The following is a 71,822-nucleotide window of genomic DNA, read 5'->3' as shown; positions in this document are numbered from 1 at the left end:
GCTGAGAACTCTACATCTGGATCCAAAGGCAGCAGGAAGAGAGAGACACTGGGCGTGGCTTGGGCATCTGAAACCTCAAAGCCCACCCCCAGTGACACACTTCCCCCAACAAGGTCACACTTCCTAAGAGCGCCACTTCCTCTGAGCCTATGGGGACCATTTTCATTCAAACCACCATAGTGTGTGTAACAACAGTGTGTGTGGTGGTGCTCACGGAAGCCAGGGGAGACCATAGGAGCCCGAGGCTGCCGGCACAGGCTTTGTGAGCCACAGATATGGGTACTGAGAACCAAACCCTGGAACTCTGAAAGGGCGGCAGAGCTCATAACTGCGAGCATGTCTCCAGCATCCCCCCAGGATCCAGGGAGCTCAGGTGAAAGCAGAGTGGGGGAAGATGGGGTGCCCCTGGCGGTTGCCTGGGACAGTCCATGAAGATGGAGCCTTAGTGTGTGAACTTGAGCCAGACTGCCGGCTGCTCACGGCATCCCTGGGGCCAAGTGATCAGGGGGCCACGGGAGAAGGAAACCCAGAGTAGGGTGTGGTCACCAGGCTGGAGCCCCCACTGCCCCCGCCCCTGTGAGTGAGAGAATCATGTAGGAAAAGAGGGGGGAGGAGAAAAAGGGGAGAAGGGGGAAGGGCATGTGGAGGTTAGAACAAGTCTAAGGAGTCGGTTCTCTCCTTCCACCATCTGGGTCCTGGTTGTCACTCTGGTTGTCAGCATTGGTGGCAAGGGCCTTCATCTGCCAAGCCATCTCACCGGCCCATCATTTATTTTTCTGTCACATGAACAGGCATGTCAGATAGTCTTTATTTTAAACATAATGTTCTATTTGGGTTTCGTTTTTTAAAAAATATGCCTTGTTTATCACAAAAAAAAACCCTCAATTTTTTTTTCTTAAGAAAGGCTCTTATGTAGGCCACTCTGACCTTGAACTCACATACCTGAGACTGAGACTGGCCTTACATTCCTAATCCTTCTGTCCTTGTATCCAAGTGCTGGATTACAGGCATGTGCCACTACATCCGACCAAAAACAACCCCTCAAACATCACAGAAGGATAGAAAGTCAGACAAATAAAAAGTCAGAATCCTTACCCACCTCTCCACACACCCTTCCCGCAAAGCAAGCAGATATAATCACTCTACTTCTGTGAATGCTTTTAGAAACGGCACCCACATTTCAAGACATACATTAATTCGTTCACCTTGAGAATCGTAAAATGAGGGCTCAGAACGGTGGAGCCGCATAGCGAAGGTCCCACAGCACAGCAGAACCAATGTCGATCGAGTGACCCAACTGCCACAGAGCAGACTTCCCTGCTGCCCTGGTGTTTGTGCCCGGACAATCTCTGCTGCTGTCCCCGACCCCTCCCCACTCTCAGTCTTGTCTGCCAGGCTAGTGACACTTCTCAGGAAAGCTTGTGCAGCCTCTCCTCCCACGAGTGTCCCCTGGCTCCCAGCGCATTAACAAACTGCCCTTGTGCTCTGTCATCACTTGGTTTGGCTGATGCCTGCTGTCTCTCAGAGCAGACTGCTCTGGCGGCGTCAGTCACTCACTGCGTTTGCACTGCTGGTCTCCAGATCCCAGCTGACAGTTTGATGCGCTGCACTCTATTCCAGAGAGAGTACATTTCAGTACTCCTGGTGCTACCCAGTTTAGGCCTGTTCCACCTTAGGAACTAGGTCTCGGGGACCACAGGTCAGACCCTGGGGAGTTCCCAGCTTACTGAGGGGAAGGACATGTACCCATAGATCGTCAGAGACTGCGCCCACCCACCTGGGAGGTGCTGCCTGAGGCAGAGAGTCTGTAACAGGGTGCAGGTAACAGGGTGCAGTCCTCCGGGCCCTCTTTCACTCCATTTAAAGTCTTTAGGAAAGATCCCACCTCCCTGTTCACCAAGTGAAGCCTCCGGAGATTCCCTGGTTCTCCAGCACCCTCTTGTGGATTCACTGGAGTTTGCCTGCAGGAAAAGCACTTTGGATTAGTCTTGGAGGTGGGAGGGGGCAGAAGGACATGAAAATCTTCTGATCAAGTTCTTTCACGTATGACCAGTGTCTCAGCTCCTTTCCTGGTTAGTTTTATGTCAACTTGACACAGACTACATTCATCTGGGAAGAGGGACTTACACTAGTAAGATGCCCTGTGATCTTAGCCTATACACAAGACTGCAGGGCATTTTCATGATCAATGATTAATGTGGGAGGGCCTAGCCCACTGCAGATTATGCTGCCCCTGGGCTGGAGGTCCTGGGTTGTGTTAAAAATAATGGGCTGAGCAGGCTGTGGGGAGCAAACCAGTAAGCAGCAACCCTCCACAGCCTCTGCTTCAGTCCCTGCCTCTTGTCCCTACCCTGACTTCCTTTGGTGACACACTGGGATATAGAACTGTAAGATAAAATAAACCCTTTCCTTCCCAGTGTGTGTTATTACAGCAATAGACACACAACTAAGATGGCCGCTCTTCCTGTTCGTTGATGTATAAGACTCGACAAAGACAAGTTGAAGAAGGAAGAGTTTGTTCTGACTCCCAGTTTGAGATCCAGTCCATCACAGCAGGGGCGAAAATTCACAGTGGAGGGAACATGAAGTACAGTCAGTCCGCAAGCAGAGTGTTCCTGCAGCTTTGGGGGAGTCTCCTGACTATGACTCTTGTCTTGCCCTGAGGTAATTGGGATTACAGACATGTGTTATCATGTCTGGCTTTGTGTGGGCTCTAGGGGGTCCAAATTTGGGTCCCCACACTTGTGTGGCAAGTGTTTTGACTCGCTGGCCCACTCTGGTTCCTGAACACTGTGGGGAAGGCCCTAGCACCAGGTCTGAAGCTGTCTGTTCCCAGCTCCTACAGGTGAGGCTTCGTGCGAGGCCACCTTCACTGGCACAGCGCTTGAGACCAGGGGACGTGATTAGCCCAGGTCCTAGTGGGAAAGGCAAACAAGGAGAGGTTTCCAGGGTGGCTAAGTCCCAGGTGACTGGATTCTTAGGTATGTAAACCTGAAGGCACAGACGCAGAAGGTACTGTGTCTCACTTCTCAGAGGGTCAATGATAGAGTGAATGGGGGTATGGGAGGGTCACGGACAGAGAGACAGATAGACAGACTCCCAGAGGAGGAGGACAGTATCACAGATGCATATCACAGAGCTGTCTGGACTTTGGCTGTAAAATTAAGATCACACCTTTGCTGCTTGGCCCGTGTTTGTTGTTGCAACCTTGGACTCAGCCTCACTGCCCCCTGTAGGCTGCCGGGCTTCAGATGCCTTTACCTCAGTCCAGTAAGACTTCCCCTACCTAGCCCCAGGATAGACAGAGTCCCTCTCTTTCTTGGCTGTGCCCTCCAAGCAAGCATTCTCTCCATCGACATCTCAGTCCTCAGAGTATGCTACAGGTTATATAATAGAATCGTTCCTATCCTAGCAGGGAGGAAACTGAGGAAGAGCAGGAAGCACACGCCCTGCACCTATTGTCCTTTTTAAGGACAAAGTACAGTTTCCAACTCAGGGCCAATGACGCTCAGACTGGAGAACGGAAAACCACCGAACCTCGAGGTTTCATAATTAAAGTTCAGATCAGAGGCTATGCGCTTCAGCTGTGATTAATGAGAAATCTCAGAAGAAGTTCAGTGTAATAAAGCCGTTGGCTCACGCGTCTTGGGGAGAGCGAGGCTCTGTGTCTGCTTTACCCTGTGTTTATTCAGATTGGGGAGAAGCAGGCTGCACGTAGCTGTGTGCCAGCAGCTAGGCATTTTAAATTACACTGAGTCTTTGCTTCTGGCTTGCTGTTACAAAATGGGGTTTCTAATGGATTCATCCACGCAGAAGCACACAGGGCAAATCCAGCACACAGCAAATATTTGCTGTGGTTGTTATTTACCAGAAAGGGCAGAGCTTCCTTGCAATATCCTAAGGTTTATCTCCCAAACACTGCTGGCAGGAGCTTAAGCCTTTAGATGTTTGTTATTGAAAATGACATCTGTTTAACTGTTTCTTGAGAGAAACTATGTCTGTTGACTTGAACTTATAAGCTGTGTTTATCAAAGGAATTTGAATCCACTCATGACAATCTTGTGATTAATTAAAAAACCACAGAGAGCCTGTTTCCAATGAACTCTACCAGTCTAGACACCCACACCAGCTCACTTCCAAATGCTCTCAAGAATATCAAAGCAGGGCTGGAGAGGTGGCTCAGTGGTTAAGAGCACAGACTGATCTACCAGAGGTTCTGAGTTCAAATCCCAGCAATCACATGGTGGGTTACAACCATCTGTAATGGGATCTGATGGTCTCTTCTGATGTGTCTGAAGAGAGCTAATTATAATATATAATATAATATTATATATTATATATACTTTTAAAAACTAATACCAAGCAGCAGGGGCCAGAGATATGGCTCAGCTGGAACAGGTGCTTGCCACCAAGCCTGATGACCTGAGTTTGGTTCCTGGGACCCACGTGGTGGAAGGAGTAATCCAGCTCCTGAAAGTTGACCTCTGCCCTTCATATGTACACCATGGCTCTCACACAAACAAAATTTTGGGCATGGTGTTTCATTCTAGCAATAGTCCCTAACTAAGACACTATTGCTGTGATGACCCACATGGTGACCCACAATGGGCTGGGTCTTCCCCCATTAATAACTAATTAAGAAAATGCTCTCAGGTTTGCCTACAGACTGGGATCTGGAGTTCTTTTCTTAATCATGGTTCCTTCCTTTCAAACTTAACGCTTGTGTCAGGTTGACATAAAACTAACCAGCACACATTGGCAACAGAAACATCCAGAATGAAGGGAGAGACAAGAGCAAGACTTCACGCAGGTGTGAGAGAGGTGGGATGTCTGTGAGGTAAAGTCAAGCAATCCAACATATGAGTACTTGAAATGACAGAAAGGGGAAGAAGAAACAGAAATAGAGAAGAAAATGAACAACTTAATGGAAACTTTGTGCAACACATTTCAAAGTTCAACTAACTCACAGAGCACGAGACATTTTACAAGTCAGAAAAGGAACTTGGGAGATGCTCCTTTGATAAAGTTCTTCCCACACAAGCATGAGAACCTGTGTTGAAACTACTCTAGAATTTATGTGAGAAAGCTGGGTATGGCGTAGTGTGCCTGTAATCCAAGTACTGGGGCGTAGAAGACACCTAATTTGTGAGCTCTGGGTCCTGAGGGAAACCCTGCCTCAAAAATAAGATGGCAGTGATGGAGAAAGACACTCAAGGTTTACCTCCAGCCTCCATGCACACAAACATGCACACACATGTACACACAGGGACACGCACATACACAAAGCCAAACCACCAAATCAAAGCTCACCGTATCAAAACTTGTGATGGTGGTAAAAAAAAACATCTTCAGTGGAAAGGAAAGAAATCAATTTTATATGGAGAAAAATTACCTTGTTAGAAACCATGCAAGCGAAAGACCTTGGAGAGATTATCTTTTTAAGGTAACAAAGAAAAAGCATTAACACTGTTAATATCATTTAATATCATTTAAAATCTAGGCAAGGAAGACCCGCACCAAAGAACAGGCTCAAAGAGCTTCTCAGCTGCAACACATTAGGCCTGAGGTGGGAACTGAGGGAAGCTGTGTGAGCAGGCTCCAGTCAGACGTCAATCTTGGGCTGAGCACTGAGACAGTGACCGTGCTCCAGACGTGGTGAGTATGTACAAAAAAGAAGAGGTGTTTTTTCTGACTTTAAATCCTTTAAAAAAAAATACTAGAGGGTCTGGAGAGATGACTCAGTTATTAAGAGTATTGCTCTTGAAAAAACCCAGGGTTCAATTCCCAGGACCAACATTAGGTAGAACACTACCACCTTGTCTTAGTGTAAAGAGACAGCATGACCATGGCAACTTTTATAAAAGAAAAAAATTTCATCAGGTCTGGCTTAGTTTGGAGGTTTAGGTCCATTAATTATCATCATAGTGGGAAGTGTGGCAGTGTCCAGGCAGACATGGTGCTGGAGGAGGAGCTGACAGTTCTACATCTTGATTGGCAGGAAGCAGAGGGAGACTGTATACTACACCTGCATACCTTGAGTATAGGAGACCTCACGCCCATAGTGAAAGACTTTCTCCAACAAGGCCACACCTCCTAATAATGCCACTCCCTATGGGCCAGGCATTCAAACACAGGAGTCTATGGGGCCATGCCAATTCAAACCATCACATCCCACTCCCTGGCCCCCATAGGCCCATAGCCATAACATAATGCAAAATGCGTTTAGCCCAACCTTAAAAGTCCCCATAGTCTATCACAGTCTCAACATCACTTAAAAATCTAAAGGTCAAATATCTTCTGAGATTCATGCAATCTCTTAACTGTAATCCCTGTATAAAACTGTATAAAATCAAAATCGAAAGGCAGATCACGTGCTTTGAACTCATGGCACAGAATATACATTGCCATCCCCAACACAGGGAAGAGCACAGTGAGGAGACACTGGACCAAAGCAAGATGGAAAACCAGCAGGCAAACTCCAAACTCTGCATCTCCACGTCTGATGTCAACGCCCTTCAGGTCTCCAACTCCTTTCAGCTTTGATGACTGCAGCACGCGTCTTTCTTTCTCCTGGGCTGGTTCCACTCCCTGTTAGCAGCTTTCCTCGGCAGGTCGCCCACGGCTCTGGCATCTCTAACGTCTCAGGCTCTCCAAGGCAGTGCAAGTTTCACCTTCTCAGACTCACAATGGCCTCTCTGGGCCTCCACACACGGACACCCCTGACATATGCCTGGCCTCATCAGCTTTCCTTAGTCCCAGAGGGAAATTCCATCCTTGATTCTACAGCCAGAACCACACGGCCAAAGCTGCGACGTTCCGCTGCTTGTTGGGGCTGGAGACTGGGCTTCCTTGTTCAATTATATCTTCACAGCTTTCTGTTTTCAGTGGTTTCCTTCACTGTCTAAGCTTGGCTGTCCTGGAACTCACTCTGTACACCAGGCTGACCCTGAACCCAGAGATCTGCATGCCTCTGTCTCTGTCTTAATTTCTTTTCACAAGTTGGAAATTTAGCTGGGTAGAGTCTTGCTCTGAGGTCCCCATTCCCTTTTTTCTATTTAACATCTGACTTTTCTTTAATCTATTTCCTTGAACACAGAATTCAGCTTCCTGGTGCCCCCTTTCTCCTCAAACTGTACGTTTTGTAACTTTTCTTACTCAGTTTGCACCTTTTCATTATAGATCCTTATAAGCATGGCCACTGGTAAACCACACGGCACAGTCCATGCTAGGCTGTTTTGAAATCTCCGCTGAAAATGCAATTAATCTAAAATTCTTCAATTTGGCCTCAGACCCCCCCCTTTTTTTTTGACAAGAGCAAAAAAGCAGCCTTTCTTCACTGAAATATCACAAAAATGATCTCTAGGCAAAATACTAAATTTCTCCTCTGAAACCTCTTGAGCCAGGCCCCCACAGTTCAAACACCCTCAGCATCACTGTCTTCTGTGCTCCTATTAGTATGGCCCATTAGGTAGTGCTTAAAGCATCCCACTGCTTTCCTAACCCAAAGTCCCAAAGTCCAAATTCCTCCATACAGAAATATGGTCAGGACTCTCACATTTTATACCCAAGTCCCTGCATTTCCATTGCAGGGAAGAGACACCACGACCACAGAAACTCTTATAAAGGAAAACATTTAATTGGGTTGGGCTTGCAGTTCAGAGGTTTAGTCTGTTGTCATCATGGCAGTGTGCAGGCAGACATGGCGCTGGAGGAGCTGAGAGTTCTATATCTTGGGCTGCAGGAAGCAGAAGGACACTGTGTAACACACTATACACTTGAATATAGAAGACCTCAAAACCTGCTTCTACGGTGACATACTTCTTCCAAAAGGTCACACCTACTCCAATAAGGCCACACCTACTCCAATAAGGCCACACCTACTCCAATAAGGCCACACCTCCTAATAGTGCCACTCCCTACCACCAAATATTCAAACATAAGTCTATGTGGGTCATTCCTAGTCAAAGCACCAGCTACCTGTTCTAGAGATTCTGACGCCCTCTTCTGGCCACTGTGGGCACCTGCACTCAAGCACACAAACCTTCTACTCCACCCCATACACTTAGACACATAATTAAAAATAAAATACTTTAAAAAGATAATTATTTAGTTACAATGTATTGTGGGTTTGTAACAGCTGTGAAAGTGGAATGCATGACAACCAAATCAGAGAGGGCAAGAGAGGACAAAGGGAAGCAGAGTGTGGTGAAGGCTCTCCCCAGGAAACAGCATCACAGGGCTTGAAGACGGGCCACATGCAGTTCAAGGTGTGTTTGACCCAAGAGCAACCACTAAAATCATTAAATGAAGCAATAGAGTCTGTGATGGAGACATATGATGCAATAAAAATGCACAAGTAGGGGTTAGAGAGATGGCTCAGTGGTTAGAGCTCTGGCTGCTCTTCCAGAGGCCCTGAGTTCAATTCCCAGCAATCACATGGTAGCTCACAACCATCTGTAATGGGATCTGATGTCCTCTTCTGGTGTGCTTGAAGACAGTGACAGTGTACTCACATACATAAAATAAATAAATAAGTCTTTGAAACACATACACACACAAGCATGCATCATGATAGATTTCAGTACAATCATATCAATAATTATCTTAAACATTAATGGACTCATAACACAAATCAAAAGGCATAAATTGTTTGTTATTTGAATTGGAATTGAATTGGAATTGGAAATCAGTAGCAGAAAGACATCTGGATAATTCTATGCACTGGAAAGCTAAGCACACTTCTAACAACCTATGACAAAAGAAGACATAACACATGAAATGAGAGCCAGGTGTGATGGCTCTCACCTGCAATCCCAGAACTCAGAGTTCGAGGCCAGCCTGGGCTACATAGTGAGAGCCCAGTCATACTAAGCTATAAGTTTAAAAAAAAAAAAAACCCAAACCAAACAAATAATAGAAAGAAATTAGAAAGTCTTCTGAGTTGACTGATAGGGAAATACAGTAAATACAGTAGTGTTACATTACTGTCTACAGTATCGCTTAGGAACGGTGTATTAGATGTCTATATTATAAGACAAAGCTTTTATTTTATTTTTAAGATTACTTTTATTTTTAATTGGGGTGGGGGGGGCAGTGTGTGTAGGTACCTGTGTATAAGTGCTGGTGCCTGAGGAGGCCAGAAGAGGGCGTCAGATCCACCCAGATGAAGCCCCAGGCTGCTTTGGCCTCTCTCGGAACCCCTAAGACTTCCAGCCTCGGTGGGCACTGTTACCTGAGCAGCAGCATCCTCTGGCTGAAGCTCCCCTCTGCTACACAGAAGAGCCACAGGGAGTGCAGAGAACTTTCCTCTGATGCCCATGGCTACCCATAAATCCATAGGACTTTTCTCTACTTTGTAGACAGGAAGCCCAGCTTGAAGATGTTAAATAACTTACTAAGGCCACTAGGTGGTGTCAGAATCCAACTGAGATGAGTGTTCATGTGCATGTGTAGATGACAAATTCTTTAGTATGTAATATATGTACGTGTGAATGCACACATGCAGATCATATAGACTTTAATGTGTATGTCCACATATACATACACTTTAACACATCAATGTTTAAGTATGCTTTAGTGTGTTTGTGTTTCAATTCTATATGTGTTTTAGAGGATGTGTGTATATATTTAAATAGCACTCATGCTTTTATGGTGTGTATGTATACATGTAAAGTATGGATGTTAGAGAGAATGTGTCTGCTTCCATTTCCTCTCCTCTCGAAGGAGGCTGTGTCTTGAAGGCTGTGTCTTGCAAAGGTTGTGTCTTGCAAAGGTCATCACACAACAAGGCACACAACAAGGCACACAACAAGGCACACAACAAGGAGGTGAGTTGATGCTCCTCTTTCAAAGTCCCAGACTGTGACCTCACCCTGCCCTGCCCAGGCGGCAAGGCTGAGATCATTCCGATCAGAGAGCTGTGTTAGGGCCAGAGGCAGACCTAAGTCCCAGACATTGGGCTCCTCACAACTGACAAGACACTTTCTTTTTGACTGTTCACACTTGCCTGGTAAACAGCCAGGGAGGATACTCCTGGCAACCCCATGCTCCACCAGAAGCTGGTTCATAGCTCACCTTGCTCTAGAGGAAAGGGGAAGAGGAGGGGAGAGAAGGGAGACTGGATGGAAAGTGCAAAGCCCCCCAGCTGCTGCCTTTGGTAGGGGTAAGAGCAATGTCCTTGTCTGGAACCTCACTAGAGACTTGCTGAAAATGATCCCCCCCCCCCCCCTCTCTCTCTCTCTCTCTCTCTCATACACACACACACACACACACACACACACACACACACACACTTTTTCTATTTCTCTGCAAACATAACTACCTCTAACAAGATGTAGCCTGGCCTATCTCAGTCACACCACACCACAGTTGAAATAAACTTCCTACCTGACCAACTTAGCATTAACTACTAGTTTGACACAGCCTAGAGTCACCTAAAAACAAACAAAACAAAACAAAACAAAAAAAAAACCCTCTCAATTGAGTAATTGTCTTTATCAGGTTGTTTTGTGGGCATGTCTGTAAGGGACATTTTATTTATTGATGTGGGAAGGCCACTGTGGGTGGCACCATTCCCTATGCAGATGGTCCAGGTCTGTGTAAGAATTCTAGCTGACCATGAGCCCAGGCAAACTAGAGATCATCCTAGCAAGCAACATTCTTCCACAGTTTCTGCTTCAAGTCTCTATTCTGACTCCCTTCGGTGACAGACTGTGACCTGGAAGATGACAGAATCCCTTTCCCCTCCAGAGTGTTTCAATCATACCAACAGAAAGGAAATTAGAACACTGTGGGAAGAGGCGTAGGTGAGGCTCTCCAGCATCATCCCAGGTATGTCAGTCAGTGATCTGTTTACTGTGGAGAGACAGCATACCTGTGACTACTCTTACAAAGAAAAGCATTTAAGCAGGCCTTGCTTACAGTTTCAGAGGCTCAGTCCATTGTCATCATGGTGGGGAGCGTGGCAGCGTGCAGGCAATCAACGTGCTGAAGAAAGAGCTGCTTGCACTATGTCTAGATCCAAAGACAGAGGGAAGAGAGTGACACTAGGCCTGGTTTGGACTTTTGAAATCTCAAAGCCCACCCTCAGTGATACACTTCCTCCAGCAAGGCCACACCTCCTAATCCTTTTAAATAGTGCCACTCCCTGGTGACTAAGCAGTCACATCTATGAACCTATAGAGCCTGTTCTTGTTCAAGTCACCACACCAGGCTAGCACCAATTTTGCCTTGATACATCAAACTCACCCTGTCCGTGCTAGCTTCGATATAGGCCCTGCATGGCTAGGGGAGTCTTTCTCCTGTTGTACCCCGGTGTGACCTGGAGTTGCTGATTTGCTTCTGTTATGTGGTTCTTCCTGGGGAGATGTGAACAAGTATGTCTCCACTCCAAGCAGGAAGCCAACGACAAGCCAAAGAAATGATTCCACACAAATCAGTGTTGGTGAGGTTTTTATTAAAGTCGCTTACAGGGATGTGGTTGACTCTAAAGCAGCTGCAGTAGTGAAAAGCCTCCCCGCTGTGTGTGAGGACTCAGGAAAGTTGCGTCTCCAGAGCTGTCTGACTTGCAGGCAGCTGGGCTGGTCAGAATCCCTTCTCAGCAATTGCTACTGTCTGCGTGATCTCAGGAGCTTCCTGAGATGTCTGAGTTCTGTTTATTTTCAGCATCTTGATGAGCTCTCTGCCAGGAATATTTTAATTTAGAGGAAATAGACATCAAATAGCTTTTTGTCAGTTTCTCAGGCACTGTGACACAGTCCCGCAGCTTAGAACGAGGATCTTGCCCATCTCAGGAAATCTGTTGGTCACTTCCATTTCTCGATGAGAAAACTTAAGCCCCTGGAGTGGATTCCTTAGGTAACCCAGGAATTGCTGGGACTGGGAAGCAACATAAAGCTTTTCCCACCACCTTTCTCCTCTTCTGAGATGGGAGCTAGAAACCACGAGACTTGTCCTGGGTCAGGGGAGGCAGAAGGGGAAGGGAGAAGGGGCCTGAAACATCTGTGGAGAGGCAGCATGGGATGACCCCAGGGACTCCAGAACCTTGTCTGATCTGAGAGAGTCTCGGGAGTTGGGACTTGGAGAAAGACTTGAGCTATACATCGAAGCCTTTTGTTGAAAGAAATAAAAGAATAAAGTAAGAGGTGCCAAGACCCATCGTGCCTTGAGACTCACAGAGGGAGGCAACTTAGACCTTGAGAATATGGCCCAAGATTCTGCTGGTTACTGTCTCTCCTCTCTCCTCTCCTTCCCTCCTCTGTTCTCCTCACCCCTCTTCTGTTCCCTTTCCCTTCCCTCCTTTCTCCTTCTTTTCTCCCCTCCCCTTCTTTCATACAATTGCCTGAAACTTGAGTTCCAAGGGATCCGATGCCCTCCTCTAGACTCTACAGGCACCTACACATGTGTGTGGCACATACATACATGCCCACAGACATGCACATAGACATGCACACGCACACATACACACACAGTGATCAAGTGCTTCATTTAGCAGCAAGCTTTTGTGGCTCTCTTCTTCCGTTCATGTGGTGAGATCCTGCTGGAACTTCAGGGCCGCCAACTACTCCCGAGGGAGTGGATTTGGTTCTCTCCATGAGGATGGCCATACTACTGTCAGAACAAACCCTGCTGGAAGAGCTTGCTGTGTGATTCACCTGGCAATGTGCATCCTTTATTCCTGCTACTGGCTCACTAGAAAAGAGTGAGCTGGCAGGGCTGACTGGTGGAGGGCAGCCTGATTTTCTTCCTATAGTCAAGAAGGGATCTCTGGCCCAGAAAGGAGCAGTGAACTGTTTCTGGCTTTGAGTGCAGGAGAATAGGCTGAAAGAGAGCAGGTAGGAGGTGACTTCCAAGCAATGATTTGTGTGTAGAGACTGATGGGGGGGAGAGAATAGGGTTCTGGACCAGGTGCTTATGGGTGGGGAGGTGAAAATGGTTTTAAGTAAAGGGCATTCATGCTTCACAGGGGTGGGACCACGCTGAGCTGCCAGCAGCAGCTCTGCTCAGCATCTTCCTACCAGGCTAGGGTGGGGATGCTACCTCTGGGGCTGGTAAAGCCAGGCCTGCATCTGTGGTCACCAGGAGCAACAGTTGCCATAGAAACTAGAAGGTGCAAGACCTCCTTTCTAGACTGTCAAGTCCCTGAGGGGGTTGGGGGAGGGGTTGGCAAACCCAGGGAAGAAGAGAGGGTAAAGCTGTGATGACATCAGACCGCAGCCCAGCTGCTGAAGGACACCTGAGCAGCACTTGAACATGAAAACAAGTCATGCAGGCAGTGAATACTGAAGACCTACAGGAGAGGGGGAGATGATCTCTCTTCTCGCTCAGACCTACAATCACGTCTCAGAGTTGCCCCATCCATAGCCTTCTGTTCTCCTGCAGATGTGTGGTATGGTAGCAATGCTGCCTATCCACACCATGTTTCCACTTATAGCCATACAGACATGCATAGAAACAGAGACACACAAACACATACACACACACACAGACACAGACACTGACAGACACACTCAAAGAGACAGAGACATATATACATCCACACAGCGTCAGACACTTAGAGACACAACAGACACTCATGAACATATGTATGCACACAGGACACTGGTGAAGTGTGAATGGAGTCTGTAGTGTCAGACAATGTAATTTACTAGATTTCATAATATGGATACAGTTAGTTGGATGTTACTGGGGAACAGATATGTGTAGAGGAATTTTAATCCAGTAACATGGCTGTTCTGGCAAGGGATTACATCTGAAAACCTAGGTCTATATGATCTGGCTGAATGTAGACACACTCTGGATTGCAGTGTGATCTGAGTGGAATACTGACACACCCTTAATATACACCTTTAATCCCTAACAATGAAGGTAAGGTAGGTTTATAGAAGGAAGAAGACATGTATGAAAATGATGTCTAACTGAGGGGCAGACAAAGTGACAAATCAGAGAAAGATTTAACAAAATGAATCAGAGATAGGATACAGCCAACTCACACTTAGAACAGCAGAGGAAAGAGAGGCTACTTAAGAGCAGTGAGAGGGAAAGGTGTTCATGGAATACTTGCCCCTCCCAGAAGGGAGAGGCTAAATTACATTCCTCAGACCACAGGGAGGTCCCTGCGGCTAGGGAAGGCCCAGAGTTATTCTGAGACCATTGGCCACCTACAGCATTCCGTGAGGACCGTAAAAAGGTCCACTGCATGGACTGCCTGGGGTCATTCCCTCCCTGTGTGCAGGGTGACCCCAGCATGCTGGACTAAATAAAATTCCTCTTGATTTTTTCATTGATTCCCATCTCCACATTGTTCACTCAGGGGGTCTCCGGTAAGTTAAGGCTCCTGGGAGTCTTACATTTGGTGCATTGGCTGGGAATCTGACCTCCTGTGGGGACACATGGGAGTAGTGAATCAGAGGTCTCCAGCAGGCAACACTGCAGGTTTTTTGTCTGTCCCCTTGTTTGTCAAAGTCTGAGTCTGTAAGCCTGTCTGAACTTGCAGTTTGCTTGCAAGTGTCTGGGAGGCTCAGAGAGCCTACGGTGTCTGGTGTGGCTGAGTTCAATGGGCAGATTTGCCATAACATCGAGACCACAGGGGACTGAAGGAAGTTTCAGGCCCCCAGGAGAGAGCAGAGAAGGCTCTGCTCCTTTTGGAAATGGCAAGACATTTACGACAGGAGCCAAGTCTTGTTATAACCTGGTTTGTCTGGCTTCTGCATATGGGCAGGAGCACCTTGCTTTGGCTGGCTGGAGCTGGCTGAGCAACTCTGTTATCTGGTTCCTGCCATATGGGCAGAAGCACCTAGTGTGTGATTGCTTTTCTCTGTGTTTGTTAGTATCTTGTTCTGTGTTCTTGGACCTAGACGCCCACATGTGGCAGGGTGGAGCTGTCTGTGTACTGATTGCTTTTCTCTGTGTTTGTTGGTGTTCTTGGACTTAGACTGAAGACATTGGACATTAGACCAACTGAAAAGCAAGTTAGTTACTCTCTACTTCTCCGAATGGCCTACCTATAGGGATCTTTGACTTGCAGATCAAAGCAGTAGAAGAGAAAGTCTTTATAGTTACCTAAAAGAATCTAGTAGAGGACTCACCTCCCCCTCATAGATAAAAGCCTTTCTTTCCCAAGACCCACCTCACAGGTTCTGGCCTTCAGGAAGAAAGAAGCGGGAGTGGAGAGATCCAGACCTGAGGAGAAGTCGATCCTCCAAGGCCCTTTAACAGCAGACCTGTTGCTCCAAGACCCTCCTCATCTATATCTTCCTACCCTTGCTCCCATGGCCCCACTAGCACTGGTGCTGGTTCTGGGATTTCCAAAGGGTTGATTAATCTCTTTGAGACTGTTTTATTTATAATACAGGAAGCCAGGAAGAATGCCCCCTCAGACACAGGGGCACCATCGATTGATCAACCAGGCTGTCATGAACAGTGGGCTTTCCCTGACTAGACCTGACCGGGACTTTTATATAGCAAAAGGTAAGGGGCACCTGAAGGTCCACCACCAGACTCCATGGGCAGGTCTCAAGGGGGCCAAATGACAACCCACAAATTTGACCAACGTACATGAGGTTAAGCAGGGACCAGATGAGTCGCTCGCAGCTTTCTTAGAGTGGCTCATGGAGGCATTTCACTAATATACACCGTATGATCCCAGCATAAAGCTACTGTGACAATGACTTTTATAGACCAGACTAGTTGAGATATCAGAAAAAAGCTTCAGAGGCTAGAAAGACAGGATAAGCCGTTGATGGATTTAATGTAGGTTGTCATTACAGGGAGACAGAGGAGGAGAAGGAGCAGAGAAAGAAAGGATGAACCGTTGAGGGATTTAGTACAGTTTGCTGAGGCAGGGAGACAGAGGAGAGGGAACAGAGAAAAAAAAGAGTGACAGGGAAGGAATCTACAGAGTCGAAGTCCTGGCTACAGTAGTTAGGAAAAGCAGAGAAGAGAGACTCTAACCAGAGAAAGACCAAAAAGCCCTTGAAAAGTACCAGTGCGTAAGGGGAGGGGCCACTGGGCCCAAGTGTGCCCTAACAAACAAAAGCTGGGAGCAGGAAGTCCCAAGGCTTTGGGAAAAGTGCCCCCAAATGGCAAAGGTGTTAGCCCTGGGTGAAAGCAGTGATTAGGGGAGACGCAGTTCAGACCCCCTCCCCGAACACAGGGTAACCGAGAGTGGAGGGGAAACCCACTCAATTCTTGGTGGACATAGGGGCTCAGCATCAGTCCTCCAAACTGATGGCCCTGTTTCCAAGAAAAGATTTTGGGTCTAAGAAGCCACTGGCATGGTCTACTCAAAGAACAGTGGACCTAGAGATGGGATAGGTATCCCATTCATTTAGGGTCGCCCTAGATTGTCCCTACTCTCTGTTGGAGTGAGACATACTCTCCAAAATGGGGGCCCAGATATACTTCCTGCCGGATGGGCCGCAGCTAACTGGCCCAAAAGGAGAAACCTCTCCGACTGACCTCTGCCGAAAGCTGAGGCTACCTAGTTTACAGATGGGAGCAGTTTTCTCCATGAAGGCCAGAGACGAGCAGGTGCTGCTGTGGTGGATGGCACAAATGCCATCTGGGTATAACCTCTACCCCCTGGCATGTCAACGCAGAAAGTAGAGCTAATTGCTCTCACCAAGACCTTGGAACTTGGAGCCAGCAAGAAAATTAGCATCCACATGGATAGCAAGGATGCCTTTGCCACAGCCCACATCTACAGAGATATATGTCAAAAGGACTGCTCACAACAGAGGAAACAAACAGGAAATCTTGGACCTCTTAGATGCTCTAATGAAGCCAGCAACTGTGAGTATTATTTACTGGCCAGACCATCAGAAGGGAAGAGACTCAGTGGGCAATAACCAGGCAGATCAAGTAAGTGGCTCCAGAAGTGGTATGCAGGATCCTATCCCAGTAATGGGCCTGCAAGAGACACCCACTTGGAAACGGGACTGAACTAAGGGATGGCCTCACTGAGAATATGCTGAAGAAAAAAAAATACTCAGATTGCCAGTCACCCTACCAACTATTACCAAGAAAGGACAATGGCGCACACAAGAAGGGAAAACTATATTTCCCAGAATGTAAGCAAAAGACTTACTAGGTCAAATGCACAGATGGACTCATTTAGGGGATAAAAAGTTTGTCCAAGCAGTTAAGGGACCTAAAGTATATACTTATAAGACTTGGTTTTGGGCCAGAGAGACAGTAAAATAGTGTAAGATATGCCAGCAAGTGAATGCTTATGCAGCAAAAAGTAAACAGGGCAAAAGACCTAGAGGAGAACATCCTGAAATATATTGAGAGATTTTTTACAGAAGTTAAGGCAGGAAAATATGGTTATAAATACCTTCTAGCATTTGTAGATGGTTTCTCTGGATGGGTTGAGACATACCCTACCAAGCAGGAAGCAGCTCCCATGATAGCTAAAGAAGATATTAGAGGAAATTTTCCCAAGGTTCAGAGTGCCCAAGGTAATTAGATCAGACAAGGGTCCTGCTTTTGTCTCTTAAGGTAAGTCAGGGTTTGACAGAGATATTGGGAACTAATAGGAATCATTCTTGGGCGTACTGTCCCTAGAGCTCAGGGCAGGTAGAGAAAATAAACAGAACCCTCTGAGAGACCATAACTAAATTGACCTTGGAGACAGACTCAGGCTAGGTGGAGCCCCTCCCCTTGGCCCTATTCTGAGCCCAGAACAGCCCCTGCCATTTTAACCTGACCCCTTTTGAGATCCTCTTTGGTATTCCAACTTAGGTATCCACTGGGCCCTCACAGGAGGTATCCCACAACTTGAGATTTGGCCCAAACTGTCTGCCTTAAATGTTCCAGGGATGCCAGAGACTCCTCACCACTTCAAGACTGGTGACTGGATCTATATAAGGAGGCTTCGGGGACAGTTGCTGGAACCCTGATGGAAGGGACTCTTCCTGGCTCTGCTAGTCACTCCCACAGGCCTCAAGGTGGACGGTTTTGCAGCCTGTGTGCATGCTTCCCATGTGAAACCTGCAGACGCCCTGCTCTCCAGAGATCCCCGAAGGATGGTACAGAAGATAGACAATCCTCTCAAGCTCAAGAGCACTCGACCTTGATCATGACTGCCTGGTGGTACCTTTGGATTCTGGTTCCTTCCCAAATCCTATGTACCCGTCCTCCAAACCTGCTATAGCACTCACTGTCTCCCTTCTGTTGGGTCTGGGGATGGCTGGGGCAACCACCAGGACTTCTACTCTGGTCTTACAAGGGGAAAATTATGATAGTCTGAGGGCAACCATTGATTTAGATATAGAGAGAATAGAAACTTCCATCAGTCACTGACTTCATTATCAGAAGTAGTAGTGCAGAATAGGAGGGCTATGTGCTACTTCAACTGAGGAGTGTGGCTTTTGTATAGACCATTCCAGGGTTGTTAAAGAGTCAACGGCTAAGATGAGGAAAGGGCTAGCCAAGTGGAAGAGAGAGAGAACAGAGTTGGGACTGGTTCCAGTCTCCTTCCCTTAACTCCCCCTTGTCTATTACCACCTGCATATCCACCCTGTTAGGACCCTTAATTGTTCTGCTATTGCTGACTTTTGGCACCTACATTTTGGACTGCTTGGTCACTATTGTTAAGAAACACATAGGCACAGTACAGCTAATGATCTTAAAGCAGAGACACAAAGAACTAGAAACAGAAGACCAGGAATATGAGCTATCAGAATATTAGCAATTGCTTCAGGATTGAAGTATGCACAAAGAAAAGCGGGGAATGAAAGGGTCAGCTCAGGAACTCTGGAAAGGTCATGGAACACTTGCCCCTTCCAGAAGGGAGAGGCTAAATTACATTCCTCAGACCACAGGGAGGTCCCTGTAGCTAAGGGATGACCAGAGTTATTCTGAGACCATTGGCCACCTACCACATTCCCCGGTGGCTGCCGAGAGTTGTATAAAAGGTCTGCTGTGCAGATTGTATAGAATCGTTCCTTCCCCATGTGCAGGGCAACCCCAGCATGCTGGATTAAATAAAATTCCTCTTGCTTTTTTCATTGATTCCTGTCTCCACGTTGTTCACTCAGGGGTTCTCTGGTAAGTTAAGGCTGTAGTGGGTAATTAATTAATAAAGAGTTCTGCCCTGTGAGGCTTCTGCACCACTTCTTCCAAGTTTCCCGTAAAGCATGACTCTTAAACTTGAATAGTTAACCAAATATATTTATGTATATAAAACTCCCAATTACATAATGCTAATTTACTATGATAAGTCTTATCCCAATATTTCTAACTTCTCCAAAACACCAGAAATACGTCTGAGGCCATCTGGATATCTGTGTCCCCCTCTCTGCTCTGCTCCTCGGGTTCACCCAGCCTCTCTCTGACCCTCACTTCTCTCAGCTCCTCCTCCTCTCTCCCCTCCAATCACTGGCCTCTAACTGCCTCCATTTGAATGGATGGGAAATATCTTGCAACATAAGGCTCCTCGGAGTCTTGTGTGTATGTGTGTGTGTGTATGTGTGTATCTGTGTGTCTGTATGTCTGTGTGTCTGTGTGTCTGTGTGTTATGGCAGTTTTACCAGGACAGTTTTACAAAGACAGGTTGCAGAGAGAACAAGCTGTACACAGGTAAAGACAGAACACGCCAGAGAATGAGAAGAAACCAGAAGATTAGAACAGATTGTCAAAGTTAGCATGAGGCCAAGCAGAACAATGCAGTGAGAAGATGAGAAAAGCCAGATTGAATCAGTCAGCTTGGAGAGGAGTTTAAGCAAGAACAGCTGAGTTGAACCAGCCAGCCAGAGTTCAGAAATAACTAGAAAGGGTGAGTTTATTCAGCAGTAACCCTGAGATGACAATTACATCTGTCAGATTAAAAATACGTTTACAGATAAGGGAACTTTCTGTACAATGTTTGCAATTTTCTACACAAGGCTGGGATTCAGTTGAATTGGTAGAATGCTTACCCAGCATGCACAAATCCCTGGGTTCCATTCCCAGCACTGCATAAATGGGGCATGGTGGCATGTGCCTATAAAGGCACTCAAAAGGGTGGAGGCAGATCATCCTCAACTACATGATGAGTTTGAGTCTAGCCTGGAAAGGAAAACAAAACAAAACAAAAGGCTAATTTCCTGCCGCATACTCTAGTCCCAGCCTCTGGTGTAAGGCCTGGCCCAGAGAGGTGTGAACTACGGAAATACAGAAGCTGCAGGTGTCAAATCAGCTCTCCAGGGATGCCATTTCCTTGTCCCTATCTACTGAGTGTTGGTGTTCCCAGGCCTTCAGACTGGCATTGACTTCCAGTAGATGACACTGCCACTGTCTGGTACTTACAGTAGATAACCTGCCTTCACTTCTCCACCTCCTGCAGCCAGCACCCTTAGCTTTTCTAAGACAGTTTCTCAGGGTACTAGGGAATGCTGCGGGTGCCTGGGAGTCTGTAAGGAGCAGCAGAATCACCAGAGCCCAGCTCTCAGGCCTCAGTTGGGAGAGCTGTTGTGAAACTCACATTTCCCCTGGGAGGGGGTCTTCTGAAAGTACCTAAGGAAATACAGCAGCTCCTCCCTGGACCCCCAGTGTACAGTGAAGCCCAAAATGTACAGTGAAGCCACTGAGCTAGATGACCTCTAGCTCAAAAGCTCAAAGCTCCTCTTTATTCATGTGGAAGATGTTCATGTGGTCTGGGGTAAAGTGTGAGGTCATGAACCCAGACATGAGGCTGTGTGTGTGTGTGTGTGTGTACATGCATATACATGAAAAGTGGTAGAGGGTAGCCAGCCAGGACTTCTAGCTGATGCACCATAGTGACTATGAAGAGGTCAGCTCAGGGCATTTGGAAAATTCCACCAGCCCTCTCCCCTCCTGGAAAAGAAAGGTCATAGAGAACATAGGCATCCCCCGCTCTGGAAGGGAGGGGCTGATTACATTCCTCAGACCACAGGGAAGGGGAACTGACCCAAGCAGGGGGAGGGGAGACCTAGAGCACATTTGAGACTCTTGGCCACCAAAGACAAGGGAAGTCCTTACCACCTCATTCCCTAAAGACCAATCAGTTTAAAAGTCATACTGGTCTGCCAATCACATTGTGCCTAATGGCTGCTGCTTTGAGAACTGTATAAAGGCTCACAGAATGGCCTGCACGGGGTCATTCTCTCTCTTCTTCAAGTGCAGGGCAACCCCAGAATGCTGAAACAATAAAATTCTTCTTGCTTTTGTTTTGATTCCCAACTCCATGTTGTTCACTCAAGGGGTCTCTGGTAAGTTAAGGCTCGCCAGAGTCTTACATCGAGGGTATATTTCTAAGTCATCCCCCAATGTATCCACCTGAAGAAAAGATTGGTTCTGTACCTTCTATAGGGCCCCATACATGGGTGTTCTTGGCCATTAGCCAAATGACCTAGCAGCAGGCCTGTGATGGTTTATTTAAACAGACAACTTGACATAACCTAGAAAGAATCACATGGGAAGAGAGCTGTAATGAAGAATTGTTTTGACCAGGTTGGCCTGTGGTCATGTCTGGGGGAGTGGGGGGGGGGGGGGTTGAGATTGTTAATTGATGATCCAGCCCACTGTGGGTATCGCCATTCCCTAGGCAGGGAGTCTTGAAGTATATAAGACAGATGAACATGACTATCTGCTTGAGTTCTGGTCTTGCCTTCCTGGAAATAATGGACTGTAACTTGGGATTATAAACCAAATAAACCCTTTCCTTACTGGGTTCTTTTAGTCATAATATTTTATCACAGTGGATAGATGTGAGAACAAGGCCACATCATTACCTCCTAGAACTCCTCTGCCTTGTTCCTGTGCTTGAACAGAAATGGCTATTTTCTGTAGACTCCTTATATATGAATGTAATTCATCACCAGGCTGGGAGCCCTCACTCACGAGCACAGGAAGTGAGTACAGGCTGAGGCAAACTTTTGCTTGTACCTCAGCTATGGAAAAAAGCCCGCGTGCAGGCTTAAGTCAAGCAGAGAGAGGAGGGCTCCCTTGTGGCCTCTCGAGCTTATCTTTACATAGGGTGACAAATCATTTTCTCAGTTCAGTGCTGTGAGTTCCTACTGTCCTGAGAAACCTGGTCCCAGGTGGCTTTCAGGGATGCTGAGGAAGAAGTGGCAGGAACCAGAGCATCTTCTGCAACCTGCCAGTGACCATCCCCAGCGTTCTATAGGCAGATTCCTCAGCTGCCCCCTAGCAACAATGCCTGTTCCCTGTCTTAGAACTTTGGATTAGAATCTCCATCAGTCTCCCAACATCAACTTTCGCCTTTGCCCAGATGGGTGAGGCCACCCCTACCCAAGCATTTTCTCATACACCTCTTCCCCGACACAAACATGGTAGATTGCTAATTCCTTCAGGATCTGACAGTTCTTAGAAAAAAAGGTCATTACATGGGGAGAAAAAAGTTAACAGTGTCGAGGAGGAGCGCAGACTGGAACCACTCGGATGTGTGGGTACAACCTGTGCTCCTTCCAGCTACAAGGTCTCCCTCTAAGGACCCTGCAGGCTGCTGTTCTGAACAACCTAGACGGAGGCAAAGTTCCCGTCTTCCTCTTCTGAGACGCTTGCCCAAAACAGGAGGAGCCAACATAGAGAGGAGGAAAATGTCTTTTAAAATGCTAAAATAAGGGACTGGAGAGATGGTTTAGTACTTAGGAGCACTGGCTGCTCATCCCGAGGACCTGGGTTTAATTACCAGTACCCATATGGCAAGTCACAGCTGTCTATAGCGCCAGTGTGACAGCCTTATACATGCAGGCCAAACACCAATGAATGAGAAATAAAAATAAATATTTTTAAAACACTAAAATAAAACATGCATATTTATTTTAAGTCCTAAAGTTCAGTTTTCTAGAAAATAATTGTGGACTAGTTCTCAAAGCCTATGAAATAAGGCATAATTTTTACAGTTTTGCTGTGAATTTTCAGATAAATTCATCTATGCAAATTGCAAACTACAGGGCAAGTGAGTGATTAACATTTTCTACTGCTTCTATGTTGTTTTGAATTCTTACTCTTCCAATTTTGAAACTGACATCTTAAGTGAGAGTTTTACGTTGAGACATACATGGATGTTAGGTAGGGCAGAGAGTACAACCCTCTAGTCCCAGCACTGGAAGGCACGTGAGGGCCGTCAGGGCCAAAGAGAGCCTGAAGGAGGAGTAGAGGCTCCGTCCAGCCACTGATGGGAAAGGATGCAGAGACCCACATCCAAACACTGGAACCCTGCAGAAGGGGGGTGGGATTGTGGGATTCAGGGAGATGGAGGACACCACAGAAACAACCCACAGAATCAATGTGCACGGCTCACAGGGACCCACAGAGACATCAGCAACAATCGCTGACCACATATGGATCTGAGCTAGGTCCTCTGCATACCAGTTATGGTTTATATTTTGATGTTCTTGTGGAACCCCCAACAGCAGGATTGGGGGTGTCTCTGATGTTTTAGCATGTGCTTGGGATGCTTTTCCACCTACTGGATCTCCTAGTCCAGTCTTGATATCCCTTGGAGGCCTGCTTTGTTTTTGTTTGTTTTTTTGTTTTTGAAGGGAGGGAGAAGCGGATCTGAGGGTGGGGGTTGCAGGGGTACAGGGAGAAGCAGAGTTAGGGAAACTGCACTTGGGATGTAATGTAGGTAAAGAATAAAAAAACTTTTAAAAATTAAAAAAAAAATGTATTATTTAAGCCAGGTGTGGTTAATCCTTTAATCCTTTGGAGGTAGAAGCAGATAGATCTTGTGGCATATCTGTCAGTTCAAGGCCAGCCTGGTCTACATAGCTAGTTCACAGTCCATCAGGGCTACATAGTAAGACCCTGTCTCAAGAAAAATAAGCAAACAAACAAATGAATAAATAAATACTTATGGTTTAGCCTGGGCATGGTGGTCAATGCCTGGAGTACCAGCTACTAAGAAGGCTGGTAAGGAAGATCACTGGAGCACACTGTTTCTGCGGCCACCCAGACAACATAGCAATGTTCCCAACCAGTTAGGTGGAGGCCTTTTGTGCTACCCAGATGGGGAGGTGCTCTCACGGTGCTGGCAACGTGAACCCATTGGTGTTGACCCTGAGCATCAGTAGACAGGGAGGGGCAGCAGTGGGTGGGAGTCTGCACAGCCTTAGGAAGTCAGGATCCCTCCCTCTGTCCTTGACAGCAGCTGAGCCTCCAGTATAACGCATTTCCCAGTCTTCAGTGGTAGCCAGTGTCACAGTTCTCAGGCCTAGGATGCCCAAGGACTCTTAAGACTTGAAACATATTGGAAAGCTCCTCTGAAAGCTCCCAGCCACCAGAGTGTGCAGTCTTTCTCTGGCTCTTCAAAGCCTTCTATTCTTTTCCAGTTGCAGCTCCACGCCCTCTCTTACTTTGTCTTGTTAAAAAATACTTATGTGTCCGTAGTGGCACGTGCCTTTAATCCCAGCACTGTGGAGGCACAGGCAGGCAGATATCTGTGACTTTGAGGCCAACCTGCTCTACAAAGAGAGTCCCAGGACAGCCTGGGCTACATAGAGTAATCCTGTCTCAAAAAAATTAAAACTCACAACTCACTCAAGAAAAATAAGCAAAGAAACAAATGAATAAATAAATAAATACTTATGGTTTAGCCTGGGCAAAAGCCCTCACTTAGTAGACAGTTGTAAGGACTTTGTATTTTGCTTTATAATACACATTAGGGATAATGGTCACTTCTGATTCAGACATGTTGATGTAGAAGCAGTGGAATGTGTTCTGTAGGGGAAAGTGCATTAATAAGCATGCTTAGATCTTGTTAGCACTTCCTTCATAAACAAGGGGCTGTTTTCCAAACTCCATTCTACGTTATCCCAAAGCAAGTGTTCCAAGAAACATTGTTAAGACCAAAGAATTCAGATTTAATTAATCAGATATTTTAAGGCCAACAAAGAAAAATAAATGCTGTACAAAAATAACTTGCTCCAGGCTGAGGGTTAGAGGCTTTTTGTCAGCATCTTTTCAGTCAAGTTTGGTGGATTGAAATTATTAGTTTTTCTTATTATGTGAAATCAAGTCAACCAATGAACCCTACAGAAACAGAAACATGAATCAGAAGAAGCACCGATATCCATGGAAATGCTGCCCTGACACTTAGGAGAACTGACTGCTCCTTGGCTGCACGAGGTGTTCATTCCCTTGCCACTTCCTGTCTGTGGCCTGCAGATATGCTCTCATCGGGACCACTCTTGCTTGGCACTCTCTAAATCCTGTCTCACTCAGCTTTATTTCACCCCTTCTAAGGTTGTTGATCCCAAACGGACAATAAAATACTTTCTGTCTGTGCGCTTAGTTTTCTTCCGGCTCCAATCTTGGAGATGGCGACCCGGGCCTTTCGCCTGTGCTATGGAGCCTCCTCACCCCACAAACATGCTTTAACCCACTCCCAACAGATGCCCAGCCCCTTTTCTGCCTGGTAAGTGTTGGGGTTCCAGGTGCGCACCACCATGCCCAATTTTATGGGGCTGGAAACGAAACCAGAAACTCTGCATGCTGTGTGAGCGCTTTCCAAGCTGTGCTGTATCCCTGAATCACCCCACCTCCTTTTTCTTTTTTTTTTTTTTTCTCCTTTTTCTCCATTTTTCTTTCCTGGGAAACCTACAAACCCACGTCATCCAAATCCTCACTTTCTCCTTCCTTCATGCTCCATCCTCCTGTCCTGGCTCCTTGCCTCCTGCTGACAGTGGCTTCCCTCACTAATAACGAAGCCGACCTGATGTTCTCTCCAAGTCTTGCTTTCAGCTGTAGCTGTCACCTCTCAGTTTCTGATCTCAGCTACTGAGAATTTCAAAAGTTGACTTGGCATGTTTGTATCTAGTTCCCTCTGCTCCTCCTTTTAGTGGGGCTTCTTCCCCAACTGCATCCAAGACATTTTTGCACCCGTACAATGGGTGATCTTATCTTTAATGATTGCCTTCAGTGTTACAAATATGTTTCTCCATCTTTCAAGAGATTTTTATTTATGTGTATGTGTCTGCCACGTTTGACTGAGGAAGGTGTCAGATCCCCAGAGTTGTGAACCATCCAATATGGGTGTTGGGTCATCTCTCTAGCGTGTCTTTCTTTAAACACTTTTTAAAGTGTGTGTGTGTGTGTGTGTGTGTGTGTGATGGAACATTCCACAAACAAGTGTGTGGAGATCAGAGGACAGCCTCGGGTGGCAGTCTCCCCTTACATCTTGATACAGGCTGTCTTGCCTGGTGCTTCCTTTGCTAAGATGGCTGGCCAGCAGTCTCCTGGGGTTTCTCCTGTCTCCTATCTCATCACAAGAGTGCTGAGATTGCAGGTGCATGCCAACATGTCTAGCTTTTCAGGGTTTCTGGAGATCTGCCTCAGGTCTTCATGCTTCTGAGTGCCACTGAGATGTGACTTAGATGTGAGATGTGACACACTGAGAATGTCTCCTCAGCTCCTCCTCACACTTCTCAGTCGCCTTATGTTTAATGGCATGTTCAGGACATAGTTCCTGCTTCTGAGGATACTGCCCCAAATGCTCTGGAGTTCTAACCAATTCTCTACCCTTCAAGAAGAATGTCTTTTCCTCGATGGCTTAAATTTCCGATAGCATGTAAATGGCTTAAAACCCACATCGGTAGCTAATTCTCAAGCACCACAGAATATATGTAACTGGGATACACCTCATATTTTAAACTTAATGCTTCCCAGGCTGACATGCCACTCAGTTGGTAGAATACTTACCTAGCATGCACGGAGTCTGAAGTTCCAATTCCACCACCACCATTTAACCTTGTAATCCCAGAACTTGGGAGGTGGAGGAGGCAGGATGATCAGGAATTCGAGGACATATTTGGGTTGCACAACAGGCTCAAAGTCTTAAATGTAAAACTGTAGTTGAAATAAATGCTTACTTAAAAACAACCACAAACAAGCTTTTCTGCCTCCCACCCAATGGCTCAAATCAAAAATGGAAGTCATACTTAACATCTTTTGTTGCCAGGAGCCTCGAGCATAGTTGGCAGGTACTCATCTCCGACCTACACCTTTCCATACCTCACACATCAGTCATCAGAGCTTATTGCGTGCTTGGGCAGGCACACACACACAGGAACACATGGAGGTGTTTGCTCTCTCCCACTCTCTGCCTTGTTCCTAGGAGATAGCACCTTTCACTGAATCCAAGAGCTGGCAAGCCTCGGGGTTAACAGCAAGTCTCAACTGCCCTCCTGTTTCTATCCCCTGGGGTGACAGCCATGCTTACCTGGGGAGCTGGGGATTTGGAGTCAGTTTCTGATGCTTGCACAGCAATCATCGAGCCGTCTTCTAAGCTCCTCTACTCTTTTCATTTTTAGACTTTGTTTTTACTTCTGAGTATAAGTGTTCTGCCTTCCTGTGTGCCCATGTGCGCATGTACGCTTCCTGCGTGCCCATATGCCGCTTGTGTGTCTGGTTTCCATGGAGGCCAGAAGAGGGTGCTGGTTTGCCTGCAACTGGAGTTCCAGATGATTATGAGCTACAGGGTGGTTGCTGGAAATCTAATTCTGGTCCTCTGGAAGAGCAGCCAGTGCTCTTAACCACTGAGTCATCCCTTCAACTCCTATTTCATAATTCCTAAACACCTCAAGTTTAAGGGTTTGAATTCCATCTCCTCTGTTGTCACAGAAGGCTCTCTTGGCTTCTACTTCGACCTGCATTCTTCCCTTCATCTGTGCTGAAGTCACTAAAGTGACTTGCAGGTGCTTCAAAATATGTTCATCTCATATGTCTGCATGTGGGTGGTGTGTGTTCATATGTGTGAGTGCACATGGGTGTGCATGCGTGGTGGTCACAAGTCGATGCTAGGTGTCTTCCTCAGTTTTTCCCCGTGACTATGGCAGTCTCTCTAATTTGAACCCAAAGCTCACTGGTTAGACTGTGTAGTCATCCAGCTGGCTTCCTTCTCCATCTATATGCACTGTGGGCCACCATGCTCTGAGCATATGTGTGGGTGCTAAATATCTGAACTATGGTCTTAATGCTTGTATATAAAGAATTTTGGGGCTGGGCAGTGGTGGCACACACCTTTAATCCCAGCACTTGGGAGGCAGAGGCAGGCAAATTTCTGAGTTTGAGGCCAGCCTGGTCTATAGTGTGAGTTCCAGGTCAACCAGGGTTATACAGAGAAACCCTGTCCCAGAAAAAAATTTTTTTTTTACCCATTAAGCTGTCTCCCCAACCCAGGGTACAAATGGGTCTTTTTTTTTTTTAAAGATTTATTCTTATATGTTAAGTACACTGTAGTTGTCTTCAGACACAACAGAAGAGGGTGTCAGATCTCATTACAGATGGTTGTGAGCCACCACGTGGTTGCTGGGATTTGAACTCAGAACCTTCAGAAGAACAGTCAGTGCTCTTAACCGCTGAGCCATCTCTCCAGCTCCGATACAGATGTTTTATGTTTCTTCTTTGTCCTCTATATGTGTGTGTAGTATGTATTGTGTGTGGGATCTTAGGATGTGCAGCAATGCAGCTCTGTGTGTGTACATGTGTGCACAATCACTTTCCACCTTGTATATTGAGGTAAAGTCTCTCACTGGGCCCAGAACTTGCAAAGATCCCTTGTATCTGCCTGCCTCCTAGGGCTGGAATGACAGGAGGACCTCCATTACAGGAGGACTGTTATACAGATGCTGAAGATCTGATGCCCATCTTCGTGCTTGAATAGCAAACGTTTTTACTTGCTGAGCCATCTTCCCAGGCCACAAATTACAAATTCTTAAACACAACCAAGACTCCAGGACACTGTGTATAAACACAGGAGACTGAAAGGGCTGGTGGGTGCCCTCTCTCCTATGGAGTACGTAACAGTGATTCCTCCCATCTTTCCCAACAGCAAGAATGTGTAACAGCAAAGAGAACTTGGCTGATGCCCACTGTCAGTATATGCTCATCAACTGTAACAAATGCAGCACTCTAACCAAAGTTGTAGAGAGTGAGGAGACCAGGGAAGGGCACCTGCCTATATTCCCACATGGGAATTGGTGGCAGAAGGATCCTAAATTCAAGGACATCCTTAGTATATAATGTAGCCATTTGGAATACAGCCCTGGATATTCTATCTCAAAACAACAGCAACAACAAAAGTTAAAATAACTGTAAGTTAAGTCTCTGAAGTCATCTTTAATTTTTTTAAATTTATTATATAATGTGTTCTGCCTGCATGTATGCATGCGGGTCAGAAGAGGGTGCCAGATATCATAAATGGTTGTGAGCCACAATATGCTTTCTGGGAACTGAACTCAGGAACTCTAGACGAACAGAACAGTTGGCAGTTGGCTTCTTCTTCTTCTTCTTTTTTTTTTTTGGTTTTTTTGTTTTGTTTTGTTTTGTTTTGTTTTTATTTTTTCGAGACAGGGTTTCTTTGTGTAGCCCTGGCTGTCCTGGAACTCACTCTGTAGACCAGGTTGGCCTCAAACTCTTCTAGAAATCCACCTGCCTCTGCCTCCCAGAGTGCTGAGATTACAGGCAACGGTCTTAACCTCTGAGGCATCTCTCCAGTTCCTCATCTTTGATTTTTAAAAAGTATTTAAGTATTTGATATATAGACCATTAAAGAATCACATAATAGATTAGATATTTCTCATTACAGATATTTCAATTTAAAAATAGTAATATCAACACTTGATATTACCAGATTAAATTACTTAGCAACTATCTAAATAATGGTCATCAAAGTCTGAAAAGTAAATACTCAGCCAAATGAAGTAAGAAAGCACTGTTTTGCCAAGAAAGGAGAAAACATTGCAAGATGGATCAGTGGGCAAGTTGCCCACCACACAGGGCACACAGGTCTGAGCTTGAATCCCAGCAATTCATGTAAAACAAACAAACAAACAAACAAACAAACAAACAAACAAACAAACAAAAAACCAGGTGCAGGAGGTGACCCTATAAACCTAGAACTGTGGAGGTAGGGACAAGATCCTTGGGGCTCAAAGGCCAGGCAAGTTAGCAAATCAGTCAGCCAGGTGCAGTGAGAGACCTTGTCTCAAAAAGTGTCTGGAGGATTTGGAGAGAGGTGGTTCTGAGTTAAGAGCATCTTAACTTTGCTGCTCCTGCACGAGACCTGGGTATGGACACCAGGATTCACACTGGTCTGTTCACAAGCACCTGTAACTCCAATTCTGAGGAACCCGATGTCCCCTTCTATCTCCGCTAGTGTTGGCCCACGTGGTACACATACATACATTTATGTGACCATTCACACATAAAATATTTTACAAAGAAAAAATGTCCACAAAGCTGGGCAGTGGTGGCACACGCCTGTAATCCCAGCACTCTGGGAGGCAGAGGCAGGCGGATTTCTGAGTTCAAGGCCAGCCTGGTCTACAGAGTGAGTTCCAGGACAGCCAGGGCTACACAGAGAAACCCTGTCTCGAAGAAAAAAAAAAAAAAAAAAAAAAACCAAATCCAAAAAAAAAAAAAAAGAAAAGAAAAAAAAAAAAGAAAAATACCTGATGTCAACTTCTGGGCTTCCACATACATGCACACACATGTACACACACACACACCACAGAAAAAAAAAGAAGGGAAGAAAGAAACAGGAGAGAGAGGAAAGCAAAAGCATAAGCTTCATGCTGATAAAATGCTTCTAGACTAAATCGCCAGACTACCAAAAAATACAGAGTGCACTGGACAGGCGGCTCAGCACTGAAAATCACTGCTGTTCTTCCAGAGGACACAGTTTGACTGTCAGCATCCACAGCAGGTGGCTCACGACTGTGTATAAGTCCACCTCCAGGGGATCTGACACCCTCTTCTGGTCACTGCTCTCTCTCTCTCTCTCTCTCTCTCTCTCTCTCTCTCTCTCTCACACACACACACACACACACACATACACACACACACACACACACACACACACGTAAATAAACAAAAGTGAATTAAGAAAATACAGAGGACCAAATCCATGCTGTGGGAAAGGAGAGTACTGATGTCCATTTTTTCCAATAAGTAAGTTTCGAGTGGAGGGGAAGGGAGAGTGAAAGGATCTTTCAATTAAAAGAGAACTCTGAGTCCAGTCAGGCAATAGCAATGTGTGAACTTTATTTGATCTTGATTCATACAAAGAAACTCCAAATTTCCCAGTGTCTAATCACTTTATAAACATTGACTAGATACCATTAACGGCACGTGATGATACTGTCATGAAACATTCGAAAGTGGTCTTCAAAAGCTTAGAGAGCCTCATGTGGTGCAGCTGGAGATGAGACGGTAAGTCTTGGGGGTCCAGCTGAGAATACAGGAGGTGGGGGAGGGGACAGCTAGACAGACAGACACTCCTGCCCGTTAGGACGCGACTGTTCACACTGGGTAACGGCTGTGTACTGTTTCCACGATACAGCTCACCTTTGCAATGCTTAAAGTTTTTCATAGTAAGTTATTTTTTAAAAAGCACAGTGAACAGTGGTTTTGTGAAAGCAAACCTCTGTATCACTTTACAGCCCAGCCCAGCGGGCACTTGTGCTTGGTCACTCTTACTCCCCCATCACTGATTGTTCTGGCTTTTGTCACGTCCTCCCGTGAAATCCAAGGCAAGCCTGGCTCCTGCACGCCTCCTGTCCACCTCAGCCTGCCCCTAACACTGCAGCCAGAGTGTAGCTCTTAAGCACACAGGTGCCTGATACAAAGCCGAGCACAAGATAAAGGTGAGATAAAGGTCAATGCGCAGCCCGAGGCCGGACCTTACGTGGCTGCTCTGCCTTGGACGTTCTCTCTGCCCTTTGTACACTCCAGCAACTTCTTGAACCTGCTACCCTCGGCCTCAGCTCAACATTCACACACGTTCTTCCTGCACCTGGAACATTCTCTTGCCCCAAGCACATCTCGTCTCTCAGACCTCCCCTCAAATGCCACCTGTTGAGGCTCCTCTCGATATTCTAGATGAAGTTAGACAGCTGCTTCCCATAACAACTTGTCTCAACTGAAAATTTAAAATATGGGAGTCTTTGTTCAATGTCTAGCTTCCCCGTTATAATCTCAGAGTGGGGGATAGCTCTTTACTCTATCCGCAAAGCCTAGCATTTTGTTCTAGCAGAGGGTCAATAAATCTTTATTGATCTGTAAATGACTAGCTTGATGAATGAGGGCTAAGTAAATGAACGTGAATATAATACTGGTCAAGCCATGAAACAGAACTGCACTTTCGTTATTATATTGAGTGTCTAACTTAGCTGGTATCAGTCATACTTGCTATCAGAAGATCCGTAAATCTTTAAAGTGTTTGTGTGCAAGGCAAGGGAGGAAATTGTGAGGATAACCCTCGTTACAGTTCCAGGCTAGGGTCCCCCATAATGACCCCAGTACATAACCCACTTTCCAAGGAAGCAACATGCACCACATGGGAGAGCTTCTGACACCAGCCTTGAGGGTACCATTCATACAAAAAACCCAGATGCTCTGCAAGTGGATTCAAAACTGTAAGCAGTTCTTTAAAACCTGACACAGCACAAGCAGTCCGTGAACTAAGTAGAAGCAAATCTGAAACACTGTAGAGGCCAGCTCTTCACAACTTAAATTTATGAGAAAAAAAAACTACAAACTCACAAAGCAAATTTTTATTTTAAAATTGTTAGAATTCTAGTGCATATGAAAATATTTTATGATGACACACAAGGATGTTAGCACATGGAAATATAGTAGAAAATATTTTAGGCAACTTTTGAAATCACTATGCTTATTTTCCTGTGAACAAGCCCTTTGCTTAAATGAGTTTGGTCATGGGACATTAAGAATATTTAGGATTTTCATATTATTGCTTAACAGCTTCTTAATGAGGCGTTGCATTTCTACCTGATCTACACATAATATTTTTTTCAACACAGCAGTCACGACGGAAGCCTTTTCTCTCAGCTCTGATGGTACATGCTTAATATTGAAATAATCTGACAACCTGAACCTGGAATTGTACAGCATATTGATAATCATTTCCATGTCATCGTCTGGTTCGCTGGTCCGTCCCTCTGGGAAGACGTTAGATCCGTACATCTGTTGCAACTTGTGCTCGGCGGCTGCGGCCAGCGCCAGGCTCTGTTTCAGGTGCTCCCTGGAGGCCTTGATGAAGTCCTTGTACTCGGGACCACTATGGTCACCAAGAAGCCCCTGCTGAATCTGTGCATTAATATCGGAAATTTTTCTCAAAATATCCTCATGTCTCGTATTCAGTGAGTGATGTCCAGAGAAGTCTTCAGCACTCGAGATTTCCGACTGGCCCGAGAGCTGGGGCACGTCCTCAGAGTCTGTGGAGACATCCAAGCTGTTGGTGGTCTTTACTGTAACAGTAACACGTGTTGCCTGGGTGCTAGTTGGCTGGGTGACTATGGATGACATCCGTGAGGTCCCCGTTAGCACCTTGTTTCGCGGTGTGCTGGTCTCTGTCTCTTCCTCGGACTCTGACAGTTGCTGCGGTTCAGACTCCTGCTCCGACTCAGCCTCTGGCTCCAGCTCAGGCTCAAGCGGCCTAGACTCCAGCTCAGGTTCCGGCTCCGGCTCCGGCTCCGGCTCCGGCTCCGGCTCTGGCTCAGGCTCCTTTTCAATATATGGTTCCTCCGTGTGTAAAACAATAGAAACGTTGTTTGGCTGGATGGACCAGAATGGTGTACTTTGGGTTCTTCTTGTCCTCTCCATCCCCAGCGTGAAGCCGCTAGAAGGGAAGGTTGTCTTTTCCTCCAGGGACCTGACCAGAACATCCGTCTCCGGGGTGACTTCTTGAACCGAGACTAACCCGGGGGTGAATAGCGCATCAGATGACAATGGCCTCGCCTCTCCACCATCCACAGTTCTTGCCGACCTCAACTTCTTCCCAAAGGCCTGCTCCCTGGTGGGGACACTCATTATGAGGTTCTGTAAAATTTGTACATAATGATTCAAATTCTGCTCTTCATCGGGCAACACAGTTATGGCTTGAGGGAAAAAAATAAAACACACGGTATAAGTAACGGATATTACATATGACACAATGACAATATGCTAACCTTGGGTCACTTTCTATGCTAGCTCTTAAGTACAGAAATCATGCTCCATTTCCCTAGCACCGTTCTCTGAAACTGCAGAGCCAGAGTTGTACATGTGTACCCTTTTCTACATCATTTTATGATTGGTTTCCATATAATTTATGATTCAGTTGTCAACTTATCAAACCAAAATCCTTTTTTTCCACTAATTTATTCATTTATTCACTTTACATCCAGATAACTGCTCCCTCCTCCCTGTCCCTCCCTTCACACAGTCCCCCCTCCCCTTCTCTGAGAGGATGGAGCCCCCCCCACACACACACCTCACTCCTTATCTCCCTACCCTGGCACATCAAGTCTCTGCAGGGCTAGGTGAAGCCTCTCCCACTGAGGCCAGACAAGGTAGCCCACTTAGGGGAATGGATCTAGACTGGCAACAGCTTTAGAAACAGTCCCAGCTCCAGTTGTAGGGGACCCACATGAAGACTGAGGGGCACATCTGCTATAAATGTGGGGAGGCCTAGGTCCAGCCCATGTGTGCTCTTTGGTTGGTGTTTAGTCTCTGAGAGCACCAAGGGTTCAGGTTAGTTGGCTCTGTTGGTCTTCCTGTGGAGTCCCTTTCCCCTCTGGGGCCCTCAATCCTTTCCCCCAACTCTTCCATAAGATTCCACAAGCTCCTGTCCAATGTTTGGCTTTGGGTCTCTATTTCAGTCAACTGCTGGGTGGAGCCTCTCAAAGTTTGCTAGGTTCCTGTCTGCAAGCATAATAGAATATCATTAATAGTGTCAGGGACTGGTGCTTGCCGATAGAATAGGTGAATAAAAATTCCTGATTAGCCAGGTGGTGGTGACGCATACCTGTAATCCCAGCACTTGGGAAGCAGAGGCAGGCAGATTTCTGAGTCTGAGGCCAGCCTGGAACAGAGTGAGTTCCAGGCATCTAGGGCTACACAGAGAAACCCTGTCTCGAAAAAACAAAAACAAAAACAAAAAACAAAAAATTCCTGATTATGTTATCTAACCCTGCAGGGAGCTACAGGAGACTCACTCTGGCTCACCAGAGTCAATTATTAAACTGTTAGGAGCCAGATGTTTAGATAGATATACATTACCTAAATTTACAATTGTATTAAAACAGAGATTTAAAACTCCTCACTTCCTACTTACCCTGTTTTGGTATTAATTGTGCTCTTTTGATTATTTACAGCTAATATACCTGTAAAATGGGCATGTGATATACTGGCTTTGATGAACACCAATTATGAAATACAGTAAGCCGTTAAAAGCTGTGTGTGCATGTGAATGAGTGTGTGCATGTGAATGAGTGTGTGCATGTGAATGAGTGTGTGCATGTGAATGAGTGTGTGCATGTGAATGAGTGTGTCCAGGCCAGCGGTTGTTAACAGATGTCTTCCTCAAACGCTCCTCACCATATTTCTTGAGACAGGGTCTCTCACTGAATGGAGCCTCCAGGGTCCTTCTGTCTCCACCTCTCCAGCTCAAGGACTATAGGTGACAACACTGCACTGGCCTTCTGTTTTGACACAGGTGCTCCAAATTATTTTGGTCCACACGTTCACATGGCAACCACTTTACCAACTGAGCCATGTCCCCAGCCCTATTTTAAAGTTTTAAGGAATTTCGTTTTTTCTTTTATTGATTTTTTTATTAACAAAAACACCCCCCTCAAAAAAAACAAAAAACAATGTGTTTGTTTGTATATAGACACTCAATACACAACTCTTGAGTTTAGAGTTTTCCGGTCGGGAAGGCTGAGTCAAACAATGCAGTCCTGTGCAGGTTAGCTGACACTCCCATGCTAGTCCCTGCTGTTCTACTCTCCAGATATGTCACTTTATTATTTTCCTTGCTATTTTCTTTTTTTTTTTTTTTTTTTTTTTTTTTTTTTTTTTTTTGGAGACAGGGTTTCTCTGTGTAGTCCTGGCTGTCCTGAACTCACTTTGTAGACCAGGCTGGCCTCAAACTCAGAAATTCACCTGCCTCTGCCTCCCAAGTGCTGGGATTAAAGGCGTGCGCCACTACTGCCCAGCTCCTTGCTATTTTCTTAAACAAAAGATACTTGAGCTGGAAGGATCAAGTACACCACAAAAGTCCTACCTAGTCTGTGGGGGCTCACAGAGACTGAACCATCAATCAAAGAGCACGCAGGGGCTGGGCCTGGGCCCTCTGTGCATTTGTAGCAGATGTGAAGCTTGGTCCTCATGTGGTCCCCTAACGATTAGAACAAGGACTGTCTCTGAGTCTAATGCCTGACATTGGATCCCCTTCCTGGACTGCCTGGCTCGGCCTCAGCAAGAGAGGATGTGCCTAGTCCTCCTAGAACTAGATGTCCCAGGGTGGGGGTGGTACCCAAGGGAGCCTCCCCTTCCCCTCAGAGAAGGGGAGGGAGTAAGGAAGGAGAGATTTGTAAGGGCAAGACTGGGAGGAGAATGGGGGGAGGCAGCCGTCAGGATGTAAAGTGAATAAAAATAAATAAATTATTAAGAAAAACAAACAAAAAACAAAAGGTACCATGACTGTTCTTTTATCCCACATAAAACAAATGTAGTGGCTGGAGAGATGGCTCAGTGGTTAAGAGCACTGACTGCTCTTCCAGAGATCCTGAGTTCAATTCCCAGCAACCACATGGTGGCTCACAACCATCTGTAATGGGATCTGCTGTCCTCTTCTGGTGTGTCTGAAGACAGCAGCTACAGTGTACTCATACATAAAAATAAATACATCTTTAAAGACAAATGTGAGCCGGGCGTGGTGAAACATGCCTTTAATCCCAGCACTTGGGAGGCAGAGGCAGGTGGATTTCTGAGTTCGAGGCCAGCCTGGTCTATAAAGTGAGTTACAGACAGCCAGGGCTACATAGCGAAACCCTGTCTCCAAAAAAACAAAACAAAACAAAACAAAAAAACAAAAACAAAAACAAAAACAAAAAACAAAAAAAAAAAACAAAAAAAAAAAAAAAGAAGAAGAAGACAAATGTGATAAGAAATTGGAGATATGGGCTGGTGAGATGACTTAGTGGCTAAGAGGTCCTGAGCTCAAATCCCAGCAACCACATGGTGGCTTACAACCATCCATAATGAGATCTGATGCCCTCTTCTGTTGTCTAAAGACAGCTACAGTGTACTTACATATAATAATAAATAAATCTTTAAAAAAAATAAAGAAGAAAAGAAAAAAGAAATTGGGAATAGGAGGCCATAGAGCTATCTCAGAAACCGCCTTTGCCATTGACCAGAGTTTGATTCTCAGAACCCGCCCTATACACACACACACACACACACACACACACACACACACACACAAGGCCAGGCATAGTTATAAACCTTGTCATTCTAGTGCTGGGGACATTGAAACAGTTGGAGACAGACAGATTCCTGGGGTTTCTGGGCCAGACAGTGGAGCCTACTTAGAGAGTTTCTGACCACTGTGGGGATCCTATCTCAAGAATGCTGTCAAATAGTTCTCAAGAACAGCACCAGAGAATGTCCTCTGGCCCCCAAAGCCACAGCTTACACATACACACAAAAGCCAAGAGTCCACATATCTGACTGCTGCCCAGATGTTTCTGATTCTTTCATTTATTTTTTTTCTGTTTTCTGTATTGTTTGATACCTTTGGTATTCAAAGAGTGCTTCCTCTCTGTTGCCTTTAATTTGTTAATTAAAAAAAAAAAAACAGGAGTTTTCTTAGCTCTGTTTTTATCAAGTATGCATGCATGCCTGTGAACGCACTGACTCTAGGAAGTGAGCCTCCCCGTAGACCCGAGTATCACCTTCCAGAGAAGACTGCCCTGCTGCCGTGCTCCTTCACACCCTTACACAGCAGTGAGTCACACTACGCTGTTTACTGGTAGAATTATAAGATGTCTATAATCTGCTTCTAAATAAACTAAGCACAAGGGCTTGGGGGCAGGGATGTTAGGGGAGAAGGGATATGAGTGGAGTCATCAGTGATTCCAGATTAATCAAAGGGTCTATTACAGAGGGAGCTTTATGCTACCATTTCTATTTGTGTATTTCATTTTCTATAAAAAGCTGTTTCTAAAATTTTTGAGAAATTTTCTGTTCTAGGCAACTTGAAGCAAACAGTTGGGTTAACCATAGCCAATCCAGAGTGCCCAGTCAACAGAGGCATAATGGCTTTGCAGAGGGCGCTGCCTCAAAATTAGTCTAGGACCTACTTGATCTTCAGTAAATTAGCTTGGCTCTCCTCAGACTAGCAAATGGAATACTCAGGTAGCTATTAAATAAGTCAGGATGCCAAAGGACAGGAGAAGGAGGTGCTCTCTAGATGTGATTTCTAAAAACATCTCAAGTACTCATTATCCTCCTCTGCGGTTACTCTGGAAACACCAAAAAGCCTGTTTGTGGCTGCCTAGCAACAGAGGCACCCTACCTCCTACCTTGCTTTTCTTCCTTGCAAATGCACCCCTGGGTCTCTGGATCATTCTGTTCTTGAATCCATCCCCACCTCACATGTTTCCTCCCTCTTGTTTTTGCCCTTCTAACATATCCCTGCATCTCAGACTCCTGGTGCCACTAATCAAGATCAGTCTTGCAAACCATTTGAGTCCTGTGAAAAGTTCGCAGGTCAGATAGTTAAAGGATAGTCTCCAGTATTCTTACACAAAACCCTACCATGGTGAAATCCTCTTTTTCTCGGTTCTACAGGAAGTTCTAAAAAAGCAAATACACTTCTAATTACAAAGAGCAGGCTGACCTGCTCAAAGCCCAGTCACTTGCAACACCTTGACCATTTCCTCTAGTCTATCCCAACACAATATAGCTGCTATTTTCACCACTCAGCAACAGCGTGGATATCTAAGCAAACAGTGTGTCCCAGACCATGGCCAAGGTTAAAAAGCCCCTCAATACTGTGGAGATAGATCAGCACGTAAGGAAAGTGCTTGCCTCGCAAGCTTGAGGACTGAGCTCAGATCCCCAGCACCCATGTAAGCTGATCAGGCATCCTCCTCTCAGCACTGGGGATGGAGGGACAGGAGAACCCCTGGGACTTGCCACCAGCTAAGCTCAGCAAATCAGTGAGCTCTGGGTTGAGTAAGAGACGCTGTCTCAAAGAAAACAGGTGAAGGAAAATAGAAGAAGATGCCTGATGGCAGGCCCTGGCCTCATATGCATGCCCGCACGTACACTACAACCCATACACACATGTGAGCGCACACGCACACAGGCATCCCCTGCAGTGTGAGATGTCAGGACACCATTTCCAGGGCCTCTGCTAAGAAGCCTGGGGTTCTGCTGGAATCTCAGCTCTGAGGATGTTAGCTGAACTAGAGTTTTCTGAAATTTTAAAAATAGAACTGGGAGAACTGATCACATGGTAGACAATAGCAAGCGACACTAACAACTGTAGCGATGACAGCCCCTCCATGCTAAGGGTGCGCTAGGAGACAGGCGCTAGGAAGACTGCAGTCTCTCCCTTCCACTGAGCCTTTGGCACACGTAGGCACCAGATCAGTGGCATTTTGATAAAAGGGAAAAAGAAGCCAGGCATGGTGGCACACATCTTTAATCCCAGCATTCAGGAGGCAGAGGCAGGTAGATCTCTTTGAGCTTGAGTCCAACCTGGTCTACAGAGGACAGCCAGGGCTACACAGAGAAACCTTATCTTGAAAACCATTAAAAGAAGATGAAGAAGGAAAAGAAGACGGGTGGAAAGGACGAGCGACCTGCTGTGACCGCACGACTCATCGGGAGCACATGGCATGTGAACACAGGTTGTCTCACTTCTAAACTGGCACAGTGTGGTCAGAAAGCCTTGCCACAAACACGCTGGCAACGTTGCGAGGGCGTAAGAAGGCAGGACCACACTTGAATAGCTAGTGAAACACCACAAAACACAAACCCTTCTCCCATTTAACTAGACCAAAATATTTAAAGATACACGTGCAATTTAGATAAATAAATACTACAAAATGTTGCTCTACTGTTAAACGTTCTCTTTCATGAGTCGGAGCTATGTATAGATGTAGAGGAGAATCTCCACAAATGTTCTGTTTCCACGAGGTCTGGCTGGAGACTGACTTAGAGCATCACTTACAGAGGAAGGCGTTCATGCCACGCAAAGGTAAGGCAAGTTCTTTACCTTTGACTTAGTCCTGAGCAAAATGAGCACAAGATCTTTGTAGATAAACCCAATCTCATAAGTCATATAAACTTAGAAATTCCAGCCACCCAACTTTCTGTACTAGAGTTGAAGTAGTCGCATACATTACAATATCCCGTTTATAAAGTAGTCTGGTCTGGGTGTGTGCCATGCTGGCATTGAACCTGGAGCCTCATGACTCCTAGGGCGAGCACTCTGCCAGTGTGCTGTACCCTCTGCCTCATGCCTGACTTGAGTGCTGGTTACTAAAGGATGTCAACTATAGATGCATAGAGTAGTCAGAACCCCTGTGACTGTGTCTCTAATATAGTTAAAATGCCATGTGTGACTCTTTAGCATTGTAGTTAGACATGACCACATAAGTGTAGCAACCAAAAAAAATCATTTGTAAGAATTAAATTTTGCCAGGCAGTGGTGGCGCACGCCTTTAATCCCAGCACTCAGGAGGCAGAGGCAGGTGGATTTCTGAGTTCAAGGCCAGCCTGGTCTACAAAGTGAGTTCCAGGACGGCCAGGGCTATACAGAGAAACCATGTCTCAAAAAACCAAAATAAAATAAAATAAAATAAAATAAATTTTATGGGAGTAATATGATCAAAATCTATTACATATATATTGAAATTGTTACAATGGAATTTATTACTCTGTATGATTAAAATGCACTAGTTTTAAAAGAACTAAGTGTTTAACAATTTAACATTTATTAATAGGTATTATTTCCACTTCAGTTACAGTTGGTGACAATTTATAAATCTAGAGTTGTGCTTTCTGCTTTCTCTGTACTCTCCCTTCCCTCTGAGACAGGAGCCCAGGCTGGTCCGAACTCTTCAGTCAAGGACTTCGAATGCCCGGCCATTCTGCCTTCACTTCCCAAGGGCTGGGATGGCAGGGCTGGGACACCAGTTAAACTTGACTTTTTAAAAAGCTGTTGTCTTTGTGTATGCTCCATTTGTATGATGATCATGTGATTTTTTTCACAGAATATAAAACTGAGAAACAAATACATTCAATTCACTCGGATTCTAGAGTTTTACACATCAGCTGAAATAACTCTTTTTGAGTACTGCATTGGAAAACACAGAGGAAAGTATGGGACCTCACTTGAAGATTATTTTTATGTATATGAGTACACTGTAGCTGTCTTCAGACACACACCAGAAGAGTGCCTGAGATCCCATTACAAATGGCTGTGAGCCACACCACTGAGCCTGAGACTTCTCTTGAAATGCAGCACAGAGTAAATAATAATACAGAAATTAGCTAAACAAAACATACAGCATAATATAATTACAAAGACCCACAGATTTCTCCACTATAATGGGCTGACACCATTTTGTGGGGGTTTTGTTATGATTTTGTTTGTTTAAAACAGTGTCTCTTGCGGCTGGAGAGATGGCTCAGCAGTTAAGAACACTGATTGCTCTTCCAAAGGTCCTGAGTTCAATTCCCAGCAACCACATGGCGGCTCATAATCATCTGTAATAGGATCTGCTGCCCTCTCTTGGTGTGTCTGAAGACAGCTACAGTGTACTCATATACATAAAATAAATCTTTAAAAAAAGAAAAAAGAAAAAAAAAGTGTCTCTTTACTTAGCCCTGGCTATCCTGGAACTCACTGTGTAGACCAAGCTGGCCTGGAACTCACAGAGATCCTCCTGCCTCTGCCTCCCAAGTGATGGAGCCAAAGGTGTGTACCTCCACTTCTGGCTTCTATAGTTTTCAACTGTTCTAATTCTCTGATAATCTGTAACAGGAATTACATTTTGACACTAATGGCATATTTTCTGACATCCTTAATTATGAAACTATAAACTAAAAAAAAAATAGTTAATAATGTGTATTTGTCTACAGACGTGTAACTTTTTTTTTTGTTGTTGTTGTTGTTGTATGTACATGTTTGTGGTACGGGCGGGGTGGAAGCGCCTGTGCCAGACCCTGTGTGAAGAGATAAGAGGACAACTCAGAGTCAGTTCTCTCCACCACGTGGCTTCCAGGGATCAAGCTCAAGTCACCAGGCTTGTGTGGCAAGTGCCCTTATCCTCTGAGTCATCTTGCCAGCCCTTATCTACAAATGTTTAAAAAAAATTAAAAGGGCTGGAGAGATGGCTCAGTGGTTAGGAGCACTGACTGTTCTTCTGGATGTCCTGAGTTCAAATCCCAGCAACCACATGGTGGCTCACAACCATCCATTGAGATCTGACACCTTCCTCTGGTGTGTCTGATGACAGCTACAGTGTACTTACATAAAATAAATAAATCTTTAAAATAAATAAATAAATAAATAAATAAAATAAAATAAAATAAAATAAAATAAAACAACCCTATAAGCACAGCACCAAACATCTTCTGAACCAAAAAGATGTTACTGTAAAACAAAGCACACTGAGAATCTATTAAACTGATGAGCCACTTTAAGCAAATCCTAAAAAAACTTAAGTTCATTTATACTCTAAGTTCCTTGCAGTTTTCTAAGTTTCTGCACAGATAAAATCCTATTCATATATGGATGGTTGTGTGATACCCCTGAGGTTCACTTAGAAATCTCTCTTCTTTCTAATAACTAAGACCTTTATACAGCCTGGGAAATAACATGCCCCGAGCACTGTAAGTGGAGTGCAGATGCGTCTGAACACAATGAAACGGTGAAGACAGCCCACCCTGCAACTAACTCTCTTGGTGCCCTACAGGCATTGACAAAATTCTCTTGGTGCCCTACTTGCTTGGTCTTTTTTCAAAATAGATTTTGTTATGTGTGTGGGTGTGTGCAGTGCTGGCAGAGGCCAGAAGAGGGCATCAGAGCCTTTGAAACTGGAGTTACAGGAGGTAACATCACGAGTGATAGGAACCCCACTCTGGTCCTCTGAAAGCACAAGAAGCTCTCCTAACCCTGGAGCCAACCTCTCCAGCCCCTACTTAGCTCTCGATTACATTGTCTCTTCCAAAGGCCTCCAATAAAACCACGTATCTGGATTTCCGCTTCTGTGAAGATAATGGGTACCATTTCCCTTCTTGTGTCCATTATGCACAGGTTAAAACCCTGTGCGTCCTACTTGAAACATACCTGAAAAGAAAGCCAGCCAGTTGGACTTCAGGAGAGAAAACCTGGTAGTCCTTGTGTTACTTTTTCCTACACATGATCCACCAAGGAAGAAGAAGAAGAATCTGGAAACCCGGAAACTCAAATATGTACAGATTTTTTTTTTAAGGATGAGGTGCCTGGAAAGATAGCTTAGCAGTTAAGAGTACCTGCTGCTCTTGTAGAAGACCCAGGTTCTGTTCACAGCACCTGCATGGCAGCTCACAACCTAACTCCAGATCCAGAGGCTCTAATTGCCTCTTCTAGCCTCCTTGGGGTGTACATACATTCAGACAAACACTCTTACACATAAAATTAAAAATCAGCCAGGCGGTGGTGGCCCATGCCTGTAATCCCAGAACTCTGGGAGGCAGAGGCAGGCGGATTTCTGAGTTTGAGGCCAGCCTGGTCTACAGAGTGAGTTCCAGGACAGCCAGGGCTAAACAGAGAAACCCTGTCTCAAAAAAACCAAATCCAAAAACCCATAAATAAATAAATAAATAAATAAATAAATAAATAAATAAATAAATAATTTTTTCAATAGGAGGGGTGGGGTGCAGATGAAGGTCAGTTGGTAATGTTTGCGGAGCATGCATGAAGCCCTGAGCTTGGTCCCCAGCATGGCATTAGAAACGGGGCGTGCTAGTGCACACCTGCCCTCCCAGCACTGCCGGCACAGGCAGGATCACAACCCAGTCATTCCTGGTTACATATTATGTCTAAGGCCAGCATGGGCTACACAAGCCCTTATCTCAACAACAGCAGCAGTAAGCAAGCTTGAAACAAATGACAAATAGTGAAGTCTCAGGAAGAAATGGAAGATATAAAAAGAACCACAGTGAAGTTCTAGAATTTACAAGTATAAAAAACATGATGGCAGAAATAAACTTATTGGTTAAAGCAAACTAACCAGGGGCCAGGGCTTAGATCCAATGAGTGAGCGAGTGAGGCAGGCTGATGGGGCAATCTGGACAATAAGAAAAAATAGGGGAAAATGACCAGAGTCCCCTGACGCTCTTACAGAAGACAGGTTAGGTTCCCAGAGCCCACAGGGTGGTTCCCAGCCATCCACAGCTCTAGTTCTAGAAGACCTAAGCAATACCCTCTTCTGACCTGCATAGGTACCAGGGAATGCACATGGTATACATATACACATGCAAGCGAAAGACTCATACATATGCAACAAAAGAAATACAAATCTTAATGTAAACAAACAAATATGGGGAGTGATCAGGACAGACACTTGACTCCACTGTGTGTCCTCACACCCACATGTACATATGCACACGCGTATGTACAAATATGTACATACAAATATGGAGAGTGATCAGGACAGACACTTGACTCCACTGTGTGTCCTCACACCCACATGTACATATGCACACGCGCGCGCGCATGCACACACACACACACACTGACAGGTGTGTGTGTTTAACACATGCAAGGCAAAAGACACGAGTGACGAGTTCAACTCTAATCTGAAGACATGAGGTTGAAAGGAAATATTACATATTGCTGGAGTGCCAGCAGAAGGGGGGGGGGGGAGATAACCAACCTAGAATTCCACATCCCAGGAAAAGATCTCTTGGGAATGAAAAAAAAAAAAAAAAAAACTAAGGAAAAAGCAAGAGAAATGGTCAGACAAAAAAAAGAGAGAGAAATGGTCAGAAAACCTTACACTGATGGCTAAACATACTTCACCGGGACTGGCGCCATGCTCAGTAGGGAAAGGTGCCTGGCATCCTGAGCTGGGTACCAGGAACCATCCATGAGGGGTGGAGGGAGAGAACCGATGCCATGAGCTGTCCTCTGGCCTCCACACATGGGCTGTGGCATGCACGTTCATAACACACTACACACACACAATACCTAAACTATACAAAGAAACTATGAAAACAGTAAGCCAAAATGGAATTAAAAATAGTGTATCCTTCAATATGAAATGCATTGTATCTGTCTATGTGCTCAAATGTTTTAAACATAAAAACTTTAAAGCCAAACCATGTTGCTAATTTCAACACATGGTTTGATACAAATGCCTGCTGAGTTTGAGGTTGCAGTAAAATATCATATATCACACTGGGAAGCATGGTAGCTCAGTAAAAGAAAAAGGTCAATTTTAAAACTCACATAAAGATGAAAATGTTGAATATATCTGACCTTTGTACTTTGAGGATTCATGGATGTGGGGAGATGACTTGGCAAGTAGAAACTCGCACACAAGTGTCAGGATCTGAGTTCTAATCCCCAGACCCCAAGTAAAGCCCTACTCCACAGTGGGTATTTTTACTCACAGTTTTCCTACCACAAGGTGTTGGGGGGGCGGGGAGGGGGAAGGAAAGAGATCCTCTGTTGTCCATAGTGGTGAACCAAAGTCCCTATTTCAAAGGAGTGAAAGGTGAAGGGAGCTGAGGTTATCTAACTTCCACACATATACACGCCACAGCACCTACACACACACACACACACACACACACACACACACACTGAACTCATACATCTTTACTTTGTCCTGCCAACCTTGTGAAGGGAGCTGAGGTTATCTAACTTCCACACATATACAAGCCACAGCACCTACACACACACACACACACACACACACTGAACTCATACATCTTTACTTTGTCCTGCCAACCTTGACACAGACACTGTTGATGACACACCAAAATCTAACCACAAGTTTTATATGCTAATAATTAAAAGATTCTTACAACCTTAAGCACAAGAAACACAGGCAGCCTTAATTTCTGAAGAACTTGTGTATGTGGAAGTAAACCCCAGCATCCGTCACTCAGAAACGAGCCAGCCTGGCCTCAAGTCCATGGCTTCAGACAACAAGTTCGTGTATTTTCCATCCTGTCGTGCGGTAGACGCAGAGACTCAGAGACACACTTCCTAAGTGCTGCATGAAGTCGTGCCTCAAAGTCAAGCAAACTGAAATAACTGAGCTGACATATTTCCAGCTCAAACTAACCAGGCTGCTGAGTTCCAGTGGAATGTCAGAGTGACTTCAAAAGGGACCGCTGTGTTACTCATGCAGCACTAAGGTTTTACTATTAATTAAAGAGAAATGGAGTTTTGATGGATTAAAAAAAAGTGCTTATATTCATATTAGTCAGGCATTCTGACTAAAAACTAAAATCTAATTTAATGTCTTTGTGTGCTGTGTGATTTTTTGTTTGTTTTTTATGTCATTAGGCTCAAAACCTTCCACACAGAGATCAGCTTGCTCCAAGCAACTTGTCTTGCTCCTAGAACACTGGCAATTCTGACACCCTGAAGTCTTCCTGAGAGTGCGCAAAGTGATTCTTGGAAGCCAGTCGCTGTGATTTAAGAAGACTTGGAGCTGGGCACGAAGCTCTGCTGGAAAGCTTTGGCCTTGTTAGTGCACGAAGGCTTGCGCTGGGTGCCAAGCATGCTGGCACACACCTGTAACAGCCAGCCCAAAGGAATCAGAAGGTCAAGGTCATTGTTGGCTACATAGTGAGTTCAAGGTCAGCCAGGGCTTCAGGAAACCCTGTCTCAAAACATGAAATGGACAAGGGGAAGGGGCAAAGCAGAAAGGATAAGGGCAAAAAAGGTGTGTGTGTGAGAGAGAGAGAGAGAGACAGACAGACAGACAGACAGACAGACAAAGACAGACAGAGACAGACAGAGAGAAACAGAAACAGGCAAGCAGACACACAATAAAGAGACAGAAACACAGAGATTGAAAATAAGAGGGTTGTAGAGATAGCTCAGCCGTTAAGAGCACTGACTGCTCTTTTAGAGGTCCTAAGTTCAATTCCCAGCAACCACGTGGTGTCTCACTACCATCTGTAATGGGAGCTGATGTCCTCTCCTGGTGTGTCTGAAGACAGTGACAGTGTATTCATATAAATGAAATAAATAAACTTTAAAAAAGAAAAAAGGAAAAGAGTTCACCAAGACAACATCCTGGAAGAGAACAGACCATCTTGGATCATCACGTCTCAGTTGAATTCTCGAAAGGCCCGAGGTATTCAGACGAAGGAGGAGATCTCAGATGATCTGGTGAACCATGACAAGGATGAACTAGCAAGGAGAGGTGGCCTCATCAGATTCGTCTCACACTAGGGAGGTGGTTCTGCAGGTAAAGGCACTGCCCCTAGAGGCCCGACCTAAGTTAGTCCCCCAAACCCACCCAGGGCAAGGAGAGAACTTGCTCCTGAAAACTGCCCTTTGACCTCCATACATACACTGTGGCGCAGGCAATCACACACACAAACTAGTAAAGGCAGAAGAGATAGGGTTTTTCTAACATAGTGCATTGACAGAGACAGGCCACTGAAAACCCTTGCTGTCCCCCTAAGGCCACTCTCCGGGCATCCCCGGAACATAGTGCCATGCTCCTCAGTAAGTAATGGATGTCAGAACGCTCCACGTGGTAGGTCGAAGAGCCCTTCTAAGTGGCAGAGCTTTGGGCACTGAAATAGCCTGAAGTGAACTTGCAACACTGTAACCAAGTGCCTTGCAGCTTCACAAGGTTTTTAAGATAAATCTGCTTTTCTTTGATGTATTTGCAGATACAGGTGAACAATTAACAGCTGCTGTCTTAACCTTCTTCCCCAGGAGGAGTTGGTGAAGACAAAGGCCTTCCTGGGAACAGGGATAGAGAAGACTGTCATCTTCCGTGTGTGTGTGTGTGTGTGTGTGTGTGTGTGTGTGTGTCCTTGAGTGCAGGCCCATGCTCTAATGCAAATGTGGAGGTTAAAGGACAACTTTCCAGAACTGCTTCCTTCTTCCACTGTGAGGTCCAGGAACTGAATTCCAGTCATGGGGCTTGTGTTCATTCGTGGGCCATTTCATTGTCCAACTTTATTTCTTGAGACATGGTGTCTCACCAAACCTGGAGCTACTATGATAACTTGAGTTGGACCTTGGCAAGTCTCAGAAAGGGATTAGAGAGAGCTGGGGGGTGGGGGGTGGGGGACGGCTAAGGTGCTTGTGAATCCCCAGAACCCACAGGGGAAAAGCCCTGGCCTGGAGGGGCATGCCGATAATTTCAACATTGGGATCCCTGGGGCTTGCCGGCTGGCCAGCCCAGACTATTTAGCAAGTTCTAGGTCTTTCTCAAACCAAACCAAACAGAAAAACAAGGTGGCGGCGAGAGCCTGAGGCACACGACCTAAGGTTATCTTCCGGCCTCCGCGCTGTCTGTGCACAAACACACAGAGAGAACAACAGTTAGAGGTGAGGTAACCAAGACAGTGACAGTCAGAACACCTCCTTTCTCGTTAAACCACCTCCAAGCTGCAGCCAATTGTTGCCAGCTTATCAAAGACTAAGGCTCCAGGCCACTTCCCATGCATGCACAAATTAAGAGAGTCTGCAACCGCCTCCTCTTTGTGGCCTTTTCTAGGGGAACAGGGAAGAAATACGCTAAAAGAGAGATCCCATTTACCATGATTGGAGAGCAGCCTTACCCTATGAGTATGCCATCTACCTTATAAATATTCATTTAAATATATTTTTTAAAGTCACAATACACAACCCACTGTGCTGCTATCCCCTTTGAGACATCCCACTCCAATCACTCTCTGGAGTGCTTGGCTTTGTCTAATAAATTTGTTTAAACTGTTGGTGTCTTTTGATTGAATTCTTTCCTTCCAGAAGCCTAGAAGAGGACACATCACGACGCTCAACACATTCCCTTCAAATTTTACCACAGGGACCTGCTAGTCCTTTAGTGTCAGGGGCAAGGGTAAACATCTCAGACCTTGCAAGTCAGATTTGTGCAGCAAGCCCGTAGTTGCTGTTCTAAAGCAGGAAAACAGCCATGGCCAATATATACAGTAATGCCTGTGGTTGCATTCCAACAAAACATGAAGTATTTAAGCCCAGGCTGCAATAATGTTTTGTGCTCTGGGCAGTGAACAGTGCCACCTAAGGGGGTTCCGACTGAAAGGAGGGGCACAGCGAAGCCAGCTTATGATCTGAGCATCCTGGGGACAACGGGCGGAGCAAGATGAGGACTGGAGTGACACACCTGGCACCCAGTGTGTGACAGTGGGATGGGGAAGGTGTAAGGGAAGGAATCACCTAGGTCACCACCCGGCACATCACTCACTTGGATACGCCAGCAGGAACGAAGGCCATAGCCACAGCGCAACTAGGACCACCGGCTTCATGGGCGTCGGTCACAGCACTCCGCCATCCGACGGCAACGTCCTGGGGCCACCAGGCCGGGGTACCTCAGGGCCGAAAGGAGGGGATGTCAGCGGCCTACCGTCCCACGTCAGGGCCTTGGCGCCCCGCAACGGTTGCCCCAATGAATGGATGGGGGCGGGGCGGCCGCGTGCGTGTTGCGCATGCGTGTTGGGACTCAGCACGGACTACGTGCAGCTCGAACTAGAAGTGGCTCGATGGCGACCTGCAGCTACAGGCCCTTAGGGTAAGGGCTAGAGAAGCTCAACAAGCGGCACTGTATGGCACTCCCCGGTTGGAAGCTCAGCCGATGCACAGAAGTGGATTTCCGACCGAAGAGATAACCTAGAGATTACACAGAGCCGACTGTGATGGGAACCGCTGTAGGAGCCCCCAGTTTGCTCCCTAAAGAGATGGGAGTGAAAGATCAATTGCAGGAAGGCTGAGAGCGCCCCCCCCAACAGCTATAGTATAGACTGTGGGGGGTGTATGTAGAGTGAGGAGTAGTAGAGGGAGTTGGGGGTGGAGATGATGGGAAAAGGAGGTGAGGACATCACAGGCTCCGTGAGGAACTTTGGTTGTCGGTTTGATTTGTAAAGATTACATCCCATTCTTTTGAGGATAAATAGTTAGAAATGACGGAGAAATGTGTGACTATAAACGGATAGTGTAAGAGGACTAATTAGTCAGGGTCTTTTCTGTCCCAGACTGACCTGGAACTACACTGCACCCATGGATGACCTAAACTAATGATATTTCTGCTTCCACCTTCCAAGTCCTGAGTTTACAGGCACAGGTATGGACCAGCATGTATGGTTTCCGATGTGCTGGGGATTGAACCCAGGGCTTTGCCTGAGTTAGACCGGCACTCTGCAGCCTGAGCTAACTCCCCAGTTTCACTCAGAGAATGTGTAATTTTTTGGGGGGGGAGGGGGAGTTATAGTCATGTGGCTACTCAATTCTATATTTGGGTTAAAATCTGTAGAACTATACTTTTTTCTGTATGATTAATCATTAAAATTCACATGTAGTTAAATGTATGTCTTAGAAACAAGGAACTTAGATTTCAGTCTGAGACAATGGGGAGATGCTTCAAGGTTCTGAGCTAGGGAAGCCTGTGATTAGATGACAGAGGTAAAAAGCTTAGTTTCCTTGTAGAGACCAGAAGATGTTGAAGAAAGCAGAATAGAGGCAAGATCTAGTGAGGACATGCTGGGATACTGCTGGGGACCTGGACTCCTGGTAGCAGACAATTTGGAGCATGTGGTCATGTCTGAGACATGTTTAGAGTTAAAATCAATAAGACTGTTTAGAGAGATGGAGACAGGATCAAGGGTTGGAGGTTAGGTCAGCTCCATGGCTTAGCTATTGTAAAAAAAAAACAATCAATCAAACATGGTCAATCATCAATCAAAAAATCATCAATCATCATCATCAATCATAAAAATACAAAGCAATCAATATGTATGTGCAAGTCTGTCTATGGCATGCTGACTTCAGGTACACACCCAGGGATGGTATAGTTGATTGTATAGTATTGTATGTATTTTTTTTAAAAAAAATATTTATATGTGGTGCTAGAGAGATGGCTCAGTAGGTAAGAGCACTAGCATCTCTTCCAGAGGTTCTGGAGTTCAATTCCCAGCAACCACATGGTTGCTCACAACCATCTGTAATGGTATCCCATGCCCTTTTCTGATGTGTCTGAAGAGAGTGACAATGTACTCCTATACATAAAAATAAATAAATAAATCTTTAAAGAAAAAAAAATAGACGAAGGCCAACCTAGGCTACATGAGACGCTGTCTCAAAATAAAGATTAGGGAATTGTTTAAATGTGGAGGAGGAGAAAATACTAGATGACACCCAGACTTCTGGCTACATCATTAGGGCTTTTTTGATGAACATTTACTGAAATGTGCAATGTAGGTACGAATGGGGGTGGAGAAGGATAAAGAATTTTGTGCTTGATACTGTTAAGGTAAGGATGGGCTTGGGAACTCCAGCCAGAGTGGTCTATGCAGTGGGGAGTTGGGTGTGGGCCAGGAAGAAAGCTGAAGTCAAGGTTGAGCTATAGGTTTAGGCGTCTGGAAGCAGAACCATCTGAGATAGATTAAGAAAGATGGGCAGATAGAGCAGAGCACTGGCCCTGGGGCAGATAGAGCAGAGCACTGGCCTTGGGGCAGATAGAGCAGAGCACTGGCCCGAGGGGGGATTGCCAGGAGACAGGCAGGCTAGAGAGAACACAATGGAGAGGGAAGGACTCCAGGGAGGAGTGGGGGTAAGGAAACCGAGAGAGCAGAGGCACCGGCACGCTGTGGAGGAGTCTCAGACTGTTAGACTTCTGAAAAGGCAAATGATGGGAGAGGGGTTGTGGGGGGGTGGCAGCGGGGTTGGGGTACGCACCAGAGGGGGAGAGTGGGGAGGCAGACACAAAGACAGGCTTAGGGCTAGCATCAGCTACAGACCCTTGACAGGAACAGTTTCAGTGAAGTGGTTTGGGAAGAAGCCAGGCCAGGCTGAGTCAAGCGATGAGTAAAAGGTAGCGAAGTCGTGACAGCTTGCATGGAGCTGTTTCAGGCTCGGTTCGTGAGTCTTCGAGGCTCCCCAGCAGTGCTGAACCCAAATATAGCAGCATACTGGAACCAAACAGTTGGGGCTGTTTGGAAAGCAACTTGGAATATGTAACAAAAGCAGTAACATAATATACACACTGTGATATAAATTCTATAACACAGATTTGGGGGTAGAACTTAGATCCTAAGATAACCGTAGCTTGTAATACAGAGACAGACAAATCCAAAGAAAATATAGACCTAAGGTTTCTACTCCCCACCCCCAACCCACTGTTGAAATCCCAGCCCTTGCAAAGATGAGAAAGGTATGGAGCTGTTGAGAGATGAACCTCAAAAGGGTTGAACCTTCATGAGTGAGACTGGTACCCTAAAACAGAGCCCCAGAGACTCTGGGGAAGGACACTGGACAACAGTCATCTGTGAGGAAGGCAGCTTCCACCAGACACCAAACCGACTCTCCCAGTATTTGAAAAAAGTTGTTGTTTCAATCACCTGCGGTACAACAGCCTGAACAAATTGAGCCAGACAAACTATCTCCGTAGGGTAGAATACTGTGCCACCAGGGACTGGGGAAGTGGCTCAGCTGGAAAAGTCCTTGCTATGTGAGCAGGAAGACCTTTGTTCTGATCCCCTGCATACAGGTAAAAAGTCAGGTGTGGTAACTCAGTACTTGTCACCCCAGTAGTGGGGAGATGGAGGCAGGAGGATCCCTGGAGTTTGCTAGCCAGCCACTCTAGACAAACCAAACAGCTCAGTGAGAAACCCTGCCTCAGTAAAGTGGAGAATGATTAAGGACCATGTTGACCTTTGGCCTCCATGTGCATGAGCACACACGTATTCAAATGCAACACACACACACACACACACACACACTTAAGGGCACACACATATGAAAATAGAAGATGCACACACATAGGTATGGGGCGTGCTAAACCATTCTATTTTGGTTTTCAGGGAGCCAGGAAAGGTTCTATCTATTCTCTTCTGCCATCTCAACCTAAGATTTTCCTTAGACCCCTTCTTTAGACAAACATAGCACATCTAAAATTTGCATTTAATATATTTTATACCTTCTCTCAGCTCAAGAGATTGTCGTAAACCTGGTTAGCCAGACACACGTGCATCTCTCTAGACGAAGATGCACACTTAGGAAGCCCTTCATCACACACTGCCCGGTGACCACCCTGTTCTCCTGGCTAGAAATGAGCCGAGAAGGTCAGGGCTGGAGCCTCCGGCTACTCAGCAGCAATGCATCTTTTACACCCTTACCTCAAACATCACTTCCACCCCTCACTTGGTCTAGTACTTGGAAAAACAAGTCAATCTTAGTACTTAGAAAATGAATACATCTGTGGCTCAGGAGTTAAGAGTACTTCCCGTTTTCCCTGAGGACCCAACTTTAGTTCTGAGCACCCACATCAGGAGGCTCACAACCAGCTGTACCTTTAGGTCCAGATCTATGGGCTCTGCAAACACCTACAGAGCGTATCCACATATCCACACACAGACACATAAGTAGAAATAAAAATAAACCTTTTTTTAAATGAATGTGCATGATTGAATGTGCTCCCTCTCGTTCTCTTACCTTCTTGCATGTGTGCGGCATGCCTGTGAATGTGAACGTGGGGTACTCCATGTAGAAGCCAGAGCAGGAGCCCTAGCTCCCCTTCTGTTACTGTGATAAAACACTGGCCGAAAGCAGCTTGGCCAGGAAAGGGTTTATTTGGCTTGCAAGTTGCCACCCATCCTTGAAAAAAGACACAGCAGGAACTCAAGCCAGGAACTGAAACAGAAGCCATGGGGAAGGCTGCTCACTGTCTTGCTCAGCCTGGCTCAGCCTGCTTTCTTACACAGCCCAGGGCCATCTGCCCTGAGACAGCGCTACCTATAATAGGCTGCCCCAAGAAACTGTCCCATGGAGATGACCATGGGCAATCTCATAGAGACAGCTCTTCCTCTGAGATTCGGGCAATCTCATAGAAACAGTTCTTCCTCTGAGATTCCCTCTTTCTAGATACCCCATGTTTATGTCAAGTTGACAAAAATTAACCAGAATAGCATAATATCGTCCTCTATCCCTCTCTCACTAAACTGGAAGCTCATTGTTTGGGACAGTCTAGCTCAAATCCACCTGTCTCTGCCTCCCAGTTCTGGAGGTACAGCCATATGCAGCCATGCCTGGATTTTTATGTGAGTCCAGGGGTTTCAAACTCAGCCCCTCATGCTTGAAGAATAAGTTTTTTATCCATGGAGGCATTCATGTCTCCATCCATCCATCCATCCATCCATCCATCCATTTATCCATCTACTCAACCAATCTATTTTTTTAAGATTTATTTATGGGCTGGAGAGATGGCTCAGCGGTTAAGAGCACTGACTGCTCTTCCTGAGGTCCTGAGTTCAATTCCTAGCAACTACATGGTAGCTCACAACCATCTGTAATAGGATCTTCTGGTGTGTCTGAAGACAGCTACAGTGTACTCATATACATAAAATAAATAAATAGATCTTTAAAAAGAAGAAGAAGAAGGAACATTTATTTATTTATTATATGTTGAGTACACTGTAGCTGCCTTCAGACACACCAGAAGAGGGTGTCAGATCTCATTACGGATGGTTGTGAGCCACCATGTGGTTGCTGGGATTTGAATTCAGGACCTCAGGAAGAGCAGTCAGTGCTCTTAACTGCTGAGCCATCTCTCCAGCCCCTCTAATGATACTTCTAAAGATACTCTCTCTCAGATAGTGTAATGGCTAGTGCCTAGCCCCTCTAACTTCAGTACTTAAAAGCTGAGGCAGAAAATTTTGCTTCAGGGATGAGTCCTGTCTGGGAGTTGTGAAGACAAAAGATGCTCTACAGGATACAGGTTCTGTCAGAGAAGTAATTCTACCACACGAGGGCAGCAGAGCCTCACTAGTGAGGGAGATGGAGTTGGCTGCTAACTTCTGAGCACCTGCAGCTGAGAATCTGGAAACCGGCCTTTAATTTTGCTACACTGTAGCAATAAATGCTTTGCTATTAATTGTGCATTTAGCTTTCATGCTTCGCATTCTAAATATGCCAAATATCACACAGCAATATTTTAAACAATTCAACAAGAATAACTTAATAAAACCTCTGCATGCTAAAAAGCGGTTTTCCCCCCCTGTAGGCTGGTTTGAGAAATGTCCATTCACTCTTGTCTGGTTCCAGTGCAGCTGCTCTGCACATAGCCCAGGACTCAAATCAACTTACAAAATCATCTTGGGGCACAATAGAGTGCTAGGCACCTCTGAAAACTGCCCTCTTTTCAGGTTCTGACCCCCTAGTTAGACAAATGAGGTTCTTGTTTTGGTTTTTTTTTTCACTTGCTATGGAGGATTTCAAATTGGCTCTGTGAGATGTTTTCATTTGTTTTAGAACGGTTTATTTAATGTTATATGTATGGCTACTTTGCCTGCATGTATGTGTGCACCAGAAAAGGACAGAAGAGGGTATCAGATCCTCTAGAACTGAAGTTGCAGATGATGGTGAGCCCCCCCCCCCTCGTGTGGGTGCTGGAAACTGAGCTTGAGAGCTCGCCTCTGCAAGATCACCCAGCACCGTTAACCACTGAGTCAGATCCCCAGATGTTATGCACTGAGCCAACTCTCCAGCCCTTAGCTGAGCTATTTCTCTGGCCCGGTGGAATGATTTTAAGAAACAGGATGGGTGTGGCTGAAAGGGGTCCCAAGCACACGGTCCTTGGCATACTTTTAGTTCCATCCAGGATGACTCTGTCATTCTGACTATTAGTGTGAGACTTCATGACAGTTAGAATAAACCTGAGCCTGGGCTACCCCTGTCCAGTTGCAGCTGGATGATAACCCTTTAAGTTACAAAGTCTTCCTCTACCACCCCTGCCTCCCACAAAAGCTGTCCAAAGCCAACAATGTCTCTAGTTCTTTGTTCAAATATCCTTTGGGTGACTCCCACATTTCTTCAACACTGCCTCACTGTTGATTTTCTACCATTTTAAAGCACTTCTAGATGAACATCCTGTGCCTCTCATATGACATTCGTCTCAACATCACTGCTGGATTTGAGTTTGCTGCCTGTCATTCCGGCTCCCTGTATCACGCCCGGAGGGCAGGAAACCAGGCATGTTATGCACCTTTCTGTTGATCTGACAGATGTTGAGTACCAAAAGTAAGTTTATTTCAGCTTCTACTTCCAGACAACAGCTCTCCATTGAGGGAAGTCAGGGCAGGAACTCAAGGCAGAACTATGTAGCAGAAAACATGGAGGAATGTCGGTAGCTGTCAACGTCATCTACCCAACCCCCACCCCGGCCGCTCTCGGGTCATGCTTACCTAATGGCTGCATCCAGCATGTCTTTGGTCCTTGGAATTGGGACAATGAGAGGAAGAAGAAAGGAGACACAGAGGGGCACATAAACGGTGAGATTCAGACAGGGAGGTGGCGGTACATGCCTTTAATCCCAGCATTCAGGAGATGAAGGCACGCAGATGACAATGAATTAGAGGGTAGCCTGGTCTATAGAGTGAGCTGCAGGACGGCCAGGGTTACACAAAACAAAACAAAACAGGAAAACAAACAAACAAGTGAGATTGGATGGGCTCCGCTCCCTTGACAGTGCTCACTTTTTACTACGTACAACCCAGGAGGGGGTTAGCTAGTCTCTGTGGGAAGTCTCTTGTGCGGAAGTAGCCTCGGCTTGAGTTGTGGGAGGAAGAAGCTGTGGTTGCTAGCTTTTGCACACACTGCCAACATCTACACACGGTCCAGAGGAAGATTCCGCCAGTTCCCTGAGCCTGAGCCTGAGCCTGGGGAGGCTTTGCCCTTCCCACGACTCCGAGGCGTTGGGGTCTTTGCCATAGCTGCGCTCTGTCAACAAAACCCACACATTCAGTACTCCTCTGACCCTTCCGCATTCGCCCAGGGCCGCCTCTGCCCCTCACCTCACGGCTAACCTTACAGAGCCCAGGACCACTTACTCAGAATCCAGCTCAGCCCACAGTGGGATGCGTCCTTCTACACCTAACAGTCAAAGCCATCCCCCACAGCGACACCCACAGGCCGGTCAGATGGAGAGAATTCCTCAGCGGAAGCGGTCCTCTCAGATGGCTAGGCTGAGCCAAGTTGTCAGCTAACTAGGACACCTCACTTACCATCACGCAGTTCTTCACCCTGGCCCAGCCTTCCGTCAGCAGGTTCTCAATAGATGTGCTGAATTCGGCTGAAATGAAAATGATGGGAGAGGTTGTTATAGAGATTTTTCTGTACAAGCATCTGCTTTTATACAACTCCACATGGAGAGCGACCCATGAAAACTCAGCCGCCTGGACGATCTCACACAACAGTGTGACACAATCATGCCTCCGCCTCTCCTCGAGCTTGGCCAACCAAGCTCCGCCCCCCCAACCCCAACCCCGCCCCTTCACGCATGCCTAAGCCATCGGCTTCCAAACTTCCTCCGTGAATTTGCTCGGGGAGACAGAAGAATCTCGCTGTGCGTTATCACTAATTATCCACCTCAGCCCATCTGTGCGGTAAGGAACAGTACCAAGGCTGAGAGATGGCTCAGTGGTCCTGAGTGGATGCTACTCTTGCAAGGGACCCAAGTTCAGTTTGTGGCACTCAAGTCTGTCAACTTTAGCTCCAGGAGATCTGATGACCTCTTCTGGATACCTTGGACATCTACAAATACACACACACACACACAATTTAAAGGGATCTTTTAAATGCTGTGTGTGCACCTGCATATGAAGGCCAGGGGTTGACATCAGATATCTTCCTCTTTGCTCTCCATCTTATCTCTTTGAGACAGGGTCTCTCACTGAACTCACTGATGGTTCAAACTGGCTGGCCAGCAAGTTCCAGGGTTCCAGCCGGCTGCCCCTCCCCAGCACAGAGGTCACAGCTGCAACCACCATGCTTGGTTTTTTACTTGCTGAACGTCGAAACCCTGGCTCTCAGTGATCTCACAGCAAACACCTTTCTTGGCAGAGCCATCTCCCTAACCCCAAGATGTGCAACTTTTGCTCACCATGGTTCGTGGTTTGCCAGTGCCTCTCCTGGTCTCCCTCCCTGCCTCCCTTACATTTTGCTGTCCTTCGAGTCAACACTTTTCCTATTTTAATGATTTTCTATGTTACCCCAGGGTGCATAGCAAGTATTGCCATCAGCAATCCAGGGATTTCCAAGTTCTCTTGGGCAGGACACAAGAGTCCCATCAGAGTCCCATCAGAGTCCCATCAGAGCCCCATCAGCACAGGCCTGCCTCCAGCTTCACGGGCCTCTTCCCCAAAGGCAACGGTGCCTGGAACAACTAGTCAGGTATTATAGACTACCAGCCCGGTCCTAGTGAACACAACTCACTCTTCCAGTCTCATTTTACAGCTGAACTCTGAGATGAGTCGATGGCTTAGCCTGTAAGGGGCTTGGCACTGAACCAGAGGACCTGAGTTCAGTCCCCGGAGCCCACATGGTGGGAGGAGAAAGCTGCCTTTCACGAGTTGCCCTGTGAGCTCCACCTTCACAAATGACAGGCAGATGATAGATGTTAATGCTCTTAAAAACTGAGCTCCTAGTGAACCTCCAAATACGTTTGTTTTATGAGCATCCATAATCCACCGGAGGATAGGGGACCAGGTCTCCTTGCTACCTGTCACCTCCTGCCCAGCTTGGTTTCTAGAAGTTTTACAGATATCTGTGAAGAGACTCTAGCAAAGAAGATCCGTTCATTGTTAATTATCTCTGAAGACAGGGTTGCATGTAATTCAGGCAGTTCTCTAAGTCACACAGAGCCTTGTGTGCCCTTGACCTCCTGACCCTCATGTCACTTCCCAAGCCACAGCCTGGGCTACCACACCCTGCAAATTCTGAAAGAAATCCCCACAACCATGTTTCTCAGCTTTAGCTGCCCACTAAAACGGCCTTTCTTGTCTCCCCACGCCCCCCACTCCACCCCACCCCCTCTTTTTGGTTTGATTTTTTTTTTTTCTGAGACAGGGTTTCCCTGTGTAGCCCTGGCTGTCCTGGAACTCACTCTGTAGACCAGGCTGGCCTCAAACTCAGAAATCCGCCTGCCTCTGCCTCCCAAATGCTGGGATTAAAGGTGTGTGCCACCACTGCCCATCTCTTGTCTCCCGTTTATTCTCCCCATCTCTTTTCTTTTCTTTCTTTGTTTTTTTAAACTCCATTTATTGATCCTTGAAGCTAACACAAAGCTATACACAAGTTTTACAGGCCCTTGATCTCGTGGCCACAGCTGTATTCGCTGAAGTCGGCTTGCTTCTGCCTCTTTGGGCTCTGATTCTGCTTTCTGAGACGCTAAAAGGAATGCGTGTGCTATCTTCCTCCGCCATCGCTCAGCATTGGTGATCATCATCGGATGCAAGAGGAAAAAGCCAGAAAGATCCTAAAGTTTCTCCATAGACCTAGACAGGTGAGCCCCATTGTCAATCCAATGCCAGATCCGGTCCTTGTTGAGGGCAAGAAGTTTTCCTCCGTTATTTTTGGGCAGTGGATCTTAGGAGGCTAACTGCTCCACAAAGCCGCCATCCCTGGGACATGTGTTGTGAGCAGCCACGATGTGGTAAAAAGGCCGGTTGGTGCAGCCACCCAAAGCAAGGCAAATGGTTTGGTGGCCTCCGTGGTTGGTTTTGCAGAAAAGGATTGTAAGACGGACCATGGTGTTTTCGCGAGCGGCTCTTGGGCTGTGTTTTCTTTTTCTTAATGCTAACAGACATCCTGTACTGCTTCTTCCGCTGTCTAGTCCCTCGGAGAGATTCTGGTGCCCTTCAAGTCTAAGGTTCCAGGCTGATTTTCGAGACAGGCTTGCCACAGCCCACTAGGGGGCACCAAACAACACAAGCAGGGCAGGAAGATGCTCAAGTCCACTTGCAGATTGATTTGCAGATTTCTTTCTTTTTCTTCCTTTCTTTCTTCCTTCTTTTCTTTTCTTTCTTTCTTTCTTTCTTTCTTTCTTTCTTTCTTTCTTTCTTTCTTTCTTTCTTTCTTTCTTTCTTTCTTTCTCTCTTTCTCTCTTTTTCTCTCTCTCTCTTTCTCTCTCTCTCTTTCTCTCTTTCTTTCTTCTTTCTTTTTTGAGACAGGGTTTCTCTCTGTAGTCCTGGCTGTCTTGGAACTCACTCAGTAGACCAGGCTGGCCTCAAACTCAGAAATCTGCCTGCCTCTGCCTCCCAAGTGCTGGGATTAAAGGCATGCAGATTGATTTTCAGTCATGCGTTCCTGTTCTCAGGGACACTTTTTTGTTCTTCTTCCATTTGTTTTATTTGATGGATACACACGTGAATAGCTACTGCAACAGCGATCATGATGACTCTGAGTAGGAAATGAAGAACAGTTGGCATCCTCCAACAGGGCTCAGCTTCTGACCACAGTGTCTGGAAACCACTTCTCTGCTGACTTCAGTTAAAGCTCACCACTTGTAGCCAGGCTGAGGATGAGCTGGGGCTGATGTCATTTCATAACATAAAACAATAGCAATGTACTATGAAGCACGGGGTATCCCTTAGGGTACTGTCCCATGGGAGTCAGGCACACTGAGGTTTGGGGGGTATTTTTTGCTTCTGTTTTGTTGTTTGCTTCGTTGGTTGGTTGGTTGGTTGGTTGGTTTGGGAGAGTTGGTTTGGTTTGGTTTGGTTTGATTGGGTTTTTTTTTGAGACAGGATCATGGCTGAACTCATTTCGAAGGCCAGGCTGGCCTCATAGAATACTGCCGGCCTCTTCTCTGATTGCTGGAACTAAAGGTATAGGCCACCCAGCAGACTGTACATGAGTCTTTAATCCCTCCTGATTGAAAGACCCTGAGGAGAGTTATTCAGCTTAGACTTGAGGAAGGCTCAGCTCGAAGGGACCAAAGCAGGCAGGGTCACCTCCGCTATCTTAAGGCGGATATTGGAGATTGCGACTGCCTTTCTTCTCAGCTATTCCAAGACAATACTCATCCTCTGCTGAGTTGCAGAGGTTCAAACCGCAAGGGAGGTCACCACTCACCTGTCACCTGTAATGTAGATCTGTCCCCAAGGACACAGGTCAACCTTAGTAGTCGACTTTACTGGCCTACTGCTCTCGGGGTCATCCCAGCACCGGGAGGGTGAGACAGGTCTTCAGTTTGAAGTCAGCACGGGCTGCATAGGGAAGTCTAACCCAGCCCACAAGACCTAGACGGATTCAATCACAAAAACAGAAATTAAAAAAAAAAGATGACAAAATCAAAGCCTAGCAAGTCAATTTCATAGAATCCAATAGAAATCACAGGAGCCTTCAAAAATAAAGACCCAAAAATTTAGGGGAAATTCCCTTTTCATTTAGGTTCAGCAAGGCACTTGTGGAAATGTGACAACGGGGCCAGAGTGACACTCATACAGGGACCTAGATTGTCGGTTCAGATTGGCTCTGCCTGGGTTTGGGGCAAGATTGTCTGGAATGAGGGTCCTCGAAGGAGAAGGGATGGGGTTTACAGCTCGGTTTACAGTTCCTGTAAATTCTTGTTTCTGCTATCCACTTTTAGCAGGAGGATGGCAGACGGTCAGAGCAGCCCTCCAGAGCAGCCCTTACTTGGAGGCTGTGTCTGAGGCTTTCTGAGGGCTTTGGTTCAAAGTACTTACTTAGTACCCATAAACAAAAAACATGCTTTGGGGTATTACACTCCAGAACCCAATGCTACCACCCAGCGAAACAGCCAGCAACAAAGAGGCCTTGAGCTCAGTTGAATCTAACTATTGGCCTCAACGCAAAAACCAAACCAAACCAAACCAAAACAAAACAAACAAAACTAGCTCTCACTTCAGAGGGGAAAGGGAGATTTATTCTGGAGTTAAATATAAATGACTGTGGCCCAGAAACATAGATTTTAGGTTACCCCAAATTCTTACTTTCCGATGTGGATGACGTTTTGTGGAATCCTATAGGAACAGAACAAAGAAACTCATAAAGCAGGACACATTTCAAACAATATTAGTGCACATACTCAGTGGGCAGTTAGGGGATAGACCTCAGCTGTATGCCCTGGATGTCATCTAACGACTCAGCTTTGGTTGACAGAAAATTAGGCTTTTGCTAATTAACTATATTCCAAAGGGTTTTTATCTGTAGCCACAGTGTTCATTCTGACACAAGGCTTGGGAGCAGAGCAAAGATTGGCTACTTAGTGGGTGAACAATAGCCTAAGATAAATTATAATTGGGCTCCATAGCCACTGAAGTTTTTATCAGTCTACCTCTGCAGAGACAGCCTTCTCCTTAGGAATTCCCCATCACAGCCTTGGAGCACGTGTAATTTTGAGACCACAGATATAGCCAGGTCAGACACAGCTGGGGTAGCCTCCCAGCCGTAACGCTATAGGCTGTTCACGGTTAGACAAGCCTGGTGATCTTCAGGAGGCTCCAGTGACCACCTATAGGATACATTGTCAGAGAAATCAAATGATACTGGGCAGTGGTAGTGCACGCCTTTAATTCCCAGCACTTGGGAGGCAGAGGCAGGTGGATTTCTGAGTTTGAGGCCAGCCTGGTCTACAGAGTGTGTTCTAGGACAGCTACACAGAGAAACCCTGTCTCGAAAAAAAACAAAAACAAAAACAAAAACAAACAAAAAAAGAAATCAAATGACAGGCACCAAGTCATCTCTCCAGAAGGGGCCTTTAAAAAAAAAAAGGAACAGAAATTCCCAGATTATCAGGAAGACCTGAGAAGAACTGGTGGTATCTCGGCTGCAGATGCCTTGTCAGCAGATATAACGGGCTCCTGTCGTCTGCAATGGCAAGGTGGGAGAGCAGGAAGATCTCACAGTGTCTCTAGCAGGAGTGGACAGAACTGCAAAGATGGATCCACAATTATGATGGGAGATCTTAATGATTCCAGTTAACAAAGCAATAGACCAGAGATCAATAAGACATGCAGATTTGAACAGTGTAAAACACGGGACACAGTGCACACTGTCAGCCACTTTTCCTCACAGTGACAGGTGATTGCAAGGAACAGTGTAAAGAAGGAAAGATTAATTTGGGCTCATGGTTTCAGAGGTCTCAACCCACAGCCACATTTGCTGTGGGCCTGTGGTAAGGCAGAGAGAACATCATGGTAGGGAGGGCAGAGCTGCCTGCTCCGTGGGCTTAGATAGGAAGGGCCAGGGCAAGGGCAAGGACACATTCCTTCCCTTCAGCCCACTCCCTCCAACTAAGTCTCACTAAATGAAGTCTCTAGCACTTCCCAAAATACCACCGCAACCAGGAGGAACCAACTGAGAGCGAAAGACCACACCTGAGCCTACAGGGATAAAGTGGAAATTTCTGGTTTCTTTAGAGACGTAGGTTATAATGAGGTTTTGCTGAAGCAGACACAGGTGAAAAGATACATGATGCTTGGAAAGAATATAAATGGGAGCCTGAGCATTGGGTTCCTTTGCTCTACCTTGCTAGTCTTCGCTGACAACACACATGCATTGGTTCGCCTTACGCTGCATTGCTGAGTTTCGCTTGTGGTAGCTGTATAGAGAGAAACTCACCAAAGAACTCATGAGGTTCCTGCAGCTTCCTGTGGCTTCTGCGGACTCTAATTGGGGAGCCTAGAGGTTTCTTCTGGATTGAACTGGATTCAAGTGTGCTGTTTGATAGTGGACTGGACTGAGAACAAGGAAGATTGGAATTTCCCTAAAGATCTATTTCTAAACAAGTCCACTTCCCCTCTACCCTAATAACCTTTCTTGTCCACTACCTCTGGTGAGTTGTGGGCTAGAGGGGAGGTTCAGCCCTTATTAAAGTAGGTTGTGAAAAATATATGCCTACAAGGGGATGTCCCTTAGGCCAACCATGACACACATATGTAGACCTGCAATAGTCATTTGCAAATGTGTTTTCCATGTCACCTTTTGGGACATGTTTGTTGGAGACAGAGTCTCTCTATGTAGCTCTGGCTGGCTTGGAACTCACTATGTAGACCAGACTGGGTTCTAACTGATAGAGATGCCCAACTCCTACTGATGCCTCTGGTGGGATTAAAGGCATGTGCCACCACACACTGCAGCTTGTGTAGTATTTCTATGAATGTATTGTATGCAAGACCATAAATCGAATCACGATAAATTTCAATAGGCTGGTTACATTGAAAGTAATATTAAAATCAATAGTGCAAACATAATTGGAAAATCCATTCTGCCCAGTAGCATGTTAGGAAATGCATAGCTGATGGCTTCCAGGATGTCAAAGCCACAGCCTTTCTCCTTCAGGTCATGTTGAAATATTAAGTGCCGGTCCACTCAGAACTATCCCAGAATTCTTTTTTGTTTTTGGTTTTGTTTTGTTTTGTTTTCAAGACAGGGTTTCCCTCTTTAGCCTTGGCTGTCCTGAAATTCATTCTATAGACTAACACAGAGATTCAACTGCCTCTGCCTCCCAAGTGCTGGGATTAAAGGTGACTTTCTTTTCTTTTTTTTAAGATTTATTTATTATTATATGTAAGCACACTGTAGCTGTCTTCAGACACACCAGAAGAGGGTGTCAGGTCTCATTACGAATAGTTGTGAGCCACCATGTGGTTGCTGGGATTTGAACTCAGGTCCTTTGGAAGAGCAGTCAAGTGTTCTTAACTGCTGAGCCATCTCTCCAGCCTGACTTCCTTTTTCTTTTTCTTTTTCTTTTTCTTTTTCTTTTTCTTTCTCTGTCTCTCTCTGTGTCTCTCTCTCTCTCTCTGTCTCTCTCTCTCTTGGTTTTTCGAGACAGGGTTTCTCTGTGTAGCTCCAGATGTCCTGGAACTCACTCTGTAGACCAGGCTGGCCTCGAACTCAGAAATCCACCTGCCTCTACCTCCCAAGTGCTGGGATTAAAGGTGTGCGCCACCACCGGCTCAGAATTCTTAAACAATCCAAACTGATTGGTGGTGGTAGTGGTGGTGGTGGCGGCGGCGGTGGCGGCGGCGGCAGCTGCAGACGTCTGTAGTCCTAGCACTCTGGGAGGCAGAGGCACTCAGATTTCTGAGTTCGAGGCCAGCCTGGTCTATAGAGTGAGTTCCAGGACAGCCAGGGCTATACAGAGAAACCCTGTCTTGAAAAAACCAAATCCAAAAAACCAAAAAAACAAAACAAAAGAAAACAAAAACGTAAAAAAAAAAAAAAAAAAAAGGAAAAAAAAAAAGAATTCTGGCCAGGTGGTGGTGGTGGCATATGCCTTTAGTTTTGGCAAAGACAAGCAGATCTTGAGTTCAAGGCAAGCTGGGTCTACAGAGAGAGTTTCAGAATAGCAGGGCTACAGAGAGAAACCCTGTCTCAAAAGAAAGAAAAGAAAGTCTAGAAAGTAAATAGGCAAACAAGGAAATGCAGAGTCAGTGGGCGAGATCACCTCAGAAGATTCTTGTGATTTCACCTTCCCAGTCAACTGGACTGGATCTGGAACCACCGGGCATCTGGGACCACCTGGGAGACACACCTCTGGGTGTGTTCATAAGGTTGTTTCCAGAGAGTAGTAACTTAGGAGGGAGACTACACCCTGTCTGGGGGCCCAGACTGAATAAAAGAAGGAGAGAATGAGCCAAAGACCTGTGTTCATGTCTCTCGGCTTCCTGGGGCAGACCTTTAGCAGGTAAGTGAGGCCCACATGAGTGAGATTAGTGTCCTTCTAACTAAGGTCTGAGAGAGTTCTCTTCATCCTTTACCAAGATAAGGTACAGCGAGGAGTTGGCATGAGCCAGGAAACAGGCTCTCAACATACATGGAATCTGCCAGGACCTTGACTTTGGATATCCCAGAACTGTGAGAAATAACTTTCTCTCTTCTTTCTCAAGCATCTCAAGACTAGTTAGAACTTGCTATGTAGTCACAGACGACCTTGAACTTCAGATTGCTCTGCCTTCCTCTCTGCAATGTTGGGATTTCAGATATGGAAAACCATATCCAATTTATGCAATGCTAGGGATAAAAACCCGGAGCTTCCTTTATGTCAGGCAAGCGCTCTGCCTCCAGGGCTAAAACACTTAGTACATTTCTGCTGGACATGATTATGTATAACTTTAATCCTGGTACTTAGGAAGCAGAGGCACATAAATCTGGTGTACATAGGAAGTTCCAGACCAGCCAAGGCTAAATGGTGAAACTGTCTCAAAGAACTAAGAACAGAAGGAAGAAAGGGAGGGGGGAGGTGTTGGTTTTTCTACGCAGGTCCGTCTGCCTGCACCGCGGCACAGGCCACCTGTTTGCTGCCGCGTGGGCCACGGGGATGCGGTGGAGACATGGGCCGCAATGAGATACACCAGGCCAAACAGTTCCACATGGGACTTTAAAGGGTAGCGGGCGGGAAGAAGGAAGGAAAGAAAGAGGGAAAAGAGAGAGGGGGAGAAACGCTGCCCAGTTATATACGGGTGATGACATTGAATTCTGGGTATATGGCGGCTGTTGCCTTGGCAACAGACCTATATACTGTCCTAATTGTTGCCTTATGACGTCACAGGCCTCACAGGTCTCGGTACCTACATCCCTGCATTTCTTCCATTAAAAAGGAAAGAAAAGAAAAAGGGGGGAGGCCCGATGATGAAAAGGAGTGAGGGCACTGTGTCTGTTAAACTACTTCCTGCTGTCTAGGGGCGTTGTCAATTTCAGGGTATAGCTGACTTTCATCATTGGGGTCCACCTGGTACATGTCGGCATCAGGTACGTCTGCGGACAGCGGCTCTTCAGTGGGCAGCGGCTGGTAATTCTGTAACAGAAGCTGATTAATAGTTTGGTTAGAAATTTTTTGTATTTGCCATTGGAGGAATGTAAAAACAAGATTAATTAGGCAAGGAGCAAACAATAATACCAGGAAGATGACTAGAAAAGGCATGACAAAAGGGAGTATCCATTTCCATATAGGGTTTTCGAAAATGTCAGAGCTGGAGGTCTCACGATCTCTGAAGTTCTTTATGTCTGACTGAAGCTCCTGGATTTTGTTTCTCACTATCCCGGATTGGTTGACATAGAAACAGCACTCTTCTTGGAGGAACAGGCAAAGACCACCTTCTTTAGCTGTCAGGACATCTAGGCCCCATCGGTTCTGAAGCACCACGGCTGCCAAAGAATCAATCTGCTTCTGGATAGTAAGCACAGTTTCAGTCATTCCCTGGAGATCACTTTTAAACTGGGAAGTGAATGTATTGTATCGGGCCAGAGAAGTCATTATTCCTGCCACACCAGTACCAACACCTATGGCTATTCCTGTAGCGACCAAGGGTGGCACGATCTGAACTGCCCTCTTGTGTCGAGCAGCTATCATATTTACAACTGGGATTGGCAGGGGCTCATTTCCCTGGATTACTCCCAGCTCAGGGAAAAGGAGCACCAACGTGCAAACTCCTGACCAGCTGGCAGGTAGGCAATGATATACCTGAGTGCCACAAAGAATTGGCGTGTTCTGGATTGCAGGGCATTGTGGCAGAGATGATATATCAAGGCTTACGGATTTATTACATTCTAGGGAGCTTAGTGTTCCTACAGAACGTGTCCCAGAGGTCTTAAAACAGTTTGCCATGCCAAAGAGAGGGACAGAGGTAAGGTATGTAGTCATGGTGACATCGGAGTCAGGATAGCTAACAAAAGGTGAGGTAAGGTTATTTGTCAGTATCACTGGAGACGCTGTAAGTGACAGTTTTGAGTCAATTCCTGGGGGTACACATAACCAACAATCTTTAAAGTGACCAGGTCTGGTGACATTAAGGAGCTGCTATGCTGAGGTCAAGGTTTGAAGCAACAGGCGAAATGACAAGTTAGTGCCATTTATGAGGGGTGCTGTCAAAGAATCAAGGACCTCAGAGGAATGTTTAATTATCTCCCCTACTTTTCCAATATCTAGGGGTTGGGCGATTGAGATATATTTTCTCTGAATATAGATGGTACTTATTGGGGAACTGGGCTGGTTTTTACGATAGAGCTTACCAACAACTCCTGCTTCCCACCTGGAATCCCACGGGTCTTGTATGTAGAAGAAAAGTGTCTTGCAGTGTTGATAGAAGAAATGATTAACCCGTGATCCTAACATATGTATCTGACAAGACCAATATGGGCAGCCCCCATATTCTTCTGGCCATTTTTTACAATAATCTTTGGTCTGGTCCAAGAGAAAGCAAGTATAGAGATCATAATACTTAGATGGGATAACAGATACAGGGATGATCGCGATTTAGATAGGTTCCTGGCATCCAGTTATGGAGCAGTTTCCTGACCCTATTTTGAAAGACTGTTTGTTATCTGTGGGGGTTTCTTGAACCTTGAATCTCCAGATGTAAGGGCTGCCCTGGATGGAAATGAAGAACAGCAGGGGTAGGACAAGAAACCCATGTCTAATCCAATGAGGTCGAGCTCGGCTGCCGGAGTGGAGTCTCATGTTCTGGAATTGGGGACAAGGTGGATGGTCTCAATGTCCTCCGGAGCTTAATAGAGCACAGTCCTGTCAGGGTTGACGTGTATGAAGAAGAGTTATCTTTAGGTGGAGGGATGAAAGGTTTAAGGTGAGATAGATGGACCCAATGAGGAAATCCTTTGAGTTTAGTGGCTGTAGGGTCACTAGAATCACCTTAAATGGGCCCTGCCATTTGGGAGAGAGGGGTGAGGGCCGATGATCTGGAGGGGATAAGAGAACTTGGTCTCCAATGTTGACAGGCAGTAGACAGGAGACAGTCTGTGGCTGCAGTAGATGGTGGTCAGCAAAGTCCCATAGGAGAGAGCGAAGGTGGCAAAGCAATGGAGTGAGTAGGTGGTCTGGGAGGGGAGAGCATTTAGGTGAAAGACCAGGAGTTAAAACTGGACGTCCATACATGAGTTCAAAGGGTGAGATAAGAAGAGGTCGCTTGGGGAGAGCTGTAGCCTGAAAAGAGCCAGAGGTAGGAATTTTACCCAGTCAAGGTGAAGTTCCCTTAGCAAGAATGGTTTTTAAAGAGCGATTAGTTCTTTCTACCTTACCTGAACATTGAGGATGGTAGGGAATGTGAAAATACCAAGGGATGTTTAAGGTCTTAGATAGACTCTGAGAGATCTGGGAAGTAAATTCAGGACCATTGTCTGACTGAAGGGAGGCTGGAACACCAAATCAAGGGATGATCTCTCGGAGGAGGAGATCAGAGACTGTCTGAGCCCTTTTGTTAGTGGTGGGAAAGGCTTCTACTCACCCCAAGAAGGTGCCCACCAAGACCAGGAGGTACTTGGAATGCTTGACTATAGGCATATGAGTAAAGTCAAGTTGCCAGTCAGTTCCAGGAAGGGAACCTCTAGCCTGATAGGTAAGGAAAGGGGTACTATGATACCTCGAGTTGGAATCTAACATCTGACAGATTTTACAAGAAGCAGTGATAGATTTTAAGAAATTTAAGTCTTCAGGAGTAGGCTGTAAGTGGGTCTTAACAAAAGAAGATAACGCTCGGCTGTTAGGATGAAAGAGCTGGTTAAGATAGGATAGAGTTTGGCGAGTGTCAGGAGGTGGAGGTAGAGATGTGGGTTGCAGTGTAAGGATGTCTTGGGGAAGGTGAGATGAGTTTAGCCCCCTAAGGGCCGCAGCTCTAGCTACCTCATCAGCTCGGATGTTTCCCTTAGATACAATAGAGTCATCCGTCTGGTGGGATCTGCAATGGACAATCCCAATAGCTGTGGAGAGATGAGAGGCCTTTAGCAAGGTTAAAATATGGTTTGCATTAGTTACTGAACCTCCTGTTGTGGTAAGTAACCCACACTTTTTCCAGATAGCAGCATGGGACAGGAGGATATGGAAAACATATTTGGAATCTGTATAGACATTGAGGGATTGTCCCTGTGCCAGTTGAAAGGCACGGGTGAGAGTTATCAGATCAGCCTGTTGGTTAGTGGTGTGTACAGGAAGGGCCTGTGCCTCTACCACCTCGGTGTCTGACACTATGGCATAGCCAGCTTTTCTAGTCCCTTCATATAGAAAGGAGCTTGCATCTGTGTACCAAGTATAAATGGCTTGAGGCAATGTGCCCTCCTGTATGTGTGAGAGATGAGGTAATAGTTGCTCTAAAGTCTCAGTGCAGGAATGAGACAGGGAGTGGTTAGTATTAGGTCGGGGGAGAAGAGTAGAAATATTAAGAGGAGGACATGATTGGAAGGTGAGCGTGGAATCCTCTATTAGTGCTACCTGGAGAGAAAGAACTCTGGAGGGAGGTAGAGTCTGCAAGCCTTTGTAAGTTAGGAGCTGTGACAGGTTATGAGAAGAGAGCACAGTTATAGGAGACCCCAAGGATAATTTCTTTGATTCTCGAATAAGGAGTTCAGCAGCTGCTAAGGTACGAATACAAGGTGCTCATCCCTGGATGGTTAAATCTAGTCTTTTTGACAAGTATGCTACAGGTGCAAAAGAAGGTCCCAGTTGATGACCTAAGACTCCAAGGGCAAATACCTCCTTTTCAGTTACATAGAGGGAAAAAGGGCGAGTCAGGTCAGGGAGATGTAAGGCTGGGGCCTTAAGGAGAGCCTGTTGGAGCCTCTGAAAGGGCTTGGCAACAGATTTGAGAAGAGGTTCGTGGGTGGGGCCTAACGCTGCCTCATATAAGAGTCAAGAGAGGAGGGAAAAGGAAGGAACCCAGGAACGTAAAAAGCTAGCCATTCCTAGGAATGATAAAATCTCTTCCTTTGTAGAAGGAACAGTTAAAGACTGAATCAGATTCTTTCTATCTAAGGTAATAGCCTTGTGGGTTGAGGTAATTGTTAATCCCAAATAGGTAACCTGAGGAGTGGACAGTTGAACTTTAGAAGGTAAGACCCTGTAGCCTCGACTGGAAAGGAAATTCAGAAGAGCAGAGGTGTCTGCTTGGCTAATCTCTAGAGATGGGCTACAGACAAGGACGTCATCTACATAAATAAGAATTTTAGATCTAGGGAAAGATAAAGAGAGTAAGTCAGAAGCTAGAGCCTGGCCAAATAGGTGTGGGCTGTCTCGGAATCCCTGAGGTAGAACAGTCCAGGTAAGTTGGGTAGAAAAGTGGGTGTCAGGATCTATCCAGGTAAAGGCAGTGGGTGTCAAGAGGGATAGAGGAAAATGTTTCCTTTAGATCTAGGACTGAGAAATGAGAAGTTCCTGAGGGGATAGTAGAAAGAAGTGTGTAAGGATTAGCTACAACAGGATAGAGAGGAACCACTGCAGCATTAATGCGCCTGAGGTCTTGAACCAGGCGGTAGGTACCATTAGGTTTTTTAACTGCTAGTATAGGGGTATTGAAAGGAGAAGAAGTGGGACAAAGGAGTTTTTTCCTTAAGAGGTCAGAAATGATAGGCTTAAGTCCCCTGAGGTTCTGGAGAGAGAGAGGGTATTGAGCTTGGGTGATGTACCTGGTAGGGTCCAGTAACTGGATGACAACAGGAGAATGATGTCTAGCAACAGAGGGGTTCTGGATGTCCCAAACTCTGGGGTACACCTGAGAAGCTGGTAGAGGAAATAGCATGTTAGTGTTAGTAGGTTGACTGGCTAGAAGGAGAAGTAGAGGAACTGCTGGCAAGCTTGGGTTCAGGCGAGTGGGGGGAGCAAAAGAAATTGAAGCCCCCAACTTAACTAAAAGATCTCTTCCTAATAAGGGAACGGGAGAAGTTGGCACTACCAAAAAGGAATGGGTGAAGGGTATATTTCTAAAAGTGCAGCTAAGTGGTGGGGTCTGATGAGGAAGGTAAGGCTGTTCTCCTATCCCGACTATGGGAAGATGCGAGGGTGAGGTGGGACCCCAGATTCACCAGGACTGAGTAAGTGGCCCCGGTATCCAAAAGGAAAGAGATGGGCCTCCCACATACCACGATAGTTACCCTGGGCTCCCTGCTGGTGATGGGTGAGGTCGGGTGGAGAGAGCTCCGGCCCCTTCATTCATCCATAGCCAAGCCTAGGAGGTCAGTTGGAGGGGTTTCTGGACGGGATGACCCTCTGTTCTGCGTGACCTGAGGGCAATCGACGGCCCAATGTCCCTCATGATGACATCTAGGA

At 45.9% G+C, this 71,822-nt stretch overlaps 1 protein-coding gene and 1 pseudogene across 2 annotated transcripts; both read right to left on the bottom strand.

Moving 5' to 3' along the window:
- Positions 1 to 30,995: 30,995 nt before the first annotated feature.
- On the bottom strand, positions 30,996 to 57,237 carry Spesp1 (sperm equatorial segment protein 1). 2 transcript variants are annotated; one of them, XM_052188101.1, is made up of 6 exons: positions 57,031 to 57,237; positions 56,212 to 56,407; positions 56,013 to 56,123; positions 53,465 to 53,662; positions 49,227 to 49,350; positions 30,996 to 33,866 (listed from the first exon to the last, which is right to left on the bottom strand). In XM_052188101.1, the coding sequence occupies exons 5-6, from the start codon at positions 49,285 to 49,287 to the stop codon at positions 32,683 to 32,685; spliced, it is 1,245 nt and encodes a 414-aa protein (XP_052044061.1). In that variant the 5' UTR covers positions 49,288 to 49,350; positions 53,465 to 53,662; positions 56,013 to 56,123; positions 56,212 to 56,407; positions 57,031 to 57,237; the 3' UTR covers positions 30,996 to 32,682. The 2 variants fall into 2 exon arrangements, with proteins under 2 accessions (XP_052044061.1, XP_052044062.1); XM_052188102.1 differs by lacking the exons at positions 53,465 to 53,662; positions 56,013 to 56,123; positions 56,212 to 56,407.
- A 2,045-nt stretch (positions 57,238 to 59,282) lies between these two features.
- Positions 59,283 to 59,555, bottom strand: LOC127688385 (28S ribosomal protein S16, mitochondrial-like; annotated as a pseudogene).
- Between the last annotated feature and the right edge of the window lie 12,267 nt (positions 59,556 to 71,822).

The sequence above is a fragment of the Apodemus sylvaticus genome, chromosome 7 (assembly GCF_947179515.1).
Source record: "Apodemus sylvaticus chromosome 7, mApoSyl1.1, whole genome shotgun sequence".
NCBI classification, from domain to species: domain Eukaryota; kingdom Metazoa; phylum Chordata; class Mammalia; order Rodentia; family Muridae; genus Apodemus; species Apodemus sylvaticus.
The sequence above is the reverse complement of the archived record's forward strand: the minus strand, read 5'-3'. Positions and strand labels throughout refer to the sequence as shown.

What these genes read in the sequence shown, in the direction of transcription:
- Spesp1 (XM_052188101.1), bottom strand. Translation starts at nt 49,287, where the DNA reads ATGAAGCCGGTGGTCCTAGTTGCGCTGTGGCTATGGCCTTCGTTCCTG. An exon ending in GTTCCTGCTGGCGTATCCAA is followed by an intron (nt 33,867 to 49,226) that starts GTGAGTGATGTG and finishes TTTTCCCTCAAG; the next exon opens with CCATAACTGTGTTGCCCGAT.